Source organism: Barbus barbus, assembly GCF_936440315.1.
Source record: "Barbus barbus genome assembly, chromosome: 39".
Taxonomy (NCBI): domain Eukaryota; kingdom Metazoa; phylum Chordata; class Actinopteri; order Cypriniformes; family Cyprinidae; genus Barbus; species Barbus barbus.
The window spans coordinates 19599431-19660378 of record NC_136717.1 but is presented as its reverse complement, the minus strand read 5'-3'; the positions used below and the strand labels follow the sequence as shown (position 1 = coordinate 19660378).

The window sequence follows — 60948 nt, the reverse complement described above, 5'->3', positions numbered from 1 at the left end:
CCAACGTCTTTTGTTTAACTTGCAAATCATGTTGCAGTTTTAACAACTCGACTTGCTGTTCAAACGTTAATACACTGGATTGTAGCTGCGGACCTACAGTCAAACTCGAAGTGCGCTCACTATCTGATTCCGACGCTCCCTGACTACATCGTCTCTGCAATTTCTCGTCAGGTAACACATTCTGATCAACCAAACACGCACGAATGAGGTCAAGCAGCTCATGCTTCTTGGCTCCCTTCAGCAAAGTTAAATCAACTTCATAGTGCTTAGCCACACTATGCAATTGTTTAATACGTCATGACTTTGACTGACTTAATATTCAACGCTGCAAGTAAGGTCACTGAAGGAGCAGCCAAAAACGCCTCAAGTGTACTCATTATTACAACTTAAATTACAAGTCACCAATCAACAATCAAACCACGCTATAATCTACAAATAAACACCCAATAGCAATAAATCTAACCAAACAAACGAAAACTACGCCTATATCTCAACATCTTTCGGGTTATTAAACAATTCCAACCACACAAACTAAATCAAGCGAAGTGGAATGCAGCTCACGTTACAGGATAACCACGGAGTTTCCCCCTAAACATTTACCCCCCTACTATTCTGATCTATCTTCACACTAAGTCCAAGAACAAGGCTAATTTACTCACCAATACCGATGGAGTCGTACTGCCCCGACAAAAGTCAATTCAGCCGGTGCTCCACGGCGGTGCCCTCGTTCGGACTTCAGTGACTAGCAACCTAAACCCACGCCACAGCGCACTAATTTGGGAAAAAACAAGCTTCGTAAAATGTCATCCTGCAACATAAGTAAACCTACAAACAAACTTCGCTACTCACACTAAGTGAACAAAACATGGTTGGTTAAATTGCTCTAATCTGCGCAAATACTCCCATTTTTTTTTTCAACCAGAGAACTAATTTTAATGATCAAAATACTAAAGTAACATTCAATTCATTAACTAAACACTCGATGCGGACCTCCCCAACAAACACAACGCGTGCCAGCTGATTAGATTACCACCATCAGCTGATCACCGGTACCTTTCATTCACAAAAAGTGAACCAATGACGTAGCACTACCCACGCAACTAGGCCTACACAATATTGCGAATTATAGTAGTCTACTTACAAATCGGGATCCAAATGGCCGGACGAGCCCCCATATGTCACGACTACCTAGCTCACAGTAGCAATGACATAGGGGAGACCACACCGTTTGTTATATAAATCCAAAATAATTTATTAAAACTTTAAATCAATGAATGTATCAAGTCAGTAAATGAAAAAGCAAAAGAAAACTAATCAAAAGTGTAATGCAAATCAGTCAAGTGTAGACTATGTGTACTGCAACGAAGACAAATAGAAATAGGAGTAGGATGGTGCTGGTGCTGGTGCTGGTGCTGCCAGCCAGCCAGAAGACCAGAGCAGAGACGCGCAGCCCTGAGCAGACTCCGAGCAGTCCAGAACAACTGGCAGGTGGTGTTTTTAAACAGTCCCGCCCATCAGCTACTGTCCGATGGACCGAAAACAAACAGCTCCCCCTTCAGATTGGGGGGAGAGAGACGGCCCAAACATATTCTGTCCATGGTGGAGTGAGCACACCCAACACGGCCAAGCCGGGCGTGACAATTTCTGTATTACTATAGCGGTTGTAGTAATTCTACAGGGCACTAGGGAGAGAGAGCTTGCATACAGGATACAGAGGTAGCTGATAGAGAGAAGAAGGAGATTCGTTTGGTGGAGGGAGCATGTGGTTGTGTTCCCTTTTGCTTCCAAAAAATGTCTGAATCCTGATTGAGAAACCTTGTGGTTTTAGCTCAATCTAAAGGACCCCTTAATATTCTAAATATCTTTAAGCTTGTTTTTACACCGCCCTAGAAGAAGGGAGAGTGTTCATGCAGCTGGATGTTTATGCTCAAAAGGATTTGGTATGCTGAATTGAGAAGGAAGAAAGTTGGAGTTGGATTGGTGCCTCAAACAACCACATTATTTCAGCGTACTCAATGTTTTCCTATATACTGGACTAAGCCTGCAACGATTGGGGAAGTAGTAACATTTTTTTTTTACTACCTCAAAGACACTGAACAGTTTTTTTTTTTTTTTTCTGTTTCTGAAATCAATTGTTTAAGTTTTTGGAGCTTTGTTTTGTTAATAAGAGGCTTTAAGTTAGATTTGAGCACTAGAATAAACAAGGAGTACACAGAATCAGCTCGGTGGTTGTTTCTTTAATTTAGTAAGATCAAAAGAAATTACTCTGGTAACACGGGAAGTGTTACAATAGTTCTCTGGTGTGATTGGTTGCTCTTCTAAATGAGTTAAAAACAAAGACAGAACAGACTTTAGTCAGGGCAGCACAGGAATGAAAACAAAATTGACAGGAATGAAAACAAGACTGTGAGGAATAGAAGTACAAAATGTTCAATGGATTGTACTGTTGTTTAACAACATGTCAACTGTTCAACTGACGAAACATCTTTACGAAAAACTTTCAGTAAATAAAAACTTTTTGAAAATGATGTGATCAAGGACCTTTGTACAGTAGTGTATGCCACTGTTAAGACTGTAAGTCTGTCCCTCACAACCTAATTTTCATCCACATAAAATATGCTATCTACCTTGACTAAGGTCTATAAACAGAACGTCTCGGTTACGCATGTAACCCTCGTTCCTTGAAGGAGGGAACGGAGACGTCACGTTGGTGACCGACAAATTGGGATCTCGCTTAGAGAGACCAATCCACTTCGAGTGTAACTAAACGAGCCAATGCACATTGGCATGCGATTATTGCATCCAGCTGCCACTGATCACAGCGTGAGTATAAGTAGGCAGCAGGTGCAGCGCATATTCAGGTTTTTGCTGAGGAACCGAGCCGGTGACCCGGCAGCTCAGCAGTGGTACAGCAGCCGTGGCGACGGGACGTGACGTCTCCTTTCCGTCCTTCCATTCCCTATCAGTCAGTCACTCTGAGTCACGTCAGTGACCGACGAATTGGGATCCCTACCAAAGGGCCATGGATACTGCCCCTTCCAGTGTCCTGTGGAAGCCTCCTGCGCCCTCTTTTAGGGAAAAAGCTCTTTTAGCGTACTGAAGCGCACAGGGGAGATGGTCGCCTGCAACACAAACAGGGGGTAGGGCAACCTGATGTGTGCAATCCACTCGACACAGGAAGAACCACCGCCGCTGAAGGACCGTACCACCAGCACGAGAGTCTTACGAAGAGCGTGCTCAACTCGTTGAATTCACTCGTCAGCAGAAGTCAGGAGCAGAACGATGTAACCGCTCGGCTCCGAAGCGAAAAGCTGACTTTGCGCTGCACTTGCTGCCTACTTATACTCACGCTGTGATCAGCGGCAGCTTGATGCAATAATCGCATGCCAATGTGCATTGGCTCGTTTAGTTACACTCGAAGTGGACTGGTCTCTCTAAGCGAGATCCCAATTCGTCGGTCACCCACTTGACTCGGAGTGACCGACTGATAGGGAAACAGATTTACTGTTCACCTTCACCAAAGGGTTAAAGAAGTGAAAGCCATCAGCTGAAGTTACTGACCTGTCGGGCCTTTAGTGGTGGAGAAATCATTCTGGTATTCAGGTGTGACTCCTTTTGCAGATTTTGCTTTAATAAAAATATAAATATGTATGAAAGAAAGATAACCATATCTAAATAATGTGCTGAATTGTGTATATAATTTTATAAGATAACTTTTTAATTGCATTTTAATAAATTACATATGCTTTACACAACATACATAGGTTAATGTATGTAGCAGGTAACATTACTATACATAAGTCCTCTAACCTGAAAGAAGCTCATCAGCATCTTCATACCCAGAATGCTGTTCTTTAGAAAGTACACTTCCTGTTATGGAGTAGAACCATCATACATTCACAATCACAAATTTGCCAAAACCCCCACTTCCTTTGGATCATTCAACATTTAACGCTATATAATTTCAAATAACACAAAAGGTCCCTCAAATCAATGTAATTTATTCCACTCATCCCTCTGAAAGTGATTATCCTGCTGATCTCCACAAATCAGACACTATGGCACTTACTCACCCTTCTGAGTGAGGAGACTGTGTCTAGTCGGCTTGTGCTGAATCTCCTCATAAACGGCCTCAGTCGTCGTCCTGTGTCTCCTCTTAGAGAGAGCTGTGAGTGTAGACAGACAAACCTGCTGTCAGTTCACAACACATGACTGATCACACACTGAATAAGACACAATATGACAGTCTCTGGATCTCTCCTACCTCTCCTCATCACTCTGTTCTGTTGAATCAGTATAAGCAGTGGCACTAAGAGCAGTAAGAGCACAACTCCCAGGAGAATCAGAAGCACTGGGGGGACGGAGAGAGACTCTGCTGGAGAAGTTTGTGGAGGAGAGACTGATGTTGAGTGCACTGGAGGAGAAACTGGAGGAGAAGCTGATGTTGTTGTGGCAGGAGTAGTGGACACTGACAAATTTGGAAAATCTGTTGAAACAGACACAAACACATTCAAAGCTATGAATGCTCTGAATGTACCAATATTACACATTTTAATATGGTCTAAAGATAAATATTAGTTTTGATGTGACCTGCGCAGGTGAGTCCAGCGTGCTCTTTGTGGGAGCAGTCAGTGTGGTTTTTCAGGGAGAGAGGACAGTCCCACAGGTGAATCTCATTCCCTCTGCACTCGACTCTGTTCATCCACACAACACCTTTACCAGCACCAAAGACTGAATTCCCATCAGCCCTCAGTGCTGCTCCACAACCCAGCTGCCTGCAGACCACCTGAGCATCGCTGATGTCCCACTGATCATCACAGACTGAGCCCCACACAGCGTTATGATACACCTCCAGCCTCCCAGAGCACCGGCCCTCCCCTCCACTCAGTCTGAGAGGAACATGATCTAAAAACACACACATCACAAAAAAGTAGATACATTAATTGCCAGCAGAGTACTGTCAGAACAGCAGCATCTGCAGAGGAGTGTGTGATCATTTGTATATCCCAAGATGAAATCCTAGTTTCTCATATTAGAACACCATTATCTTACGTCCCTGTCGGAAAAAAACAGCAAATGCTGGGTAGATATGTTATGAAGCATGGAAGCTGGTTTAAGCTGGTCCTGAGCTGGTAATGAGCTGGTCATGTGCTGGTCTAAGCTGGTCCTAAGCAACTAGCTCCTGCTCAGGACCAGCTCATAACCAGCTTTTAACCAGCTCATGACAAAACTAAGGACCAGCTTAAACCAGTTGCCATGCTTCAAAACATACCTAGCCAGCATATGCTGTTTTTTTCAACAGGGGTTGCATTCAACATTCATAATTTTCCATGAACTTACCTGAACACCGTCTCTGATGGGGAGATGTGGAGCATGTCAGAGAGCTTCGAGGAGACTCATGGATCTCCTGTTCTGTAACAACAATTAAATATTATAAAATGTATTCCATACATCTTCTCAAAGCATTAATACTAAAGGATAACTCTTATATTGTTTACTGCTGGAAAAATCTGTTTGACCTGAGCAGATGATTTTGGCCACTTCATCTTCACCACAGTCATTCTGTCCCCAGGGTAAAGATGGACATTGCCATAAAGTGGAATCATGTGGTCGACATGTAACTATATCCAGCCAGTTAGGAGCTGATTTCACTCTTGGTGTAGAATCAGACAAATCACCAGATCTTCCACAGTTCAGCTCTTGACAGATCAGACTCGCCGTGTCTCTGTCCATCTTGTTGTAACACACATTTCCCCAGGATCCATTGTAGAAAACCTCCACATTCCCTTCACAGCCCTCAGTTAACCTGATCTCTTTAAACTCTACATGAAATGTGAATTTTAAATTCACAAATTTGAAGAATGTGAACATTATGGACACTTGAATGTTGAAATGTGTAAAACCTTATACTTGATTTCAATGTAAACAATTTAGCAGCATGTTAACCTGAGCACACGACTCCTACATCCTCCTTGTGATTACAGTCATGTTTTCCCCAGCCTGGAGAAGAGCAGCTCCACAGGGACGTCTCATTCCCCTCACACTCCACCTCATCCAGCCATATGGGTCCAGAACCAGGACCAAACCAGGCTGGTACCTGCTGGTTACTGAGGGCCACTCCACACTGCAGCTGTCTGCACACCACATGGGCATCTTTAATATCCCAGGAGTCATCACACACTGTCCCCCATGAGCCGCTGTGAAAAACCTCCAGCCTCCCTGCACAGTCTCCCCCAGAACCCACCAGCCTGATGGACCCACGACCTGCTATTCAGAGAAAGAAAAACACATTATTGATCACTAACAACTGAAGAATATGCCCAGATGTTGTTTTTCTCACCAAGGCAGGTGATTGACAGCTGTTGTGTGGAGCTGCAGTTGAGAGTTTGTGGAGAGCTGCAGTTCCCCAGATGAGCTTCACTCCCAGAGCACTGGAAGCCCGTCACACACTCATGACTGTGTTCAGGACTGGATGAAGAGGAGCCATAGAAGTTCAGCACAGAGCCACAGCCCAGCTGTCTGCAGACCACAGAGGATTCAGTGAGACTCCAGGAGTCCAGCAGAACTCTCCTCCAGGCCTGATGGATGAAAACTTCCAGCTCCCCCTCACACTGTCTCTCTCCAGACAACCGCACCCGACCCTCATGAAGAGCCAGAGAGGAACCTGAATTGTGTTAGAACGTAATGAAATAGTGTTTATAAAATACATTAAAAAGTTTTTCAGTAACACAACACTCTCAAAGTCCAAAAAGTTTACCAGAGCAGATGACTCCAACATCTCGTCTATGAGAACATTCAGCTCGACTCCATGAAGAGATGGAACATTCTGAGAGTTTTGTTTCATTCCCGTCACAATCAAACACATCAGCCCAGATTTCCCCACTTCCCTCTCCAAACCAGTCTGATCCCACAACAGACACAGCAATCCCACAATTCAGCTGTCTACAGAGGACACTGGCAGCTCTCATATCCCAGCATGCATCACACACAGTGCCCCACTCATTGAGGAACTGAAGCTCCACCCTTCCAGAACAAGAATCTGAACCATTTATCAGTCTGAGATCAGTGTAGCCTGAGCGAAGTAAAGAGAGTTCAGAAGCAATGCATAAAACATTTTTAAGCTAAGCTGTCATTAGATTGATCACACTATAACTCAAACCTAAGACAAGACCTAGTATCAAAAACAAATGAAGAGATACTGAATATTTATACTCAACCAGAGCAGATCAGTCCCACAGAGTCGTCACTGGTGCAGTTGTGTTTGTGTGATGATGATATTGAACAGAATGAAATATGTGATTCGTTTCCTCTGCACTGAATCTCTTGTGTCCCCATCTGAGCGTCTCCTTTCCCAAAAGCAGCTGCTCCCAGCACCTGTACAGGAGCCCCACAGTCCAGCTCTCTACACACAACCTCTGCATCCTGCTGGTCAAAGGCAGCATCACACACTGACATCCACGTCTGATCATGAAGTATCTCTAACCTCCCAGAGCAAAGATGAGAACCATCAGCGAGTCTGGAGCGTTTATGACCTGTTTATTTTGCATAAAAGTGAGCATTAGGTGAGCATGTTTTGTTTAACAGGTTCTGGATGTGGCAAGTTTTACATCCAATTACATTTTAAACGCTCAATAAAGTGTTTTCTACATATATACACTTTTAAATGTTTACTGTAGTACATAATGAAAGGGATTTTTAATTGAATTTCCCAAAAATGAAAATTGTAATCTCATTGTAGTTTTTATTCACTGAAAATGCTTCTTGAAGCTGGACAGTTGAGGTCGCCAACAGTGTTGGGGGTAATGCATTACAAGTGACGCGAGTTACATAATATTACTTTTTTCAGTTAACTAGTAAAGTAACGCATTACTTTTTAATTTACATGAAAATATCGGAGTTACTTTTCCAAAAAAGGTAAAGCCAGTTACTTTTTTCCCATTTATTGTCTGACAGTGCGCTGTGTGAACATGCTGTTACTGCAGTCCTATACTAAATGTGAATGTGCATTAATTCCCACTTGCAAAAAAACTGATTTAATATTCATCAAAATGAATTAAAACAGTGAAATGCAAACTCAGAATATGACACAAACCTGCAATAATTAAATATGTTAAACAACACAAATGTATGTAATCCCATTTTATTAACCAATGTCTTTGCTGCTGACCCTTGATGACCAATGACCAGTTCAACCATACTAATAAGCAAAAATGACTTTAGATAAGCTAACAATTGTGCTTAATTTTATTGCTGAAGAGTGTTGAACCTTCTTCTCCTGCGTTCTACTTTACAGACGTGAATTTACTTTTCCTTCAGCCTAAGGTTACTCATTACAATTTTTGGTGTCAAAGGGCTTTTACATTTGCTATAATTAGAACTTCTTGTATTAAAAACAATCAAGCCCTGCTCTTATTTAAAAAGTAACACAAAAGTAACGCAACACATTACTTTCCATAAAAAGTAGCTAAATAACGTAATTAGTTACTTTTTTAGGGAGTAATGCAATATTGTAATGCATTACTTTTAAAAGTAACTTTCCCCAACACTGGTCACCAATGCCTTTAACTATGGATGGTGTACTGTAAATATTTCTTTAGATCATTGTGAAAATGCAGTAAAAATAGTCATGGCAAATTTACATTATTTTCCAAGATGCCTAATTCTTAAGTGGTAATTAATTCTAAGAATAAAACAGACATGTTTAAATCACATCCAAAAATATATATATATCTTTATTTTCTTACATAATCAAGACACAATTATCAGAAAGTGTGGAATCCTTTGAGGTTTAGTATTATTCACCTGAGCAGATGACTCCAGCATCATGAGTATGAGTGCAGACAGGCTTATTCCATCCTGCTGACCCACAGTTTTTCAGTGTAGATTCTGTTCCTACACATGTTAAAACACTCATCCAGATTGGTCCTGATCCTTGACCAAAATAGGCACGACCCAGAGCATCTACAGGTTCTCCACAGTCCAGCTCTCTACACACCACTGCAGCATCAGGCATATCCCAGCTAACATCACACACTGTTCCCCACTGACCTCTATGAAGAACCTCCACTCTACCAGCACAAGGACTGTTACCATTTACCAGTCTCACATTCACTACATCTAAGAGAGAGGGAAATAGAGAGAAAGACAGAGACTAAAATCAATCAATCATTCTAAAGAGATGTCATTGTGTTTAAAATTGGGATAACTACTAAAATAGATAAAAAAACTCATATTACTATTATCATATTATGAATTACAGTGTTATATTTTTATGAATTTTAGTTCATTCTTTGAAGCTGTGGGCATGGTGAGGGCCACACCAAGTGCAATGGAACGCATATGATCCTAGTTATGATACTAATTGCTCTCATATTAATCTTCTTACCAGCACACAGAAGCGCCTGGTGATCATCATGAGAGCAGCTGTGTTTCTGTGATGCTGGACACATTCGAATCTGAGACTCATTTCCTCTGCACTGAATCTCTTGTGTCCACATCTGAGAGTCTCCTTTATCAAAAGCAGCTGCTCCCAGCACCTGTACAGGAGCCCCACAGTCCAGCTCTCTACACACAACCTCTGCATCCTGCTGGTCAAAGGCAGCATCACACACTGACATCCACGTCTGATCATGAAGTATCTCTAACCTCCCAGAGCAGCGAGAACCTCCAACCAGCCTGACTCCTGCAGTAGTGAGAGAAAAGAAAAGAAAATGTACATAACCATTGTTATCATAAACTTATAAACAACCACATTTATCTAAAATAAAAAAGGCAAGATTTATAATAACTTTGGCAATAACATTTACAAACATTATTGTACCATTCAATAATGCTGACAGATTATAATTTTATGTGCATTTAAATTGTTACAAATGTTATTAAACTTTGATACATATATTTTGTTTTGTGAATGTACATGAACTATTGAACTATTGATACTATCATTAGTCTTGGCCTTAGATGACACAGAAGAAAACTGAAGGTGTACTTAATGCCTTTTTTGGAAGGAAAATGCAAACACTTGTGATACTGGACTTGTACAATAAAAGCTTCTGAAACTAATCATTGCACTGTACTTTTATGCATTTGGCACACATTTATGCACATAGAAAAAGCTACTTACAGATGCATTCAAGATGAACATTTAATCAGTTCATGCATTCCCTGAGAATTGAATCTATGAACTTGGTGTTAATAAAATCAATATAAACCTTTGGAACTAAAATACAAGGCATGTGGATCAACAGTGATGTAATTGGTTAAATTTTAGAACAGCTCACCTGAGCAGATGACTCCTGCATCTCTATCATGATTACAGTCATAATCAAACAACTGAACTGATCCACAGTTCTTCAGTGTAGTCTCTGATCCAGTACATGTTATACGATTTGTCCAGATTGATCCTGATCCTGGTCCAAAATAAGCATCACCCAGAGCATCTACAGGTTCTCCACAGTCCAGCTCTCTACACACCACTGCAGCATCAGCCATATCCCAGCCATAATCACACACTGTTCCCCACTGACCTCTATGATGAACCTCCACTCTACCAGCACAGCGACTGTGACCACCAACCAACCGCACATTCACATTGTCTGTTTATTGAATACATAAAACAAGAGAAGTAATACTTATGAACAGAGCAATCAAGACAGTAAGAAGAATCTCATAAAGAGAGAGAGAGAAAAAAATCTTTCATACAAAGAGTCAGAAGATTTGCAGAGGTGGGTAGAGTACCCAAAAACTGTACTCAAGTAAAAGTAAAAGTACTTATATAAATATTTACTCAAGTAAAAGTAAAAGTAATAGTCTGAATAGTTACTTGAGTAAGAGTAGTATCGGATAAAAAACTACTTCAGTAGTTAGTTACTAGTTACTTTGGATCATATAGGCTACTTTATATCTATAGTCTATTTTTATTTAGATATAGATACAATTTATGTAATGTATGTGTGTGTGTACACAGCCGTTTTCTTATGATTTTTAATGTTTTTTTATGTAATTTATTTCAGTGATGCAAATCAGAATTTTCATCAGCTTTTACGCCAGTCTTCAGTGTCACATAATCTTTCAGAAATCATTCCAATATGTTGATTTATTATCAATGCTGTTCTTTTTAGCTTTCTATTCATCATAGAATCCTGAACAAAATGTCACAGGATCCAAAAAATATTAAGCAGCAAAACTGTTTCCAACACTGGTAATAAACCAATATATTAGAATGATTTCTGAAGGATCACATGACTCTGAAAACTGGAGTAACAGCTGATGAAAATTCTGATTTGAATCACTGAATGAAATTATATTTTAAAGTATATTAATTATGTATTACATATGTAAGTTAGGCCTATATATATATATATATATATATATATATATATATATATATATACACTCACCTAAAGGATTATTAGGAACACCATACTAATACTGTGTTTGACCCCCTTTCACCTTCAGAACTGCCTTAATTCTACGTGGCATTGATTCAACAAGGTGCTGAAAGCATTCTTTAGAAATGTTGGCCCATATTGATAGGATAGCATCTTGCAGTTGATGGAGATTTGTGGGATGCACATCCAGGGCACGAAGCTCCCGTTCCACCACATCCCAAAGATGCTCTATTGGGTTGAGATCTGGTGACTGCGGGGGCCATTTTAGTACAGTGAACTCATTGTCATGTTCAAGAAACCAATTTGAAATGATTCGAGCTTTGTGACATGGTGCATTATCCTGCTGGAAGTAGCCATCAGAGGATGGGTACATGGTGGTCATAAAGGGATGGACATGGTCAGAAACAATGCTCAGGTAGGCCGTGGCATTTAAACGATGCCCAATTGGCACTAAGGGGCCTAAAGTGTGCCAAGAAAACATCCCCCACACCATTACACCACCACCACCAGCCTGCACAGTGGTAACAAGGCATGATGGATCCATGTTCTCATTCTGTTTACGCCAAATTCTGACTCTACCATCTGAATGTCTCAACAGAAATCGAGACTCATCAGACCAGGCAACATTTTTCCAGTCTTCAACCGTCCAATTTTGGTGAGCTCGTGCAAATTGTAGCCTCTTTTTCCTATTTGTAGTGGAGATGAGTGGTACCCGGTGGGGTCTTCTGCTGTTGTAGCCCATCCGCCTCAAGGTTGTGCGTGTTGTGGCTTCACAAATGCTTTGCTGCATACCTCGGTTGTAACGAGTGGTTATTTCAGTCAAAGTTGCTCTTCTATCAGCTTGAATCAGTCGGCCCATTCTCCTCTGACCTCTAGCATCAACAAGGCATTTTCGCCCACAGGACTGCCGCATACTGGATGTTTTTCCCTTTTCACACCATTCTTTGTAAACCCTAGAAATGGTTGTGCGTGAAAATCCCAGTAACTGAGCAGATTGTGAAATATTCAGTCCGGCCCGTCTGGCACCAACAACCATGCCACGCTCAAAATTGCTTAAATCACCTTTCTTTCCCATTCTGACATTCAGTTTGGAGTTCAGGAGATTGTCTTGACCAGGACCACACCCCTAAATGCATTGAAGCAACTGCCATGTGATTGGTTGATTAGATAATTGCATGAATGAGAAATTGAACAGTTGTTCCTAATAATCCTTTAGGTGAGTGTATAACCTCTGACACGGAGAAGAGTGAAAACTCCTCACATGACCACTACAGAACATCTGAACATAACGAAACAAATGCACATTGACAGATCTTCTTCCGTCTGTTCTGCAAAATGTAAACAAATGTAGCCTATATTTCTGTAAGCATAAATATTGTGAAAATATCAATATTAATTGTGTCTAGGCAAAGGCATTCCTCCTGGAACAGGTCGTGTGCCGCTGCTCAGAGCTAACGCAGGTTTGGTGGGTGTTTGTTCATTTCATACTCTGTGACAGCTTATTTAATGTATAAATTATACATTGTATTTAATGTATAAGGTAGGCCTACATGTACAACAAACTGGTAATGTCATAGTGGTATCGTGCACTGTAATCGAATGTAGCCTATCTGTGGAACCATAGACAGCACATGCAGTGTTCATCTAATAAACATCTTCATAGCTAGCAAACAATAGCCTTTGCAGATTTGCTTTCAATTGACTGTAGATCCAAAGCCACGTCTTCAACTCTTTTGATGTTCTTAAACTTTTTGTTACAACTCAGCGCGTGTGGCAGGGAACTGAACGAATCATTCAAACTGATTTGCAAACCAATTCACTGGTTTGCCAACTGATTTGATCAAGCCTTTGAACAGAATTGACTCAAAATAATGAATAATTTGCGAATGGGCATCGCTCATTGCCCAGAGAAAAGTAGACGGCGCGTTTGGAATAAATTGAAGCATTTTTAACTTGTATAGCAATATAAGATAAAGTAACGAGAGGAGCATCTTTAAATATACTCTAATACTAGTAGTTAGCCAAAAAAATTACTCAAGTAAATGTAACTCATTACTACCCACCTCTGAAGATTTGACATAAGATTTCAGTGAAGTATAAGAAATTTGCTCAAACCTGCACACACCAGTCCAACATCATTATCATGTGAACAGTTGTATTTGTGTGGCAGTGATGTTGGACAGAGGTGAATCTGAGATTCATTTCCTCTGCACTGAATCTCTTGTGTCCACATCTGAGTGTCTCCTTTGCCAAAAGCAGCTGCTCCCAGCACCTGTACATGAGCCCCACAGTCCAGCTCTCTACACACAACCTCTGCATCCTGCTGGTCAAAGGCAGCGTCACACACTGACATCCATGTCTGATCATGAAGTATCTCTAACCTCCCAGAGCAGCGAGACCCTCCAACCAGCCTGACACCTGAAAAAAAAAACTGAGTATGAATTTCCCTTTCAGAACAAAACATGCACTACTTTATTTGTGTTTCTTTATTTTAGCAAAATAAAGTTTTGAGTTTACCTGAGCAGATGATTCCTGCACTCTTGCTCTGGCACACACCTTGAAAACCCCATATGACAGATCCACACTTTTTCAGTGTGGACTCAGATCCAGTACACATTGCATTATTCATCCAGACTGGTCCTGATCTGAGTCCAGCCTGAGCATCACCCAGAGCATCTACAGGTTCTCCACAGTCCAGCTCTCTACACACCACTGCAGCATCAGCCATATCCCAACCATTATCACACACTGTTCCCCACTGACCTCTATTATGAACCTCCACTGTCCCACTGCAGGGACTGTTTCCATTAACCAACCGCACATTTATTATTTCTGTGCACAGTAAGGGAAAAAAATTGGAAGAGATCTATCAAAATTAAATAAACCTTTCCTGTTGAAACAGTCAACACATACCTGTACACACCAGTCCAACATCATTGTCATGAGAACAACTGTTTTCATGTGATGGTGATGTTGGACAGAGGTGAATCTGAGATTCATTTCCTCTGCACTGAATCTCTTGTGTCCGCATCTGAGCGTCTCCTTTGCCAAAAGCAGCTGCTCCCAGCACCTGTACAGGAGCCCCACAGTCCAGCTCTCTACACACAACCTCTGCATCCTGCTGGTCAAAGGCAGCGTCGCACACTGACATCCACGACTGATCATGAAGTATCTCTAACCTCCCAGAGCAGCGAGAACCTCCAACCAGCCTGACTTCTGAAAGAACATAAATAATTATAGTTCTGTCAGGACCACTATTGTCAAAATGACACTTAGCATACAGTTTGGGTTGGCGGTATGGTTCTGTTCTGGGTAAAAACTCCCTGCCCATCCATGCAGTCGGTGATGAATGAGCAGGGAGAGCTGCAATAACCCCATTAGAGTAAACAGAACAGAACCAAATATAGTGGATATCATAATGCTCTTAATGACATTTTAATGTAAAAAGCAGTCCTGTCAAAATTAGAACGTTAAAGCATGCAATTAATTTTTCCAGTTTAACAATGTTAAAAATATTAAAAGCAGTTAACACAGGGATGGAGCCACCCCACTCACAACTGCTGCTTCTGTCTCTTTTTTCTTGAATTCCGTTTATTTAGACGCAGAACGTCTTTACGACAACATGAAACAGGAGACTTTTCAGCACTCCAATTTAACCGCAGTAAAATCAAAAAGGTACAGGTGACAAGAGAGCCTCAGTAGAACAGTGAAGATGAGATGTTGTCAGGCCATATAGCAGTTAAATCTAATCTTCCTGTCCTCTCAGCCATTATACTGTGCTCTGCAAATGCAGTGGCGCGTGCTGTATTATACTAAAGCACAGAGGAAACACTATGTCTATGAGCATGTGCAGGCAAGTATTTGATATATGAGTCAGATTTAAGAACATGTCTCTGAAATGCAGTGGTTTTCATTGTCCTGGAGCAGCCCAGCATTGTCTCCCTCAAACACCTGAAAAGACCTGAAGTGGGTCAGAATAGGTACGATGTGTGTCAGATCCACGTCACGTTTAGCAGCTCGTAAAGCAGCCAAAATAGAGTGGTGGAACTATGATGTCACTTTGTAGGCAAAAACCTGGAAGCGAGTTAGCATTTTAGCACTTCTGGTTCCATCGTCCCAGAGTCAATGGGCTTTTTTTTAATGGGAGTTTGATTAAATCCCCTAAAATAAGGTCCGTGGTTCACACAAGCTCAAGATACTTTCACGTTTTATTTTACGACATAAAACACACCAGTTACACCCCATTTGTGATTTTTTTTAAAACAGTTACGGTTCTTTAAAAAGACGGTTGCTAACAAGTTGTTAAATGGGACTACAGGCGCTGTCGGAGACATTAAACATCATCATGCTGAACAGTTAATCAATTTACAGTATTTTCCAGTTGTAGTATAATTTATACAATTAACTATAGAATAACCAATTAATAGTTTCCTGCATTTTATATTGTTGTTCGACAATGTTTGTTTTTGTTTTTTGCCCCAAAATGCAACACAAGTCTGCAGAGGGAAGATGCTCCTTTTATCACTTTCCTACTGATACACCACATATACCAGCTTAAGTCACGTTGAAAGTGAAACTTTAATGATGCATGGTGCTTAAAGCCAAGTTAAAATTAAATTTTTACGGCCACATGAAGCTGTTAGAAAGCATATAGATTGAGGATTTTCTAGAAGCAAGGATAAAATAACATTGTGTACCCACCCTAAGAAAATGATATCTGAAATGTGGTACTTTATTCACAAAAATAAGTTTAATCTTACAATATCCAAAAACTTGCTCAATAGATTAAATACACTAGTACATGGAGACACATTTTTAATTAAAATATTCATATTAATCAAGGATTTATTGATTTTTAATGCACCTTATTTAGAAATGTACAGAAATACGTGTGTAGCCAATGATAATCTCTCTCTGGGGCATGCCTTATTCCACGTGGCCTATCCACCTGTTTCCGGGGGGCGCTACTGTAAAATAGAACGTGGGAGAAACTTCCGGTTAGGTGGCGGAAGTAGTAAATCATCTCGGTTACGTATGTAACCATGGTTCCCCGAGTAGGGAACGAGATGCTGCGATGACGTCATCGTTTTGGGAACACCCTCGGTGTGACGAATGTCTGAAGCCCTTATACCATCACGCCAATTTATTGGCCAAATAGCGCTTGGCAACGCCCCTACGCATACGTACCGTATGCTATATCAGCGTTCCGCGCGCTATTTCATCAGGTTTCCAAATGACGAAGGAAGCGCTATCAAGGTACGGAACGGCCCTCATCGCAGCATCTCGTTCCCTACTCGGGGAACCATGGTTACATACGTAACCGAGATGTTCCCCTTCCTAGGTTTACTCAATGCTGCGATGACGTCATCGATTTGGGAACGCTATACCATAACGCCTGACGTACCTTAGATAGCTGGAGACCAAGGAAGCGTCTGCTCAAGCGGATAAGACCCGGGAGCCAGGAGCCATCCTCACATCTAAACTGTAGAACTTGATGAAAGTGCTAGGAGAGGACCAACCTGCCGCAGCACAAACATCCTCTATTGATGATCCTCTCAGAAAGGCCTGAGAAGAAACCACTGCTCTTGTGGAGTGAGCACGTAATCCCAGAGACGAAGTCAAGCCACGCGCCTCGTAGGCAAGCGAGATAGCCTCAACTATCCAGTGTGACATTCGCTGTTTGGTGACAGCGGAGCCTTTGCTCTTACCACCAAAACACACAAACAGCTGGTCAGATCCACGCCAATGAGCTGTGCGGTCTACATAGATTCTTAATGCCCTCACCGGACAAAGATCCATGTTACCTGATCCAAGCGCTATTTGGCCAATAAATTGGCGTGATGGTATAAGGGCTTCAGACATTCGTTACACCGAGGGTGTTCCCAAAGCAATGACGTCATCGCAGCATTGAGTAAACCTAGGAAGGGGAACAATGGTAGCGAGGAGTTAGATAGCGAAGAGGTTAGGTCTTCTTCTTCTTTCGTGTGTCGTCATCAAATGTCCAGCTCAGTAGAACTCAGCCACGTTCTCATCTCAGGTCCCACATCGAAGAGGCTGGCCTCCGAGGGTGGTTTATACAGTGGACAGGTGGTGATTATGTGCTCAGCGGTCTGCTCTGGCTCCCCACACTCACACACTGCTCTGTCCTCCAGGCTCCACTTCCTCATTGATGCTTTGTAACCAAAGGTTGCGGGTTCGAGTCTCGGGCCAGCAGGGATTGTAGGTGGGGGGAGTGAATGTCCAGCGCTCTCTCCATCCTCAATACCACGACTGAGGTGCCCTTGAGCAAGGCACCGAACCTCCAACTGCTCCCCGGGCGCCGCAGCATAAATGGCTGCCCACTGCTCCGGGTGTGTGTTCACGGTGTGTGTGTGTTCACTGCTGTGCATGTGCACGTTGGATGGGTTAAATGCAGAGCACGAATTCCGAGTATGGGTCACCATACTTGGCCGTATGTCACTTCACTTCTTCATTTCATCTTTAGTTTGGCTCACTTTATAACCTATTAACCCAGCTGCTGTTATGTCTGTTAATCAAAAAAAAGAAAAAAAAAGAAGAAGAAATCAATACCTTTTGTAGCTTTAAGGATTAATCTATGTTTATTTTAGAATTTGGTGTTTTATAACTGTATTCCAATTTCTGTATTGAATACAGTTATTTCCTACTTGTTGAAGGGCACAGGTACCTAAATATGTTATGGGGTTATGTAATGTCTGATTATTATGGGTTTATGTAATGATTATTTTAGGTTAACTTAAATTAGTAGTTGTTTTATTATGTGTTTTTTTTTTTTTATGATAGCTCTCAATTATACTGTGATGTTTAGTCAATGGTTAAATATCAGAAAAAAGAAAACAATTTCCTAGAGACATCAGTAGTATTGATATCAGTGATACTAGCCTTCAGTTATAAAAAGATATAATTAAACAAATATAAAAAATATTTATGTTGTTTCTACATTAATTTGAACATTTGAATTATTGGAATATAAAAGCATATTTAAAAACTTTAATGTTAGGTTGGATTAATCATGATTAATTTAAGAAAAAATATGCAATTAATTAGTTCCCTTCCAGGAACGTCGAGCTGCATCGGAAGACGCTATGGGAACGCCATCAGCGTAACCGACGCTCTGAATATCGTCTACACCTAGTCCGATAGAAGGGCGAGGCGTCACGGGCGGGGTGACGTCACGACCAGGAGGCATATAAGCACGTGAGGCAGAGCCCGCGTCAGCTTTTTGTCATTCAGCAAGCGCTCTGTGTGTTGTCAGTCCATATCTGTTTTGTGAGTCTTATTTAGTGTTGTATGTCCTGAGAAAAGAAAGTAGACATCCCTAAAGCTAAGACCAAAACAGGGGGCGATCCTAGATCGCGTTTCAGATTATGTGTTAGTCCACTGCCTGCGTTACATTACGAGTGGGGACACACATGATCTGTGCGTGGTCTACCTGAGTGCGGAGCGCGAGGCAGTGGCTCTCGAGGGAGCTGACTGCCCGCATTGTGAGCGGTTCTCGCTGCGCACACTCCGCACTCGGAGGGCTCTCTTCGAGAGGGGAGCCTTTGTGAGCTCCCCGCGTGGTGCTGGCCCCGCTTTTGCCTAGGCAGAGCGGCGGCTGCGCTCGTGGGACTCACAGGCTGATTTGGCGGACGAGAGTGAGACGGGAATGTCCCTATCTCCTCCCGTATCCGTCAGATCTGGCGCCCCGTCTCGCGGTTCGGAAGCGGTCTCTTCCCCCCCGAGACGAGGGATCAACGCTTCATCTGTCTTCATCCGAGGAGGTTGACGTGACGAGCGTTGATGAGGTTTCGCCGCCTCTGTCGCCCCAATATATATAGAAGGAAAGCGAGCTCTCCACGCGCTGTCGGCCCCGCTATGTGCAAAAGAAAGATAGATAGAGCGGTGGCTGCGCTCCCGCGGCTCGCAAATGGATCATCAAAACAGATCCAGCGCCCGCTCTCTGTGCTCGGAAGCGGTTCTCTTCCCCCAGAGAGAGGGCTCGACGCCCCGCTTGTCTTCCTACCGAGGAGGTGGATGAGAAAGACGGTGATGACCGTTGTAAACTCTAGTGTTGCACAAGCACAAATAAAGCCAACCCCACTCTGCCGAGGCAGAGCGGTGGCTGCGCTCGTTGGGCTCGTAGAAAAAAAAAAGGCTGATCTGGCTGGCGGGCATATAGAAGAGAAGAGAAAAGAAACTATCTTCTCCCGTATCCACCAGATCTGGCGCCCCATCTCGCGGTTCGGAAGCGGTACTCTTCCCCCCGAGACGAGGGCTTGACGCTGCGTCCTCCGAGGAGGTTGATGTGACGAGCGTTGACGAGGTTTCGCCGCCTCTCTCGCCCCAGCGTGAGGAGCCACAAGAGCCTTCAGTTTCCCCCGATCTCCACCAAGGTGTTGAGATCGCGGGTGGAATCTTTGAGGCCAGATGGTATGCGCGCTCTCGAAATTCAGGTGGCTGCTGGGCGGGCGCAGCCTCCTCCGCATACCAGCTCCTCGCGCAGCAGGTCCTGACGGGCGAGCCCCAGGACTGCGGAGGACGACCCCTACTGGGGTGGAGCGGCTTACACCGCGGCACACGGTGACCGTCTCCCCTCGGTGTCCTCCGGGGATCTGTCTGTCAACCCTGCAGTTCCAGGGCACAGTAGGTCCCAGCGAGTGCTGTTCTCAGAGTCCCCCGCCGGTTGTGACTGCGGGTCTGAGAAACTCGCCTCAAGTGCCAGAGACCGCGTCTTCCTCCGGATAGCCGCAGCAAGACAGTGGTCTGGCCATATCTCTGACACCAGAGGTCAGTCTCGAGAGACTGATTCCCTTAGTAGATCATCTAGCGGCTTGGCAGCGGCTGCCAGGTGTGTCTCTTTGGGTCCTGCGGACGGTAGAGCATGGTTATTCCATCCAGTTCGATGGGCCACCTCCGCCGTCCAACGGGGTTTGCGTGACTACGGTCCGCCCCGAGCAGGCTCTGGTTCTGGAACAAGAAGTCGAGAATTTAGTAAGGAAGGAAGCCATCGAGTTGGTTCCTCCTCACGAGACTCGCGCCGGCTTCTACAGCCGATACTTCATTGTTCCAAAGAAGGATGGGGGGCTGAGGCCCATATTGGATCGGCGAGCTCTGAACCGCTCAGTCAGAAAGCTGAAGTTCAAGATGCTTACAATCAGGCAGATTGTATCTCAGATCAGGTCCGAGGACTGGTTTGTCTCGATAGATCTCAATGATGCCTATTTCCATATATCCATCCTTCCCTCTCACAGGAAGTTCCTGAGGTTCGCTTTCGGGGGCAAAGCGTATCAGTATCAGGTTCTTCTTTCGGCCTAGCACTCTCACCCCGCACTTTCACAAAGTGTGTGGATGCGGCACTGGTCCCGTTGCGACTGCAGGGCATCCGCATACTCAATTACATCGTTGGCGGTTCGGCATCGAGATGTCGTTCTCGCCCACATGAGAGAGTTGGGGTTGAGACTCAACGCCAAGGAAAGTGTGCTTTCTCCAGTTCAGAGAACCCCTTATCTAGGCGTGGTGTGGGATTTGACCACGATGCAGGCGTGTTTGACCCCTGCTCGGATCGAGTCGATTCTCACGGCAGTCAAGAGAGTGCGTCAAGGCCAGCCATTCACTGTCAAGCAGTTTCAGAGGCTGCTAGGGCTTATGGCAGCAGCGTCCAGTGTGATTCCTTCTGGCCTGCTGTACATGAGGCCCCTACAGTGGTGGCTCAAGAACAGGGGGTCTCCTCTCGCTCCGCGCTGTCAAAGTGTCACGCCGTGGTTTCCGTGCCTTAGACATGTGGAGGGACCCTCAGTTCTTGGTTCAGGGCCCGGTGCTGGGAGCTCCGTGTCGCCGCGTCTCGCTAGCGACGGACGCATCCCTCACCGGTTGGGGTGCGCTCATGAGTGGCCTCCCTGCCCGCGGTCTGTGGAGTCGACGCCACCAATCGTGGCATATCAACCAGCTAGAGATCCTTGCTGTGTTCCGTGCGCTCAAGCACTTCCTCCCGGACCTGAGAGATCACCACGTGCTGGTCCGCACCGACAGCACGGCAGTGGTCTCTTACATCAACCACCAAGGAGGTCTGCGGTCGCGCCCCTTGTAGAAGCTGGTACACCAGACCCTTGTGTGGTCCCAGGGCCAGCTCCGATCACTGAGAGCTGTGCACATTCCTGGGCATCTCAATGTGGGAGCAGACGTTCTGTCGAGACAGGGGCTGAGGCCCGGGGAATGGATGCTTCACCCAGGTGTGGTGAAGCAGATTTGGAAGGTTTTTGGCCAGGCACAGGTGGACCTCTTCGCCATTCGAGAGTCAGCGCAATGTCCCCTCTGGTTCTCTCTAGCTCCTCCAGCTCCTCTGGGACTGGACGCTATGGTACAGACGTGGAGACCGCTCCGTCCGTACACCTTCCCCCCGATCGCTCTGCTCCCGGGAGTTCTGGCGAGAGTGCGCCGGGACGAGGTCAGTCTACCGTTGGTAGCGCCGTTCTGGCCGGGCCGAGTATGGTTCTCGGACCTGATTTCTCTCCTCGACGGCACCCCGTGGCAGGTACCGATCAGGAGAGATCTCCTCTCACAGGCCGGGAGCACTATCGTGCACCCCCGCCCGGAGCTATGGAAGCTGTGGGTATGGCCTCTGAAGGGGCGCAACTCATAGCTTCCGGTCTGTCAACCGAGGTTGTCGAGACCCTCCTTCAATCCAGAGCTTCCTCTACGAGGAAACTGTACGCCTTGAAGTGGAAACTCTTTCACTTCCTGGTGCGGGGACCGCCAGCTCGACCCAGTCAACTGCCCGATTCGCGCAGTTCTGGAGTTCCTGCAGGCCCGTTTCTCCGCAGGGTTAACCCACTCCACTGTTAAGGTCTACGTGGCAGCTATCTCTTCGTACCACGCCCTTATCAGTGGGCAGACACCCCCTAGTTACACGTTTCCTCCGGTGCGCTGAGGCTGAGGCCTCCTGTACGATCACGTCCCCACGTGGGACCTGGCTGCGGTTCTGAGGTTCGGTGCAGAGCACCTTGAGCCTATCGAGGAGATAACCGATGGACTCCTCACCATCAAGATCGTCTTCTTGCTGGCCATCACTTCTCTGAGGAGGGTGTGTGGCCTTCAGGCCCTGTCTGCGGCCCCTTCGATGTTGACTGTGCGCCCGGTTTGGCGAAAGTCTTTCTCTACCCCTGTGCGGGGTACGTTCCGAAGGTTCCAACGGTCATACCACAGCCGGTCGTACTCCAGGCCTCTGTCCTCCTCCCTTCGGGGAGCCCGGCCAGGAGAGGCACAACTGTATGTGTCCAGTGTGAGCACTGGGCACGTACATCCACAGAGCTGCCCTGTGGTAGGTGGATGATGGATGCTGTCAATTTTGCCTACGAGGCCTCTGGGCTTGCCCATCCGTTGGGAGTCAGAGAGCACTCAACCAGAGGTATGGCGGCCTTCAAGGCCTTTTGGACAGATGTACCGATCAGGGCATCTGCGACGCTGCTGGGTAGTCCACGCCCCTGACTTCGCCAGGTTACGACCTCGACATCCGAGCCACTACAGGCTCTTCTGTCCTCTTGGCCTGACATCAGGCAGGGACTTCTCAGTCTGGCGGCGTTGGTATAGCGTTCCCATAGCGTCTTCCGACGCAGCTCGACGTTCCTGGAAGGGAACGACCCAGGTTACGTATGTAACCCAGGTTCCCTGAAGGGAACGAGAGCTGCGTCTCGCAGCCATACTTCCGGCATCCCTGCCAGCGCTTGCTTCATAACATGAAGCTGACGCGGGCTCTGCCTCACGTGCTTATATGCCTCCTGGTCGTGACGTCACCCCGCCCGTGACGCCTCGCCCTTCTATCGGACTAGGTGTAGACGATATTCAGAGCGTCGGTTACGCTGATGGCGTTCCCATAGCGTCTTTTGACGCAGCTCTCGTTCCCTTCATACGTAACCTGGGTCGTTGTTTTTTAATCGATTGACAGCTCTAGAAAAAAACATTGCAAATACTCACAACACAACCAAATACAGAAATGTGCTACAGATACGCACAGACCACATCAGAAATGTTTAAGGGAACCGCAAAAATGGCTAACATGGCTGGGACATGCTTATCAATGAGTACATTTACATCTGTTGCAATTTGTTTACATCAATAATCCAATTTTAACACGATAAATCCTCTGATTAAGAATCTACCATGTAAACAGAGATTTTTGATTACCTTAATCCAGCTAAAGTCATATTCGAAGTAAACAAATCGATAATCATAATATTAATCATAATATTGTCTTATTTTGAATAAGGTAAGTAATTAGATTACCGATGTCCATGTAAACATAGTCAGCAGTAGGTGTAGCAAAGTAGCTCAAAAGGGATATGTACATAAATAATTACAATTAATAATAATTGATTATAATTATTTACCTCAGCTGCCAGTAGTAACTGTAGCAGAATTAATATTACAATCAACTGAAAGGATATTTTCGTGGCCACAGAAAATAACCTTCTTACAGTACTAATGCATTAGAGCATGTAGTTAGATCGGATTGTAAAAGAGACATTATTAACAAACAGTGACAGAATCAGAAACTCATGTTAAATGTGCACAAATGTTTTATTAACTAAACACGAACACAAAACTAGTCTACCAATCATACACACACACTTATACATGAGGGAGGGCACATGGACAGAATGAATGAAACCGTTAGAGAAACAGGGAATGCAGCTATGGAAAATGAGTCAGTAAACCACCTTATGGTCTGTGCTGACCCGATTATTTGCAGCACAGTACTGTTTTTGCAGTGTGTTTCTGTAATGGTTGTGTTGCGGTTATTTGCAGCGCGTTACTGTTTTTGCAGTGCGTTTCTGCATTTGGTTGTGTTGCGAGTATTTGCAGTGCGTTACTGTTTTTGCAGTGCGTTTCTGTATTTGGTTGTGTTGCGGTTATTTGCAGCGCATTACTGTTTTTGCAGTACGTTTCTGTATTTGGTTGTAAGTTGTGCACAAATGACATGAGTTTCTGGTTCTGCCTTGTAAATTAATGTCTCTTTACGATTTTGACCCTTGCTACATGCTCTAATGCAGTTACTCATTGCGCGGCTCGCCAAGCTTTACTTTGTGGCTCGCATGGCAGTAAATAATATGATGATATGATCATGCAGTCAATAGAGATATTTCATAAAAACATTAAAAACAAGCAGGGCTATAACATAACCCATTAAAATACTCACACCATGTCTAAACCGGACGCGAGTTGCGCTATCCTACAAAAGACAATAGAACCCATCAGAGTACGTGAGCGGAGTGGAGTGGAGTGAGAGTGGAGCGGTGTAATTTTGAATGGAAAGAGGAACCGATTTTTTAAAAGTCGGAGCGTCGTGGTTTTCACTCATTCCAAGAGCTCTCCACCACCGCACAAGCACGAGTACAATTCATGCCAACTACCTGTAATATAACTGCATATTTAGCAAGAATTCACATTAAACATATTTAGATAGCTTGATAGAGATGGATCACTCATATAAAAAAGAATGTGAAGGCTATGATGACGTGAGTGGGAAGTTATAGTTATTTTCATCAGAAACAAAATTGGCACTGCAAAAAGCAGCAGGTATACCTTTCAATGCTGATTTTAGCTTGTCATGTGGTAGGAAGCTGGAGCGGAGTGATTATTAAATGCTCGGAGCATGGAGAGGAAATTGTTGGCGCTCCACTTCGCTCACATACTCTGGAACCCATTGATGTTGTCTACACTGATGCCTCGTTCTATTTATGACGAACTGTACTGGCACTACGTTCAAATGATTTGCAATGGTTGCTTTTTTGCGTCAAGTGTTGACAGACTTTTAGCGCAGCGGGGCGCGGCACGACAACTGTCTGGTCTGGTGTAAACACGGCCAGACAGTGCTCTATTACAAATAATTTATATTTAAAAAAATACCTAAAACAGCGGCATTACAAGAAGGAAATACAGACTAGAGATATTTACACTTGCTCTGTCCTATGTCCATGACACTGACTCACTGGGCATTTGCCAGTTTTAATCTTAACAGCTCTTAATGTGAATGTGCACTTGGATGGTTAGATAATAGATACATGATGGGCTAGTATTGAAAAAATAAATAAATAAGGTCTTCCCAGCATTAAGGTAACCCTGCTTTTTTTTTTTTTTAAATCATCTTGTCCTAGTTACAAATTTGACTGGTAAATGATAAAGAATGATGGCACCTTTTGTATTGTGTTGCATTGCATATCAGGGATGACAGATTGATAAAAAGACATGCTATTTATGACTGGATGTAACTTTTGATACTTTGCAGTAAAAGTGGCTCTCCGATTGACTTTGCCCTATCAGTGCAGCTCCCATGAAAAAAATAGTGAGGACCACTGCTCTAATGCATTAATAGGAAAGTATTTTCTGTGGCCAAGGAAATATCCTTTCTTAGAGTTGATATGAACTTGCACTGAATGTTCACTGGACGAACAGATCAGTTGATGGCAATTTAATTCTGCAACAGTTATTAATGTCAGCCGATATAAATAATTGTAATTAATCATAATTAATTGTAATTATTTATATACAATTCCCTTTTGAGTTAATTTGCTACAAACCGCTCATTTAAAATATTTTCCTAGTATACTGAAGTTTGCTATATCATCTGCTTTGAACATTACAACTTTCGTTAACACTACAATAAGTAAATCCACTCCACCAGCTATTTACTCCAAATTTATATTTATTATATTTGTGATGTATTTGTAAATCAAATGTTGAAATAGGCTGATATTGTTCAAATGTGTTAAGCATGTTTTCTATTTGAACCAATATTTGTTGTCCCACTTTAGAAAATGTTATTTCAAAAGTGGGACAGCGTGTTTTTGACTAAAGTGGTACAGTTAAGTTGAATCTCTGTGTATTTTTGCATGAGAAATCTGGTTTTGACAGTATCAGTGGAATCTCACACATTAACTAAAGATGAATGAGAAAATAAATAAACTCTCCACTAAACATTTATAATCTAAAAAAGTTTTTTTTTTTTTTTTTTACCCAAATGCTGGGTTCAGCCGGTTATTTTTTTATAATTTTTACTCAGATGCTAGGTAGTTTTTCTGTAACTAAACTGCTGGGTAATTTTAATGCCGTTTTTTTTTTTCATTGTTGAAAAGGGTTCAAATACACAAAAATACTGGAAAACCAAAGAATTTCTGGCACCTGAAGGATTTTTCTAAAGAACAACAGGAAGTTTAACTGTTCAGGACAAACAAGGGACTAATGAACAACTGTCACTAAACAAAAAAAAAACACAGCTCTGGATCATTCAGGAAACAAGAACACAGTATTAAGAATGAGGATGTAAACTTTTAAACAGGGTAATTTTTTTATAAATTCAGCTATTATTTCCTCCAGAGGACTATATGTAAACATATTTTATGTGAAATATCTTATTCAGGTCAGTAAATAAACAATAACATGCATTTTGTATGATTCCTCTTGTTTTGGTCAAATAATTAACATTTTGCAGATTCTGAAAGGGGAATTTAAACTTTTGACCACAACTGTAGTTGTATTAAACATTACACACACACACACACACACACACACACACATATATATATGACAAACTGATAAAGACAGCAAACCCACTGTAGGCTTACTAAATTAACTAACCAAACATGGGTATGCACATTTAACCAGTAGCATTAAAATATGAAGTTTGCTTTGTAAAAATTTTACTATTTCTCAAGACAAGAGAGAAACTATATCTCAACCAGCATATACCATGAATATGCGCATAACAGTTAATGCTGCACAAATGTGGCATAAATGTGTTTACACAGGAATAGGATATTAATGTTTTAAAGATGAAATTATGAAAAGCAAAAAAAAAATGTACGTATTAAATTAATCACACTCACTATAGACTGTCAATCACACATTTAAAATTTGTGACAGAATTTTGCCTTCTGGGTACTGAAAGTTTTTTTTTTAATCTTTTTTTTTATAAGATATGTTTCTTATCTTTGTGCACATTGTGTGGATCAGTCTAAAATGTTGTAAACTATGACATTGAGTACTTTGGGTGTTCATACTTTAGATACAATATGAACAGCATAACTCGCGTGTAGCCACAAGTGTGCAAATGTTACCTGAGCAGATGACTCCAGCAGCTTTAGCATGATCACAGGAACTTCGGTCCCATCCTCCTGATCCACAGTCCTTCAGTGTGGATTCTGAACCAACACATCTGACAAAATCCATCCAGATTGGTCCTGATCCTGGTCCAAAGTGTGCATTAGTGAGAGCGTCTACCGGTTCTCCACAGTCTAGCTCTCTACACACCACTGCAGCATCAGGCAAATCCCAGGCAAGATCACACACTGTTCCCCACTGACCTCTGTGAAGAACCTCCACTGTACCAGCGCAGCGACTGTGACCACCAACCAATCTCACATTCACACTGTCTAATATTTTAAACAAATGAGAGAGAGAAAGAGAGGCATATTGTGAATTAATAAATAATAATAATGTCATCTCAAACGCTAATCAAACATCTTGAAGCAAATTAAAAAAAATAATAATAATAATAAAAAAAAAACATTTCTTCATCCCTCTCTCTGTCGTTTTTTATTTTTTTATTTGTGTACTTACCAGCTGTAATGAGTACTACAACTGAAGACAGTAAAATGAGTGTCAGGTATCTCCCCATCATCCTCAGCATGATTAACTCAACACCCAGTACAAGCTTCTCCGCACTGATGATACAGAAGTACAGGCATCCTCTCAGCCCCCTTAATGGGAGAAAAAGAGGTCCAACACCCTCCAATCACACTCGCTATTACCTTATTAGACACAACAGAGGAAATCATCAAACAACTTCAGTGACAAATCAGAGGACGCTTTTCTGATTTTCTCCATATATATACATCAAAACTGTCAGTGCTGATGAACTCCTCCTCCCCACATATCAAGACCTCAGTGAGGGGAGGCACACACACACACATGTTGGTTTTTGTGGTTTATGGGGACTCTCCATAGACTCTCCAAAAAAAAACACCATTTAGTATGTTTTTTTAAGCCTTTTGAATTACGGGGACATAGTCAGTGTCCTCATAAACCACCTTCATATTGTAATACCTCTGTCATACCCATGTCATTATACAAATTTGTGTCCTCATAAACCACATAAACATGCACACTCACACACGTTTTTGATTTACAGGAGACAGAAAACTCTCCAGTTTATTTACAGCATCAAAACCAAACACCTGCAGACTGATAACTAACTGAAAATGTTCAAAATTAGTATATACATATGTCAGCATGACATCATAAACTCAACTCTGTAAAATTATAAAATTACATTTAATGACATTTGAGTAAATAAAGGCTTACCTTAAAGTTCAGTCTATATGAGACTAGATGCAGTCTTAAAGGTGACATATCATGAAAACCTAACTTTTCCAGGTTTTAAGTGCTATAATCGGGTCCTCGGTGCATCTACCAATCAAGGAAATGTGAAAAAGATTAACCCAGTAAATTTGTTTTGGTAAGCCTTTTTTCTGCAATTGTCTGAAAAAAAAAAAGAGCACGTCTTATTTCACTCGTTGCAAAAGGATCTCATTATAATATTACCTCCCCAATCTGTAAGTTTCCACCCATGGTGCCTTCACTTTGATTTCGGTGTGCCAGTTCTAGTGCCATGGCAAAAGTTTCTAACTGTTCTGCCTTTGGCTGCACAGACCAGCACAAAACACTATTTAGATTCCCAGCCTCTCAGAGGAGACAAGAGAGCAGTGGATTTATCGATTTATTTACTGTATATTGCTGCTGCTACACAGATCTAAAATAAACATACAATTTATTTCCCAGCTGTTTACCTTCACAGACATAACAACTGCTTTTGTAACTCGTGTTTTTAACAAACTTGTGAGAATGAGAACTTTAGTACTCACATGTTGTGACAGCTGTTTTCTGTCCACGTGCTTCGGATGTGTGCATTCAGACGTTCAAACTAATATGGTTTAAAACACATGATTTCAGCGCAATAATCATGCGTGCCTCCCAATGTGCATACTATCCATCCTAAATTCAATATGACATTTTCAATACTATTTAGGGCACATAGGGTGGATAGTACACACAATGCAGGGAGTTTTTTTTAGCAGGTACCAGCTGTAATGGGGGCAGCTCTATTCTGCAAAAGGGGGCGGGGAGCAGCAGCTCATTTGCATTTGAAGAGACAGGCACGAAAAACAGGGTGTTTCTGCTTCCACAATAGGCATTTTCAAAATGATATAATACATGATCTGTGGGGTATTTTGAGCGGAAACTTCACAAATACATTCTGGGGATATCAGAGACTTATATTACAAAAAAGTAAAAAGGGGCATAATATGTCTCCTTTAAAGCTACTGAGAAAAAAGTCCAAAAACAATGCTTGCCACACTTACTGTACATAAGTGATTTTTCTTGTAGCAGTGTAGTACAGTAGTAATGCACTATAATTGTAATACACTCCCGTTTAGATTGATAATACATTTATAAAAACACCTGCTAGTATTAGTGATTTGTCCTGTTGGAGTGGCATCATCATGGTTCTCAGATGTGTCATCTACACCTAAAAAATACACTTATAATATTGTTTCTGTTACAAACACACAAAGAATTTAAGATTGTTCAAAATTAAACATTTTACAAATGCACTGGGCCTCATCCAAGAAACACGAGCAGAACGAAAAACAATACAACAAAATCTCACAAAAGCTTAGAAGTTTTAATAAAAAAAAAAAGGGAGAAACACAAAAACCTGAGATTTGACATCAATAACAATATCACTCGAAGCTTTTAAGAGTTCACATTTTTTGAAGCGAGGCAGCTGTAATCATTAGGCCATCTTCTTTGATGGACTCCTCCACATCATCATAATCTGTTATTAAAAACAAATCATGCCAAATGTTGTGAGTAAATGAATATAAAAAAAATAAAAAATAAAAATAGAACATTTTAAAGAATATTAAAATAGAAATAAAGATAATATAATGAGAACAAAAGTGTTATAGTAACTTACCCCACAGATTTCTCACATCTTCACTGACACTCATCACATCATCATACTCCTCCTGAACTCTCTCTGATCAAGAAAAAAAAAAACATTTCAGTTTATGAAACACTTTATCTCATTTGAAGCATCCCTTTTCCCTTAAATGTCTTGATTACACAAAACAAATTCCTGATACTCATGTAAACATGGAAAGGGTGGAAAAAAATGTAGTTCTGTGCATCTCACCTGTTACACCTTGAGCTCTCCATCTATTAATGATGACATCATCATAATTCCCTGGTGTGTCCACTACACATAAAAATATGATTCAAAATTAAATAAGCAAAATAAATAAATAAATAAAACATTAAGATATTAAGATTAAATATTATCCATAACAATTTTATGCTAGAGGAATATTATTTAAAAAAATTAATAAAAAATAAAACACCTTTTCTGATGTCATGATGAGCGGAGTTCAGTCCGCTCATCATGACATCATAGCTCTCAGGTGTTTCTTCTACAAATTCACACATTCATTACATTCAGAACAAATCTGAAATGTCTATCTTCAATATACTGTAATATTTCAATTTAAAAGTGTATTTTAAGCTGTTGTAGAGTAAGAGAGAGACACCTGTCTCACGATCTGCTTTCAGTCCATCAGTGATGACATCATCATAGTATCCCGGAGTGATTTCCTTCAGCATCTCTTCTGCATCAACACACAATATGTTTGGATACAAAAGCCAAAATATGTTCTTGTTGCAGACCATGAGACTGAAAATGTATTGAACATTTGGTACTGAATCATGTGATCAATTAAAAAGGTCACTGACCTTTTAGGCCACTGCTGTTGGTGACATCATCATAATATGCAGTCTTGAACTCTTTTGCTAAAAAAGGAAAACAGACTGTTAATATATAAGTAAACAGCAGTATCTTAATAGTATTTAGTCATCAATCAAATATATAACAGAATTTATTTATTTAAGTTTCTTTAAAAAGGAATTTTTTAAAAAGGATTTGAGTGGAATGTGAAATGAATATGCCCTTCATCAATCTCATCAGCATCTTCATACCCAGAATGCAGTTCTTCAGAGATGAGACTCCCTGTTAAAGGAGAGCAGAACAGTCAGAAACACGTTCATCATTACAAACAGACTGAATCCTCATTTCCTTTGCATCTTAAAGAAGACAACACAGCACAAATATTAATTATTCACATTTAAAAGCATCATAGGCACAAATCCCTTTTTCTGGGCCTATTAGCAAACACACAATTATCCTCACATGAACCCATTCCTCACTGCCTTACAGAAATACACACACACACCTGCACCGACACTTAAAAAAATATATGAACACCTCCTTATGACCCTCTAAAAATACACACAGGAAGAGACACTCACTGACACACACACACACACACACATATAAACATGCACCTGCAGCTCTGTGGTTTTCTGTCAGGAATTCTGTGGTTTGAAGCAGGAGGTTTAACAGGACTAATAATAGATGAACATCAACTGTCTGACAGACTCTTATTAATGGTATTAAATGAGATTGATGGCTCATGTCTCACCCCTCTGAGTGAAGTGATTGTGTCTGTGCTGAATCTCCTCATAAACGGCCTCAGTCGTCGTCCTGTGTCTCCTCTTAGAGAGAGCTGTGAGTGTAGACAGACAAACCTGCTGTCAGTTCACAACACATGACTGATCACACACTGAATAAGACACAATATGACAGTCTCTGGATCTCTCCTACCTCTCCTCATCACTCTGTTCTGCTGAATCAGTATAAGCAGTGGCACTAAGAGCAGTAAGAGCACAACTCCCAGTACAATCACAAGCACTGGGGGGACGGAGAGAGATGCTGCTGGAGAAGTTTGTGAAGGAGAGACTAATGTTGAGAGCACTGGAGGAGAAACTGATGTTGTGGCAGATGTGGACACTGACAAATCTGTCAAAACAGACACAAACAGATTCAAATTCATGATTGTCTTGAATACATAAAAAGATCATAAAATTAATAATATTACTCAGTGTTTGCTGTGACCTGCACAGGTGAGTCCAGCGTGCTCTTTGTGGGAGCAGTCAGTGTGGTTTTTCAGGGAGAGAGGACAGTCCCACAGGTGAATCTCATTTCCTCTGCACTCGAATCTGTTCAGCCACACAACACCTTCACCAGCACCAAAGACTGAATTCCTATCAGCCCTCAATGCTGCTCCACAACCCAGCTGCCTGCAGACCACCTGAGCATCGCTGATGTCCCACTGATCATCACAGACTGAGCCCCACACAGCGTTATGATACACCTCCAGCCTCCCAGAGTACCGGCCCTCCCCTCCACTCAGTCTGAGAGGAAGACGTTCTAAAACACACATCAACCAGCACTGACCAGTTTCAGCAACAAAACAATTTCAGATGAATAAAGAAAATATAACCATATGATAAACGTACTTGAACACTGTCTCTGGTGAGGAGATGGTGAGGTTGAACATGTCAGACGACTCTTAGGAGACTCATGAATCTCCTTCTCTGAGAATAAAACGTTAAAATGTTATTTACCACTGAATAGCACAAAGTAATTAAAATACAGAAAAATAATAATATTTAAACAAACAAAACAATTTCTAACCATCTTAAATGAGTTAAATATCATCTCACTTGAGCAGGTGATATTGGCGACTTCGGTATCACAGTCATTCTGTCCCCAGGGTGAAGATGGACACTGCCATAAAGTGGAATCATGCCATCGACAATTAAGTTTATCAAGCCAATTATAAGTCTTCAGTCCCTCTTAATAACTGGGTTCACTGCCAGATCTTCCACAGTTCAGCTCTTGACAGATCAGACTCGCTGTGTCTCTGTCCATCTGGTTCCAACACACATTACCCCAGGATCCATTGTAGAAAACCTCCACATTCCCTTCACAGCCCTCAGTTAACCTGATCTCTTTAAACTCTAGATGGAAAAGGATGAGAATCAACCTCAACTCTCATGGAATGACAGCGTATTAATTAGGGATGGGAATTATACATCATTTAATGATTCTGATTAATCCTAAAAATTACAGTTCATTAATATTCTGTTAAAATAGGAAGATTTTCTGCTATTTATACTACTTATTGCAAATAGTGGCGATTATCTGCACCTCATTATTGTAGTACATTATAAAACAGTAGCCTACGCAATAATAACGTACTGAGTGAAAATTATAGTTTTAATTCAAATTATTAAATGGATGCCACCTTATTGGGACAATAAAGCCTTTTTGATTATTTCCTTAATTTTTGTTGAAAATAAATGTCTTTCCGATGCGATGAGATTTCAAAAGGGAGGAAAAAAGTTCGGCAAAAGGGGGATACGAACTCGGGTCGATCACGTCAAAAAGCTCACGCTTTACCATCTACATCAGTGAAACTGATGCTCAATAAATGTATTTTTTTAGTGTTAACTATCTCAATCACAAAGTCCTTTTTCTGAGTTGTTGAAATATAAGAACAGATTATTAATTAAAAATCTCAGCTGGAACACTAGAGAAAACTGTCATTAAATTTTGACATTTTTTATTTAATTAATTCATTTAATCTGCACCGGGAGGGAACATGTTTGGTTCACTTAGTTTTGTCCTGGCCACGAGATCATTTTGTCGATGTACTCAGATCCTAATGCCGTGGCTTCAAGATCCTGTTATTTATTTATTATATTAACTATAGGCTACAGGCCTATGTGCGTGATGTACACAGCATTCGAATGAATGAATAAATTTATCATGAATAAATGTTACATAAAATAATAAAGTACACGAAATAAAATAGGCCTACAAGAAAACATTTTTATCCGTCCACTCTTGTAAATCCATTAACTGATTGTCTTTTTTCCCGTAATATTTGTATATTATTATTACTATTATTATGTATTTGATTTAGGCTATTTTCCCTTTCAATTCGATCTTTTTACTTTACATTCTGAACAGTTTTGTAAATAATAGCTTAATGTAAATGCCTGACATACCATGCTATATGACTCACGGGAATTTGTAATGGAAGTACAGTTTAAAGGTTGAATATAACATACATTTCATTTTGTGTCAGCTAATTAATAGACTATAATTATACATTTTGGTTGATGAATGAATCATTCGCGAAGTTTAATTTGTAAATGAAAAACACAACACGCTAATTTATCATCACAAGATCTGTAAATAAACATTGGTTTCTATTCCAGAGATTTTCATCTGATAGGTCTATTGTATCAAATACATTTGTATCTGTAGATGTGTTTAATACTGCATTGTGTAGTTCATCCAGCAGATGGCAGCAAAACACTTCTTATTGTAAAGCGGAGCAGACAAGAGTCTTATACTTGTGTCTCCACAGGAGGGAGATTCTCACTCTTGAATATTTTTCTGGACAGAAACTGTTATTTTCTTTGTTTACAGATGCATTTTAGCTACAAATCTATTTTTTTCATGTATACTTCATTTCACAGCATATCATTTTACTCTTTGTCTGCTTCTATAATATATTATAATTGATACACAGCATGACAGAATGACGTAAATACACTAGCAGTGATATTTATCATATATTTATTTGGTTCTCACAATAATCGTTCATGCAGAAAAAAAATCTTATTTTCCAACTCTTGATATGTTGAGATATCTCAAGACAGAATTAACAGAATTGAAATTTTTGTTTTAAGGATTTTTAATGGGCCTTAATTTTGAAAGAATTTTAAAACATTAATCTGTGTTAAATTTAAATGACCAGTGGACTAAAACATTTTTTAGTACAATTATTTTTATTTTATTTATTTTTTATTGTAATGAAGTTAAGAAGAAAAATACACACAGTATATATTATAATTTTTAAAAACTTTCAAAATACATAAAAAAAAATTAAATTTTGGAAAACACACTTCAGCTGAAATGTGTTTTAGTATATTAATCAATACATTAACATAACTACCTCTTTAAATCATGACAAACATTTAATTTTTTTATTTAAATTTTGATTTAAAGTGTAAGTTTAAGTAAAACTTAATTGCACGATATTACAAAGCACATTTTTAAGTGCACTTAAAGTGTGTTAAGAAACATAAAGTGAGTACTCAGTTTAGATATACTTAAGTGGCCTTTAATTTGATGTATAATAAGTGCACATTAAGCACACTTCTTCCTACCGTCAAGAGCAGAAGGGATATAAACTTCTAAACATATCTGCTTTAGCATCTGTCCTGTGGAGAAGGGTCTCAGGTGGGTATCAGTCTATCTTCACTGTCCCCAATAAGAAATTTGAGTGATATGGTCTCCATTTCACTTCAGCCAGTTATGAGCCGACTCAACACCGTCTTCAAGAGTTCAGTTCATGACAGATCAGTGATGCACAAACTACTAAATTGAATTTAAATCTGAACATTTTTAGGATTTTGAACAGTTAGCAACACATTTTATAAACATTTCTTCAGAAGTATTTAATATTCTGCTCTATCTTTATGTCACTAATTGTCACGTGTCAGTTCTGTTGTTTTGGTAAGCCCCTGATTAACTCACACACTTCTCTTCCTTTGATTACTCCCTGCAAGCATATATTACAGTTTCTTTAGTTTTGGTCTCGTGTTGATGTTATGATGATGTTATATGCTAATGCCAGTGTGTTTTTTATTTCCTGAGTTCATTAAAATTCCTTTGTCTCTATTTCATCTGGTTGTTTGGGATATATACACCTTTAAACTAATACACATAAAATAAAAATATTTAATGCAGTTCTGTGTAACTCGTCCAGCGCTGTACATTAATGAAGACATCATCATCATTGTTTAGTGTGAACATTATTCTCACACACATTATAACTCTTAAATGTAACATTAAACTGAAAAAGTTACATTTTTGTCTGTACAGCTGTTAAAGGAACCATATATTGTAAGCAAACATATATTGTATAAATAGATTATATAATAACAGAACGGCAGAATCATCACACACTGTTCCTCACTGACCATCATGATGAACCTCGTCCTCCATCACTCAGCAGCTCAGAGATACTGCCACCCACCAAACTCTCTTTGACTCTACACAAGTACAAATAGTGAGTTTCTAAGTCCATATATTCATAGGTAAATTATGATCTCATTATCTTGAAAACAAAGCTTCATGTCTTTAAAGTCTGTACACAGTCAGCATTATTTCTCTGAATAAGTTATGATATAGCCTATTTTGATATGATATATTTATGATATATTTTATTTCCTGATTGAGCAACATCTAATTCAGACTGCACAAGTTCTATGGCGTTTTACTGAATTAGTTTCCATTGGAGTAAAATGTTTTGTATGTAATTATTAATTTAACCAACATTTAAATCATTAAGTGCTTCAAATTACATACTGTTAACAAAATCAATGTTGAAACATTTGCAGTTATCCTACTGTACTAATAAAAACAATATTACAACACAACATAATTACATAAGCACAGTGAATAACTGTACATACTGCATATATTACAAAGCATACATATTTATTCAAATTTCAGAATGAACACTTTGAAAACTTTAAAAGCTTTGAAAGGATTTGAAGCAGTGTGTGTGGTTTGAGTTATACAGCTCCTGCCTGTTTTCCTGGATCCTCCTCCACATCATCATAGTCTGCTTTTGGAAAACAAGAGCAAATTAATGTATCAATACATACATTAAAATGCATTAAACAAAACACTACAAGACTAAAATATACTAGCAGTAAATTTAAATGAGCTTTCATAACCACAAAAATTTATCAGATAAAAAATTTATCAGAACAAATAGACTATATCAGGGGTATCCAATACTGCTTTTGGAGGGCCACAGTTAAAGCCCCAATTAAACACACCTGAACCAGATAATCAAGGTTTTTAGGGTTACTAACTTCCAGATGGGTGAGTTTGGGACAAGATGGAGAACTCTGCAGGACACGGACCCTCCAAGAGCAGGTTTGAACACCACTGGACTACATACTTTATATCACACCATAATTTGAAGAAAAATAAAAAAACATGCTCCAATCTAGAAGGTTGTAAATTGAATCCCACACCTGCTTTATCACTGAAGAACTGTCTTATAATGACGACATCATCATAGTTTTCCAGTATGTCATCTACAAAAAAAATATACATATTTATACAATTATATTTATACAGCCGAATCTTCTTCCCCAGAAAGCTCCGGCTCACCCTCCGATGCAGCGATTTACATCCGGTCGTCAGGAGGAGCGCCAAGGAAACTGCTGGTGCGCCCCTTGTAGAGGGCCCAGCACGTTCCACTGGCAGCTCAACTGGTTTCAGAGCGCAAGAGGAGCGCTGGACCCTTGCGGGTTGGTTCTCTGGAGGGTTTGCCACCACTATAATCCTCAGACCACCCATACCACCACCTGAAGTAGTCCTCGTCTGTCTGCTTTAGCCAGAACGAGAACCAGATCGAGGCAGAGGCAACAGGGCTCCGCCCCTTTGTCGAGGTAACAGAGCCTGGCCCGCAACTCCAAGATGATCATCTTCCCACCATGAGAAGATGCCTCATCCACGAACGCCACCTCAGCATGCTTACTGCCCGCAGGCACGTGAGGCAGCGATCATGACCATCACCCGGCGCCAGGTAACGACCGCATCCAGAAACGCACGGGTGACACGTTGTCTGTAGCAAGACCCAACTCGTCTTTACAAAGACGTAACGTCGAGTTTGCCAGATGCAACATCGTCTTTAAAAAGACGCACCCGTGAATGCTCTTTTAGGGAAAAAGCTATTTTATATGGAAAGCCAAAGTGGTCATAAACTCCTGCTCGGGCATCTGATTGCACACTGACACGTCAAAAGCATACGATTTGACAGTAGGGATGTAACGATTACCGGTTTTGATAAAATTATGATAAAATTCCCCACGGTTAGTATTACCGTTTCATTTTTGAATTATTATTAAAACCGTATTCGATTACCATGATTTGAACAACTCACGATAAATAAATACTGTCCAGCATAAAGCGTAGTTTTAAGTAACAGTCTCACGTGCGCACAGCAGCAGAGTAGTTTCGTTGAGTGAAAATAGGATGGAAAAGCTGGGAGGTTTTAAAAGACTGCTGAGGGAATTATGCAAATTAATTTATGAATGAATTAATTATATGAATGTACCTCTGAAGGTTCTGAATGTCTTCAGAAACGATTCGATGCATTTTGTTTTCATCTTCGCTCCATGTAATACCTAAAGGTGTTCTTAATCGCAATACTGCTTTGTTCGCGGAAGTTACTGGAAACAGCTGTATTCAGCTTTTCCATAAGCGCCACCTAGTGTCAGAGAGTGGATTTACAGAGACTTATATTTACATTCAGCTTGTGTGCAGTTTCTGTCTGGCCAAAAACGGACCGAATTTGCATGCCCTGCTGTAAATTTTGACTGGTTGATGAAAAACAAGCTTATGTGAATTCTACACATTTAAACAATTCAGATAAGTTATCTAGAATTATTTTTGGAGCAGATAAAATACATATAATCATTTATTAATCAGTTATCATTTTGACTTAATCCTTTTCTTTATTTAAAGGCTGAAATGTGAGGTTTACATTTTTATGAAACGTTTTCAAAGCTTTATTTGAACGTTTACATTAGAGCATGCTATTAAACTGTTGTCAGTCAAGTTGTCAATTGTTTTAGTGATTATGCAAACAAAAAGTCATTTTATTTGTTGCTTGTTGATTTTTAAATATAAAACTTGAAGTGATTTACGTGTCAGTTTTTTGAATATCTTCAGCACATTTTAACAGTACCGTGATAATTTTGGTCACTATAATCGTGATAAGAAATACCGTTACATCCCTATTTGATAGCAAACCGCGCGTCTTGGACGCACGTTTTTGGTGAAGAACCGCGTTTTATAGGAAATCACACGTTGAGGACGTACGTTTCAGACGCGCGTTCTCCATAATCCAAAAGCGTGCGCTAAGAACGCGCGTCGGAAACGTGCATCCTCGATGTGTGATTTCCTATAAAACGCGGTTCCTCACCAAAAACGCGTGTTTTTGACGTGCGTTTATCATAACAGGAAATGGGCGTCAAAAACGCGTGTTTTTGGTGACTCCAAAGTGCACATCAAGAACGCGCGTTTTATAGGAAATCACACGTCGAGGACGTGTGGCTTGCTGTCAAATCGTACGCTTTTGACGTGTCAGTGTGCAATCAGACGCCCAAGCAGGCATTTATGACCACTTTGGCGTTCCATACTTTTAGCATACTGAAGCGCACAGGGGAGATGGTCGCCTGCCACACAAACAGGGGGTAGTGCAACCTGACGTGTGCTATCCACTCGACACAGGTAGAACCACCGCCGCTGAAGCACCGTACCGCCAGCACGAGAGTCTTCCGGAGAGCGTGCTCAACTCGTTGAATTCACTCGTTAGCAGAAATCAGGAGCAGAACCGCTCGGCTGATAGGGAAACAGATTTACTGTTCAAAGGTCTAAAAGATTAAAGAAAGAAAACCCATCAGCTGAAGTTACTGACCTGTTGGGCCTTTAGTGGTGGAGAAATCATTCTGGTATTCAGGTGTGACTCCTTTTGCAGACTTTGCTTTAATAAAAATATAAAAATGTATGTATGAAAGAAAGAAAACCATATCTAAATAATGTGCTGAATGGTGTATATAATTTTATAAGATAACTTTTTAAGTGCATTTTAATCAATTACATATGCTTTACACAACATACATAGGCTAATGTATGTAGCAGGTAACATTACTATACTTAAGTCCTCTAACCTGAAAGAAGCTCATCAGCATCTTCATACCCAGAATGCTGTTCTTCAGAAAGTACACTTCCTGTTATGGAGTAGAACCATCATACATTCACAATCACAAATTTGCCAAAACCCCCACTTCCTTTGGATCATTCAACACTTAACGCTATATAATTTCAAATAACACAAAAGGTCCCACAAATCAATGTAATTTATTCCACTCATCCCTCTGAAAGTGATTATCCTGCTGATCTCCACAAATCAGACATTATGACACTTACTCACCCTTCTGAGTGAAGAGACTGTGTCTATTATTCAGCTTGTGCTGAATCTCCTCATAAACGGCCTCAGTCGTCGCCCTGTGTCTCCTCTTAGAGAGAGCTGTGAGTGTAGACAGACAAACCTGCTGTCAGTTCACAACACATGACTGATCACACACTGAATAAGACACAATATGACAGTCTCTGGATCTCTCCTACCTCTCCTCATCACTCTGTTCTGCTGAATCAGTATAAGCAGTGGCACTAAGAGCAGTAAGAGCACAACTCCCAGTACAATCACGAGCACTGGGGGGACGGAGAGAGACGCTGCTGGAGGAGTTTGTGAAGGAGAGGCTGATGTGGAGCGCACTGGATGAGAAACTGGAGGAGAAGCTGATGTTGTTGTGGCAGGAGTAGTGGACACTGACAAATTTGGAAAATCTGTCGAAACAGACACAAACACATTCAAAGCTATGAATGCTCTGAATGTACCAATATTACACATTTTTAATATGGTCTAAAAATAAATAATAGTTTTGCTGTGACCTGCACAGGTGAGTCCAGCGTGCTCTTTGTGGGAGCAGTCAGTGTGGTTTTTCAGGGAGAGAGGACAGTCCCACAGATGAATCTCATTCCCTCTGCACTCGACTCTGTTCATCCACACAACACCTTCACCAGCACCAAAGACTGAATTCCCATCAGCCCTCAGTGCTGCTCCACAACCCAGCTGCCTGCAGACCACCTGAGCATCGCTGATGTCCCACTGATCATCACAGACTGAGCCCCACACAGCGTTATGATACACCTCCAGCCTCCCAGAGCACTGACCCTCCCCTCCACTCAGTCTGAGAGGAACATGATCTAAAAACACACACATCACAAAAAAGTAGATACATTAATTGCCAGCAGAGTACTGTCAGAACAGCAGCATCTGCACAGGAGTGTGTGATCATTTGTATATCCTAAGATGAAATCCTGGTTTCTCATTTTAGAACACCATTATCTTACGTCCCTGTCGAAAAAAAAAACAGCATATGCTGGGTAGATATGTTATGAAGCATGGCAGCTGGTTTAAGCTGGTCCTGAGCTGGTCATGTGCTAGTCTAAGCTGGTCCTAAGCCACTAGCTCCTGCTCAGGACCAGCTCATAACCAGCTTTTAACCAGCTCATGACAAAACTAGGGACCAGCTTAAACCAGTTGCCATGCTTCTAAACATACCTAGCCAGCATATGCTATTTTTTTCAACAGGGGTTGCATTCAACATTCATTATTTTTCCTTTAAATGAACTTACCTGAACACCGTCTCTCGTGGAGAGATGTGGAGCATGTCAGAGAGCTTTGAGGAGACTCATGGATCTCCTGTTCTGTAACAACAATTAAATATTATAAAATGTATTCCATACATCTTCTCAAAGCATTAATACTAAAGGATAACTCTTATATTGTTTACTGTTGGAATAATCTGTTAGACCTGAGCAGATAATTTTGGCCACTTCATCTTCACCACAGTCATTCTGTCCCCAGGGTAAAGATGGACATTGCCATAAAGTGGAGTCATGTGGTCGACATGTAACTTTATCCAGCCAGTTAGGAGCTGATTTCACTCTTGGTGTAGAATCAGACAAAACACCAGATCTTCCACAGTTCAGCTCTTGACAGATCAGACTCGCTGTGTCTCTGTCCATCTTGTTGTAACACACATTTCCCCAGGATCCATTGTAGAAAACCTCTACATTCCCTTCACAGCCCTCAGTTAACCTGATTTCTTTAAATTCTACATAAAATGTGAATTTTAAAATCACAAATTTGAAAAATGTGAACATTATGGACACTTGAATGTTGAAATGTGTAAAACCTTATACTTGATTTCAATGTAAACAATTTAGCAGCATGTTAACCTGAGCACACGACTCCTACATCCTCCTTGTGATTACAGTCATGTTTTCCCCTGCCTGGAGAAGAGCAGCTCCACAGGGACGTCTCATTCCCCTCACACTCCACCTCATCCAGCCATATGGGTCCAGAACCAGGACCAAACCAGGCTGGTACCTGCTGGTTACTGAGGGCCACTCCACACTGCAGCTGTCTGCACACCACATGGGCATCTTTAATATCCCAGGAGTCATCACACACTGTCCCCCATGAGCCGCTGTGAAAAACCTCCAGCCTCCCTGCACAGTCTCCCCCAGAACCCACCAGCCTGATGTACCCACGACCTGATATTCAGAGAAAGAAAAACACATTATTGATCACTAACAACTGAAGAATATGCCCAGATGTTGTTTTTCTCACCAAGGCAGGTGATTGACAGCTGTTGTGTGGAGCTGCAGTTGAGAGTTTGTGGAGAGCTGCAGTTCCCCAGATGAGCTTCACTCCCAGAGCACTGGAAGCCCGTCACACACTCATGACTGTGTTCAGGACTGGATGAAGAGGAGCCATAGAAGTTCAGCACAGAGCCACAGCCCAGCTGTCTGCAGACCACAGAGGATTCAGTGAGACTCCAGGAGTTCAGCAGAACTCTCCTCCAGACCTGATGGATGAAAACTTCCAGCTCCCCCTCACACTGTCTCTCTCCAGACAACTGCACCCGACCCTCATGAAGAGCCAGAGAGGAACCTGAATTGTGTTAGAACGTAATGAAATAGTGTTTATAAAATACATTAAAACGTTTTCCAGTAACGCAACGCTCTCAAAGTCCAAAAAGTTTACCAGAGCAGATGACTCCAACTTCTCGTCTATGAGAACATTCAGCTCGACTCCATGAAGAGATGGAACATTCTGAGAGTTTTGTTTCATTCCCATCACAATCAAACACATCAGCCCAGATTTCACCACTTCCCTCTCCAAACCAGTCTGATCCCACAACAGACACAGCAATCCCACAATTCAGCTGTCTACAGAGGACACTGGCAGCTCTCATATCCCAGCATGCATCACACACTGTGCCCCACTCTTTGAGGAACTGAAGCTCCACCCTTCCAGAACAAGAGTCTGAGCCATTTATCAGTCTGAGATCAGTGTAGCCTGAGCGAAGTAAAGAGAGTTCAGAAGCAATGCATAAAACATTTTTAAGCTAAGCTGTCATTAGATTGATCACACTATAACTCAAACCTAAGACAAGACCTAGTATCAAAAACAAATGAAGAGATACTGAATATTTATACTTAACCAGAGCAGATCAGTCCCACAGAGTTGTCTCTGGTGCAGTTGTGTTTGTGTGATGATGATATTGAACAGAAAGAAATATGTGATTCATTTCCTCTGCACTGAATCTCTTGTGTCCACATCTGAGTGTCTTCTTTGCCAAAAGCAGCTGATCCCAGCACCTGTACAGGAGCCCCACAGTCCAGCTCTCTACACACAACCTCTGCATCCTGCTGTTGAAAGCCAGTATCACACACTGACATCCACGACTGATCATGAAGTATCTCTAACCTCCCAGAGCAAAGATGAGACCCATCAGCGAGTCTGGAGCGTTTATGACCTGTTTATTTTGCATAAAAGTGAGCATTAGGTGAGCAGGTTTTTTTTAACAGGTTCTGGATGTGGCAAGTTTTAAATTCAATTACATTTTGAACGCTCAATAAAGTGTTTTCTACATATAGACACTTTTAAATGTTTACTGTAGTACATAATGAAAGGGATTTTTAATTGAATTTCCCAAAAATAAAAATTGTAATCTCATTGTAGTTTTTATTCACTGAAAATGCTTCTTAAAGCTGGACAGTTGAGGTCACCAACAGTGTTGGGGGTAATGCATTACAAGTGACGCGAGTTACACAATATTACTTTTTTCAAGTAACTAGCAAAGTAACGCATTACTTTTTAATTTACATGAAAATATCTGAGTTACTTTTCCATTTATTGACTGACAGTGCGCTGTGTGAGCATGCTGTTACTGCAGTCCTATACTAAATGTGAATGTGCATTAATTCATCCCACTTTTTAAAAAAACAGATTTAGTATTCATCAAAATGAATTAAAACAGTGAAATGCAAACTCAGAATATGACACAAACCTGCAATAATTAAATATGTTAAACAACACAAATGTATCTAATCCCATTTTATTAACCAATGTCTTTGCTGCTGACCCTTGATGACCAATGGCCAGTTCAACCATACTAATAAGCAAAAATGACTTTAGATAAACTAACAATTGTGCTTCATTTTATTGCTGAAGAGTGTTGAACCTTCTCCTGCGTTCTACTTTACAGACGTCAGTTTACTTTTCCTTCAGCCTAAGGTTACTCGTTACATTTTTGGTGTCAAAGGGCTTTTACATTTGCTATAATTAGAACTTCTTGTATTAAAAACAATCAAGCCCTGCTCTTATTTAAAAAGTCCCGCAAAAGTAACGTAACACATTACTTTCCATAAAAAGTAGCTAAGTAACGTAATTAGTAAATTTTTTAGGGAGTAACGCAATCTTGTAATGCATTACTTTTAGAAGTAACTTTCCCTAACACTGGTCACCAATGCCTTTAACTATGGATGGTGTACTGTAAATATTTCTTTAAATCATTGTGAAAATACAGTAAAAATAGTCATGGCAAATTTACATTATTTTCAAGATGCCTAATTCTTAAGTGGTAATTAATTCTAAGAATAAAACAGACATGTTTAAATCACATCCAAAAAGATATATATCTTAATGTTCTTACATAATCAAGACACAATTATCAGAAAGTGTGGAATCTTTTGAGGTTTAGTATTCTTCACCTGAGCAGATGACTCCAGCATCACGAGAATGAGTGCAGACAGGCTTATTCCATCCTGCTGACCCACAGTTTTTCAGTGTAGATTCTGTTCCTAAACATGCTAAAACACTCATCCAGATTGGTCCTGATCCTTGACCAAAATGAGCACGACCCAGAGCATCTACAGGTTCACCACAGTCCAGCTGTCTACACACCACTGCAGCTTCAAGCATATCCCAGCTAACATCACACACTGTTCCCCACTGACCTCTATGAAGAACCTCCACTCTACCAGCACAAGGACTGTTACCATTTACCAGTCTCACATTCATTACATCTATGAGAGAGGGAAATAGAGAGAAAGACAGAGACTAAAATCAATCAATCATTCTACAGAGATGTCATTGTGTTTAAAATTGGGATAACTACTAAAATAGATTAAAAAAAAAATAGATAAAAAAACTCAGTGAATTACAGTGTTATATTTTTATGAATTTTAGTTCATTCTTTGAAGCTGTGGGTATGGTGAGGGCCATGCCAAGTGCAATGGAATGCATACGATCCTAGTTATGCTACTAATTGCTCTCATATTAATATTCTTACCAGCACAGAGAAGCGCCTGGTGATCATCATGAGAGCAGCTGTGTTTCTGTGATGCTGGACACATTCGAATCTGAGACTCATTTCCTCTGCACTGAATCTCTTGTGTCCACATCTGAGCATCTCCTTTGCCAAAAGCAGCTGCTCCCAGCACCTGTACAGGAGCCCCACAGTCCAGCTCTCTACACACAACCTCTGCATCCTGCTGGTCAAAGGCAGCATCACACACTGACATCCACGACTGATCATGAAGTATCTCTAACCTCCCAGAGCAGCGAGAACCTCCAACCAGCCTGACTCCTGCAGTAGTGAGAGAAAAGAAAATGTACATAACCATTGTTATCATAAACTTATAAACAACCACATTTATCTAAAATAAAAAAGGCAAGATTTATAATAACTTTGGCAATAACATTTACAAACATATTGTACCATTCAATAATGCTGACAGATCATAATTTTATGTGCATTCAAATTGTTACAAATGTTATTAAACTTTGATACAAATATTTTGTTTTGTGAAAGTACATGAACTATTGATACCATTATTAGTCTTGGCCTTAGATGACACAGAAGAAAACTGAAGGTGTACTTAATGCCTTTTTGGCAGGAAAATGCAAACACTTGTGATACTGGGCTTGTACAATAAAAGCTTCTGAGGAATAACTAATCATTGCACTGCACTTTTATGCATTTGGCACACATTTATGCACATAGAAAAAACTACTTACAGATGCATTCAAGATGAACATTTTATCAGTTCATGCATTCCCTGAGAATTGAATCTATGACCTTGGTGGTGTTGCCAACACTTGGTGTTAATAAAATCAATATAAATCTTTGGAACTAAAATATAACGTATGTGTATCAACAGTGATGTAATTGGTTACATTTTAGAACAGCTCACCTGAGCAGATGACTCCTGAATCTGTATCATGATTGCAGTCATAATCATACAACAGAACTGATCCACAGTTCTTCAGTGTAGTCTCTGATCCAGTACACATCATACGATTTGTCCAGATTGGTCCTGATCCTGGTCCAAAATAAGCATCACCCACAGCATCTACAGGTTCTCCACAGTCCAGCTCTCTACACACCACTGCAGCATCAGCCATATCCCAGGCAAAATCACACACTGTTCCCCACTGACCTCTATAAAGAACCTCCACTCTACCAGCACAGCGACTGTGACCACCAACCAACCTCACATTCACACTGTCTGTTTATTGAATACAGAAAACAAGAGAAGTAATACTTCTGAACAGAGCAATCAAGACAGTAAGAAGAATCTCATAAAGAGAGAGAGAAAAAATCTTTCATACAAAGAGTCAGAAGATTTTCAGAGGTGGGTAGAGTACCCAAAAACTGTACTCAAGTAAAAGTACTTATATAAATATTTACTCAAGTAAAAGTAAAAGTAATAGTCTGAATAAGTTACTTGAATAAGAGTAGTATCGGATAAAAAAAACTACTTAAGTAGTTAGTTACTAGTTACTTTGGATCATATAGGCTACTTTATCTCTATAGTCTATTTGTATTTAGATATATAGATAAAATGTATGTAATGTGTGTGTGTGTGTGTGTGTATACACACACAGCCATTTTCTTATGATTTTAATGTTTTTTATGTAATTTATTTCAGTGATGCAAATCAGAATTTTCATCAGCTTTTACGCCAGTCTTCAGTGTCACATAATCCTTCAGAAATCATTCCAATATGTTGATTTATTATCAATGCTGTTCTTTTTAGCTTTCTGTTCATCATAGAATTCTGAACAAAATGTCACAGGTTCCAAAAAATATTAAGCAGCCAAACTGTTTCCAACACTGGTAATAAACCAATATATTAGAATGATTTCTAAAGGATCACATGACTCTGAAAACTGGAGTAACAGCTGATGAAAATTCTGATTTGCATCACTGAATGAAATTATATTTTAAAGTATATTAATTATGTATTACATATGTAAGTTGGTTATATATATATATATATATATATATATATATATATATATATATATATATATATATATATATATATATATATATATATATATATATATATATATATATATATATATAATAAACTCTTACACGGAGAAGAGTGAAAACTCCTCACATGACCACTACAGAACATCTGAACATAACGAAACAAATGCACATTGATGGATCTTCTTCCGTCTGTTCTGCAAAATGTAAACAAATGTAGCCTATATTTCTGCAAGCGTAAATATTGTGAAAATATCAATATTATTTGTGTCTAGGCAAAGGCATTCCTCCTGGAACAGGTCGTGCCGCTGCGCAGAGCTAACGCAGGTTTGGTGGGTGTTTGTTCATTTCATACTCTGTGACAGCTTATTAATGTGGGTGGTGATGGCTCAGTGGATAAGACACATGCCTTTGGTGTGAGAGACCCGGGTTCGAATCCACTGTGAGACACCAATGTGTCCCTGAGCAAGACACTTAACCCCTAGTTGCTCCAGAGGCGTGCGACCTCTGACATATATAGCAATTGTAAGTCGCTTTGGATAAAAGCGTCAGCTAAATGAATAAATGTAATTATATGTGGCAGGTTTAGTTTCTTAATCTTTTCGTAATGTTTGGGTATATCCCCGATGGTAAGACACTCCCACTGGTGCTGTTCACAATATTTCCACACACCTGTGTGGCTCATTGATTGAAGCTGATTGATCTACGTTGTTTTAAAAGATCTTGGGTAAAGCTTGTGTGTGTGACTTCTCTACCGTGTCTTCATACTCTGTGGTCAATTATAGTCTTTGTCGAGCCCGTCCTTGGTGAGTTGTCGCCTGTTTTATAGTTTGTTTCATAAGCCATCACTGTCTAAAGATGTTTACCATTAGGAGTGGGTGCGTGGAGTGGCAAGCGCAGTTCATGTAGAGTTTGCTGTAGCTTATGAATTTCTTCTCGGAGGTAAGAAGTTTATTTTGGGTTTTAAAAGGGGGAATTCATTATTGAAATTGAAATTTGTTTTTATATTTGTGTTTTAGGTGTGGCCTGAGAACGCTAGCTGTTGTTTTCTTATCCCTGTATTTATGACCGCTGTTCGTACCAGTTTCATTTAATGTGGTTTTTAGTTGGTGTTTTATGTATTTCATATTGCTGTGCTGTATATTGTTGCATTCTGTTCCGCGGCCTGGCGTGCACCGCTGACTGCGTGATCGTCACGGTGAAGCGTCGTGCTCCACCGAGGTTCCATAAGATTATTTTGCCCAATTGATTTGTGTGATGATGCGAGGAAATTCTGGATATGTTTGTCTTTTTTATAAGTTTATTAAAGTAATCTAGGTGTATCCTGTTTAGCTACAACAGTTTGCTTGATTTTTAAACATTATACGTATAAATACCCACAGGTGAATGCCGGTTGAGCCGTAATACTGAAGCTTAACAGAAGGGGAGTGTGTATTTTTGTTGTGGTTTTCTTTGTCACTTGCTTTATGAATTTGTAGACACCGTTTTGCTGTGGGGTTTGTCCCTTCTGTGACAGCAGGGTCTGTTATGGTCTCTTTTTAACTGTGGGTATTTAAATGGTAAACTGTTGATGAGACTTTTTAAATTTGAATAATCTTTTTGATTTGTGATTTTTATCCCTTGGTGTGAAATAAACGTGTTATTTTTGGTAAGTCACGTCTCTGTCTTTGATCCAACCCGAACCAGCAGGGTCCTTCATATTGTTGTAACTTTTGGGTTTCATATTTTTGGGGTAACTGTTTATTTTATTCTTTTCCTGGGTGCTAACCTAGGTGGCGTAGTCGGGTTTCTTTTTAATATTTTAAGCCAAGGGTTACATATACATTGTATTTAATGTATAAGGTAGGCCTCCATGTACAACAAACTGGTAATGTCATAGTGGTATAATGCACTGTAATCCAATGTAGCCATCTGTGGAACTGTAGACAGCACATGCAGTGTTCATCTAATAAACATCTTCATAGCTAGCAAACAATAGCCTTTGCAGATTTGCTTTCAATTGACTGTAGATCCAAAGCCACGTCTTCAACTCTTTTGATGTTCTTAAACTTTTTGTTACAACTCTGAGTGAGAACCGATTCAGACGACTCAGCGCGTGTGGCAGGGAACTGAACGAATCATTCCAACTGATTTGATCAAGCCTTTGAACAGAATTGACTCAAAAGAATGAATCATTTGCAAATGGGCATCGCTCATTGCCCAGAGAAAAGTAGACGGTGCGTTTGGAATAAATTGAAGCATTTTTAACTTGTATGGCAAAAAGATAAAGTAATGAGAGGAGCATCTTTAAAAATACTCTAATAGTAGTACTTACCCAAAAAATTTACTCAAGTAAATGTAAAGAAGTAAATGTTACTCGTTACTACCCACCTCTGAAGATTTGACATAAGATTTCAGTGAAGTATAATAAATTTGCTCAAACCTGCACACACCAGTCCAACATCATTATCATGTGAACAGTTGTATTGATGTGATGTTGATGTTGGACAGAGGTGAATCTGAGATTCATTTCCTCTGCACTGAATCTCTTGTGTCCACATCTGAGCGTCTCCTTTGCCAAAAGCAGCTGCTCCCAGCACCTGTACAGGAGCCCCACAGTCCAGCTCTCTACACACAACCTCTGCATCCTGCTGGTCAAAGGCAGCATCACACACTGACATCCACGTCTGATCATCAAGTATCTCTAACCTTCCAGAGCAGCGAGAACCTCCAACCAGTCTGACACCTGAAAAAAAAACTGAGTATGAATTACCCTTTCAGAACAAAACATGCACTACTTTATTTTTGTTTCTTTCTTTTAACAAAATAAAGTTTTGAGGTTACCTGAGCAGATGATTCCTGCACTCTTGCTCTGGCACACACCTTGAAACCCCCATATGACAGATCCACACTTTTTCAGTGTGGACTCAGATCCAGTACACATTGCATTATTCATCCAGACTGGTCCTGATCTGAGTCCAACTTGAGCATCACCCAGAGCATCTACAGGTTCTCCACAGTCCAGCTCTCTACACACCACTGCAGCATCAGCCATATCCCAGCCAATATCACACACTGTTCCCCACTGACCTCTATGAAGAACCTCCACTGTCCCACTGCAGGGACTGTTTCCATTAACCAACCGCACATTTATTATTTCTGTGCACAGTAAGGGAAAAAAATTGGAAGAGATCTATAAAAATTAAATAAACCTTTCCTGTTGAAACAGTCAACACATACCTGTACACACCAGTCCAACATTATTGTCATGAGAACAACTGTTTTCATGTGATGGTGATGTTGGACAGAGGTGAATCTGAGATTCATTTCCTCTGCACTGAATCTCTTGTGTCCGCATCTGAGTGTCTCCTTTGCCAAAAGCAGCTGCTCCCAGCACCTGTACAGGAGCCCCACAGTCCAGCTCTCTACACACAACCTCTGCATCCTGCTGGTCAAAGGCAGCACCACACACTGACATCCACGTCTGATCATGAAGTATCTCTAACCTCCCAGAGCAGTGAGAACCTCCAACCAACCTGACTTCTGAAAGAACATAAATAATTATAGTTCTATCAGGACCTCTATTGACAAAATGACACTTAGCATACAGTTTGGGTTGGCGGTATGGTTCTGTTCTGGGTAAAAACTCCCTGCCCATCCATGCAGTCAGTCACGAATGAGCAGGGAGAGCTGCAATAATCCCATTAGAGTAAACAGAACAGAACCAAATATAGCAGATATCATTAATGCTCTTAATGTCATTTTAATGTAAAAACCAGTGCTGTCAAAATTAACACGTTAACGCATGCGATTAATTTTTCCAGTTTAGCAACGTTAAAAATATTAAAAGCAGTTAACACAGGGATGGAGCCACCCCACTCACAACTACTGCTTCTGTCTCTTTTTTCTTGAATTGCGTTTATTTAGACGCAGAACGTCTTTACGACAACATGAAACAGGAGACTTTTCAGCACTCCAATTTAACCTCAGTAAAATCAAAAAGGTACAGATGACAAGAGAGCTTCAGTAGAACAGTGAAGATGAGATGTTGTCAGGCCATATACCAGTTAAATCTAATCTTCCTGTCCTCTCAGCCATTATACTGTGCTCTGCAAATGCAGTGGTGTGTGCTGTATTATACTAAAGCACAGAGGAAACACTATCTCTATGAGCATGTGCAGGCAAGTATTTGATATATGAGTCAGATTTAAGAACATGTCTCTGAAATGTAGCGGTTTTCAATGTCCTGGAGCAGCCCAGTATTGTCTCCCTCAAACACCTGAAAAGACCTGAAGTGGGTCAGAATAGGTACGATGTGTTTCAGATCCACTTCACGTTCAGCAGCCCTTAAAGCAGCCAAAATAGAGTGGTGGAACTATGACGTCACTTCGTAGGCAAAAACCTGGAAGCGAGTTAGCATTTTAGCACTTCTGGTTCCATCGTCCCAGAGTCAATGGGCTTTTTTTTTATGGGAGTTTGATTAAATCCCCTAAAATAAGGTCCATGGTTCACACAAGCTCAAGATACTTTCACGTTTTATTCTATGACATAAAACACACCAGTTACACCCATTCGTGTTTTTTTAAAAACTGTTACGGTTCTTTAAAAAGACGGTTGCTAACAAGTTGTTAAATGGGACTACAGGCGCTGTCGGAGACATTAAACATCATCATGCTGAACAGTTTATCAATTTACAGTATTTTCCAGTTGTAGTATAATTTATACAATTAACTGTAGAATAACCAATTAATAGTTTCCTGCATTTTATATTGTTGTTCGACAATGTTTGTTTTTGTTTTTTGCCGGTAAATGCAACACACGTCTGCAGAGGGAAGATGCTTTATCGCTTTCCTACAGAAACACCACATATACCAGCTTAAGTCACGCTGAAAGTGAAACTTTAATGATGCATGGTGCTTAAAGCCATGTTAAAATTACATTTTTACAGCCACATGAAGCTGTTAGAAAGCATATAGATTGAAGATTTTCTAGAAGCAAGGATAAAATAACATTTTGTGTACCCACCCTAAGAAAATGAGCTGAAATGTGGTACTTTATTCACAAAAATAAGTTTAATCTTACAATATCCAAAAACTTGCTCAATAGATTAAATACACTAGTACACGGAGACACATTTTTATTAAAATATTCATATTAATCAAGCATTTATTGATTTTTAATGCACCTTATTTCGAAATGTACAGAAATACATGCTTTCATATGTCCTTTAGTTATGATTATTTAATTTATTCACTATACTACTTATTACTACTGTCTCATTTCATCTTTAGTTTGGCTCACTTTATAACCTATTAACCCAGCTGCTATGATGTCTGTTATTCAAAAAAAGAAGAAGAAGAAGAAATCAATACCTTTTGTAGCTTTAAGGATTAATCTATGTTTATTTTATAATTTGGTGTTTTATAACTGTATTCCATTTCTGTATTGAATACAGTTATTTCCTGCTTGTTGAAGGGCACAGGTACCTAAATATGTTATGGGGTTATGTAATGTCTGATTATTTTGGGTTTATGTAATGATTATTTTAGGTTAACTTAAATTAGTTGTTATTTTTTAAGTGTTTTTTTTTTTTTTATGATAGCTCTCAATTATACTGTGATGTTTAGTCAATGGTTAAATATCAGAAAAAAGAAAACTATTTCCCAGAGACATCAGTAGTATTGGTATCAGTGATACTGGCCTTCAGTTATAAAAATATATCATTAAACCAATATAAAAAATACACTGTCTTTATGTTGTTTCTACATTAATTTGAACATTTGAATTATTGGAATATAAAAGTATATTTAAAAACTTTAACGTTAGTTTGGATTAATCATGATTCATTTAAGAAAAAATCTGTCATTAATTGCGTTTTTTTTTTTTTTTATCGATTGACAGCTCTAGAAAAAAACACTGCAAATACTCGCAACAAAACCAAATACAGAAATGTGCTACAGATACGCACAGACCACATCAGAAATGTTTAACGGAACCGCAAAAAATGGCTAACATGGCTGGGACATGCTTATCAATGAGTACATTTACATCTGTTGCAATTTGTTTACATCAATAATCTGATTTTAACACGATAAATACTCTGATTAAGAATCTACCATGTAAACAGAGATTTTTGATTACCTTAATCCAGCTAAAGTCATATTCGAAGTAAACAGAAATTGAAAAATCATAATATTAATCATAATATTGTCTTATTTAGAATAAGGTAAGTAATTAGATTACCGATGTCCATGTAACCGTAGTCAGCAGTAGGTGTAGCAAAGTAGCTCAAAAGGGATATGTATATAAATAATTACAATTAATAATAATTGATTATAATTAATTACCTCAGCTGCCAGTAGTAACTGTTGCAGAATTAATATTACAATCAACTGAAAGGATATTTTCGTGGCAACAGAAAATAACCGTCTTACAGTACTAATGCATTAGAGCATGTAGTTAGATCGGATTGTAAAAGAGACATTATTCACAAACAGTGACAGAATCAGAAACTCATGTTAAATGTGCACAAATGTTTTATCAGCTAAACACGAACACAAAACTAGTCTACCGATCATACACACACACTTATACGTGGGGGAGGGCACATGGACAGAATGAATGAAACCGTTAGAGAAACAGGGAATGCAGCTATGGAAAATGAGTCAGTAAACCATCTGATGGTCTGTGCTGACCCGATTATTTGCAGCACGTTACTGTTTTTGCAGTGTGTTTCTGTATTGGTTGTGTTGCGAGTATTTGCAGCGCGTTACTGTTTTTGCAGTGCGTTTCTGTATTTGGTTGTGTTGCGATTATTTGCAGCGCGTTACTGTTTTTGCAGTGCGTTTCTGTATTTGGTTGTGTTGCAAGTATTTGCAGCACATGTGCTTTCAAACTGATGAAGATGTTTTCTTAATTTGCTGGTGCTTTTTCTCTTTGCATGTGTTTTCTTAAGTTGCATCATGTAAGTTGGCCACCATACCGCTCCTTTTCAGCACTGGTAGTTTTTCTTTAGTAGTTTATACATTAACCCCAGGCGAATTATTTATACAAATTACCATGTTCAGGGACAAAGAGTCGTAAAACTTTCCCTCCAAGAGTTCAAGACACCATTGGCTCTTTGACACCCGAAAGCAGTGACCTCTATAGCAGATAAAGCTCTCATAGCAGTGACCCACCCCCAGTCTGCAGATCTTTTAGATTCTGAGAAGATGAGGATGTGAGCTAGAACTCTTCTGGACCCTTAAGTTTTTGTGCCAGGCCTAGCGACCTTGTCTTTCCATTCAACCAAAGATTCTCGGCTCTTAGCGGATATCTCTCCTAACTCTTCTTCACTTTTCACCTGGGAAGAAACTCCCAATCACCATCGAGTCAGAACATCTTTGGAATTCATCACTCTTCAAACCAGGAGGAACGTGATTGCAAGTCCAAAACCTTGAAACCATCAAGACTTTTAATGCGAGACTGCATACGGACACTCAGTCAACGACCAAGGCAATGCAAGTATCATACATTTAACTAAACGAAAGAGAGGTTTAGTATAAGCTATAGACCCCGTTATAAATGGCGCTGATGGTTTTATTCTGGTGGTTAACTGACTCTTTCCATAACTGCATTCTGGTTTCTCTAATGGCTTCATTCATCCACTTTAGCTCTTTTGTTTGTTTAGATTACTTATGTGTGTTAGTGTTTAGTTAATAAAAGTTGTGTGCACAAATTACATGAGTTTCTGGTTCTGCCTTGCAAAATGATGTTTTATTAACAAGGTTCGGGAGGAGCACGATCAGATAATCAGTCTGGCCCAGGTGCAGCTCGTCAGCTAATCACCTTAACAAGCACATCAGGTGTATATATATACAGCCAACTCACCTCTGTTCTATGACAGTTTTCCAGCATCCCGCCTCCACCTCAACTCCGCACTCCAATCTAAATTTCATCCCATTCTTGGGATGAGGGGGGGGAGTTCTCTGGGTTCGGGCTCCATCCCGAGCTCGGAGCCCTCCCTCCTGACAGCACGCCAAATATGCTTACTAATTGCTCAATCATATTATATGTTAGTGCGAACTTGTGAATTAATGTTTCTTTAAGATTTTGACCCTCGCTACATGCTCTAATGCAGTGTTACTCATTGTGCGGCTCGCGAGCCTCATGCGGCTCGCCAAGCTTTACTTTGTGGCTCGCATGGCAGTAAATAATATGATGTGATATTATGTTTATTTAGTAATATGATATGATCATGCAGTCAATACAGATATTTCATAAAAACATTAAAAACAAGCACGGCTATAACATAACCCATTAAAATACTCACACCATGTCTAAACCGGACGCGAGTTGCGCGATCCGACAAAAGACAATAGAACCCATCAGAGTACGTGAGCTGAGTGGAGTGAGAGCGGAGCCGTTGTAATTTTGAATGGAGAGAGGAACCGATTTTTTAAAAGTCGGAGCGTCGTGGTTTTCACTCGTTCCAAGAGCTCTCCACCACCGCTCCAGCACGAGGACAATTCATGCCAACTACCTGTAATATAACTGCATATTTAGCAAGAATTCACATTAAACATATTTAACTAGCTTGACAGAGATGGATCACTCAAATAAAAAAGAATGTGAAGGCTTTGATGACGTGAGCGGGAAGTTATAGTTCTTTTCATCAGAAACAAAATTGCCACTGCAAAAAGCAGCAGGTATACCTTTTAATGCTGATTTTAGCTTGTCATGTGGTAGGAAGCTGAAGCTGAGTGATTATTAAATAGTTACAAATTTGACTGGTAAATGTTAAAGAATGATAGCACCTTTTGTATTGTGTTGCATTGCATATCAGGGATGACAGATTGATAAAGACATGCTATTTATGACTGGATGTAACTTTTGATACTTTGCAGTAAAAGTGGCTCTCCGATTGACTTTGCCCTATCAGTGCGGCTCCCATGAAAACAAAATAGTGAGGACCACTGCTCTAATGCATTAATAGGAAAGTATTTTTGCACCAATAAGCTATTCATAATCATAATTTTTCTCTACCTCATATTGCTGCTACTCAAATACCCTGTACAACTTTTTGCACATTATTTTTGCACATTCCTCTTATTACTATTTAAGTCAACAACATACTGACCTGCACATTTACATTTATATTTTTTATCTTATCTTATTTTATTTTATTCTTTTATTTTATGTTTTGTACTTCTCCTTCTTAATATTTGTATTCTATATAATTGCACTGTCCTTGGAGCGGACCTGACCTACATTTCACTGCTGGTTATACCCTGTATAATTGTGTATGTCAAGTATTGTCATTTATACGTTTAATTTATACACATTTATACAAGTATAAACGTATTGTCAAGTATGGTGACCCATACTCGAAATTGGTGCTCTGCGTTTAACCCATCCAAGTGCACACACACAGCAGTGAGTAGTGAACAAATGCACACACACACACACACACCGTGAACACACACCCGGAGCAGTGGGCAGCCATGCTGCAGCGCCCGGGGAGCAATTGGGGGTTCGGTGCCTTGCTCAAGGGCACCTCAGTCGTGGTATTGAGGGTGGAGAGAGCGCTGGACATTCACTTCCCCCACCTACAATCCCTGCCGGCCGGGGACTCGAACCAGCAACCTTTCGATTACGAGTCCGACTCTCTAACCATTAGGCCACGACTTCAAAACTCTTGAATCTTGAATCTTGAATCTTTTCTGTGGCCAAGGAAATATCCTTTCTTAGAGTTGATATGAACTTACACTGAATGTTCACTGGACGTCATTCTGCTACAGTTATTACTGTCAGCCGATATAAATAATTGTAATTAATCATAATTAATTGAAATTATTTATATACAATTCCATTTTGAGCTAATTTGCTACAAACCGCTCATTTAAAATATTTTCCCAGTATACTGAAGTTTGCTATATCATCTGCTTCAAACATTACAACTTTCGTTAACACTACAATAAGTAAATCCACTCCACCGGCTATTTACTCCAAATTTAGATTTATTATATTTGTGATATATTTGTAAATCAAATGTTGCAATAGGCTAATATTGTTAAACTATGTTAATATGTTTTCTATTTGAACCAATATTTGTTGTCCCACTTTAGTTCCCACTTTATGTTATTTCAAAAGTGGGACAGCGTGTTTTTGACTAAAGTGGTACAGTTAAGTTGAATCTCTGAGTATTTTTGCATGAGAAATCTGGTTTTGATAGTATCAGTGGAATCTCACACATAAAATAAATATGAATGAGAAAATAAATAAACGCTCCACTAAACATTACATATACTCTTTTTTTTTTTACCCAAATGCTGGGTTCAGCCTGTTGGGTCATTTTATTGGGTTATTTTTTTATCATTTTTACTCAGATGCTAGGTAGTTTTTCTGTAATTAAACTGCTGGGTAATTTTAATGCTGAGGAAGTTTAACTGTTCAGGACAAACAAGGGACTAATGAACAACTGTCACTAAACAAAAAAACACAGCTCTGGATCATTCAGGAAACAAGAACACAGTATTAAGAATAAGGATGTAAACTTTTAAACAGGGTCATTTTTAATTCAATATATATGACAAACTGATAAAGACAGCAAACCCACTGTAGGCTTACTAAATTAACTAACCAAACATGGGTATGCACATTTAACCAGTAGCATTAAAGTATGAAGTTTGCTTTGTAAAAATGTAACTATTTCTCAAGACAAGACAGAAACTACATCTCAACCAGCGTATACCATGAATATGCGCATAACTGTTAATGCTGCACAAATGTGACATAAATGTGTTTACACAGGAATAGGATATTAATGTTTTAAAGATTAAATTATGAAATGCAAAAAAAAAAAAAAAAAACCTATTAAATAGTGTTCACTATAAACTATCAATCACACATTTAAAATTTGTGACAGAGTTTTGCCTTCTGGGTACTGAAAGGTTTTTTTTTTACCAAATGTTTCTTATCTTTGTGCACATTGTACACATCAGTCTAAAATGTTGTAAACTATGACGTTGAGTACTTTGGGTGTTCATACTTTAGATACAATATGAACAGCATAACTCGCGTGTAGCCACAAGTGTGCAAATGATACCTGAGCAGATGACTCCAGCAGCTTTAGCGTGATCACAGTAACTTCGGTCCCATCCTCCTGATTCACAGTCCTTCAGTGTGGATTCTGAACCAACACATCTGACAAAATACATCCAGATTGGTCCTGATCCTGGTCCAAAGTGTGCATTAGTGAGAGCGTCTACCGGTTCTCCACAGTCCAGCTCTCTACACACCACTGCAGCATCAGGCAAATCCCAGGCAACATCACACACTGTTCCCCACTGACCTCTGTGAAGAACCTCCACTGTACCAGCACAGCGACTGTGACCACCAACCAATCTCACATTCACACAGTCTAATATTTTAAACAAATGAGAGAGAGAAAGAGAGGCATATTGTGAATTAATAAATAATAACATTGTCATCTGGAACGCTAATCAAACATCTTGAAGCAAATTTAAAAGAAAATCCACAATATAAACAAAAAAAACATTTCTTCATCCCTCTCTCTGTTGTTTTTATTTTTTTTATTTTATTTTTTTTATTTGTGTACTTACCAGCTGTGATAAGTACTACTGCAGACAGTAAAATGAGTGTCAGGTATCTTCCCATCATCCTCAGCATGATTAACTCAACATCCAGTACAAGCTTCTCCGCACTGATGATACAGAAGTACAGGCATCAGCCCCCTTAATGAGAGAGAAAGAGACCCAACACCCTCCAATCACACTCGCTATTACCTTATTAGACACAACAGAGGAAATCATCAAACAACTGCAGTGACAAATCAGAGGACGCTTTTCTGATTTTCTCCATATATATCAAAACTGTCAGTGCTGATGAACTCCTCCTCCCCACATATCAAGACCTCAGTGAGGGGAGGCACACACGCACACACACACACACACACACACACACAGACTCACACGCGTTTTTGATTTACAGGAGACAGAAAACTCTCCAGTCTATTTACAGCATCAAAACCAAACACCTGCAGACTGATAACTAACTGAAAATGTCCAAAATTAGTATATACATATGTCAGCATGACATCATAAACTCAACTCTGTAAAATTGTAAAATGACATAAAATGACATTTGAGTAAATAAAAGCTTACCTTTGTATAAGGCTTAATAGACTATGAGGGGAAATTTTGTAAAACCTTAACATCTGTCAAAATATTTCCTGTAACTAATGATAGCAACAGCCATATCAACCTGCAGCCCAAGACTGGTTGCCCACTGAAGCTAAGCAGGGTTGAGCCTGGGAGACCTCCTGTGAAAATTAGGTTGCTGTTGGAAGAGGTGTTGGTGAGGCCAGCAGGGGGTGCTCACCCTGTGGTCTGTGTGGGTCCTAACGCCCCAGTATAGTGACGGGGACACTATACTGTCAAAAAGCACCCCTTTCGGATGAGATGTTAAACCGAGGCCCTGACTCTCTGTGGTCATTTAAATCCCATGACACTTCTCGTAAAAAGTAGGGATGTTACCCAGGTGTCCTGGGTCAATCATGGCCTCCTAATAATCCCAATCCACTTGATTGGCTCTATGACTCTCTCTCCTCTCCACCTGTATAGTTGGGGTGTGGTGAGTGCACTGGCACCATTGTCATGTGGATGCTGCACACTGGTGGTGGGTGGAGCAGTCGGCTTAATTAAATGGCACAGCAGGCAGCTCTCTTTTAACACAGACTTTTTAAGAAGGGATGGATATTTGCTTCAAGTGATAGGCCAGGTAAGTGAAAATATTATCTTGCTGTATGAATCCTTTTCTTTACGTTTTCTGACTAAAAGCAACCAAAAAGCCATTTTAAAGTGGTTAAGCAAATACGCTAATAATATTCCCCAGACGAATTAGTGTGCCTCCTCTATTTTAAAACCCACGAGCTGCCAATTTACACAATAAAGCGCTATATAAATATTCATTCATTCATTCAATGTAAACTTTATTTAAATCCATAAAAAAAAAAATTTCAGAAGGCCCACAAAAATCATAATTGCCATTCAATGGTGATCATGTTCTTCACCTTGTGACCAGCAGAGCGCGTCAGTGTGTAACTGTACATTTCTCATAAACCACCTTGTATTGTACATTGATACTTCCAGAATAGTGTAGCCACAGACTAAAACTGAACATTTGAACAAAGCAATAATAATTGAATCTCTGTGTATTTTTGCATGAGAAAAAAATCTGTTTTTATAGTATCAGTGGTGTCTCGTAC

The 60948-nt window shown here is 40.3% G+C and overlaps 2 protein-coding genes across 2 annotated transcripts; both read right to left on the bottom strand.

Annotated features, from left to right (window-relative positions):
* Nucleotides 1-3553: 3553 nt before the first annotated feature.
* On the bottom strand, nt 3554-47218 carry LOC306859021 (scavenger receptor cysteine-rich domain-containing protein DMBT1-like; the record flags this gene model as incomplete). The annotated part of the gene is made up of 43 exons (XM_079399832.1): nt 3554-3627; nt 3811-3870; nt 4074-4166; nt 4265-4486; nt 4591-4905; nt 5341-5412; nt 5520-5822; nt 5947-6264; nt 6341-6664; nt 6758-7072; nt 7218-7532; nt 10281-10595; nt 13506-13662; nt 13738-13808; nt 13908-14222; nt 27500-27814; nt 28002-28141; nt 30210-30279; nt 30421-30483; nt 30640-30702; nt 30845-30913; nt 31040-31108; nt 31233-31289; nt 31476-31506; nt 31559-31580; nt 32161-32355; nt 32526-32766; nt 32856-32933; nt 33213-33359; nt 37467-37529; nt 37626-37825; nt 40630-40851; nt 41031-41271; nt 41704-41775; nt 41883-42185; nt 42310-42627; nt 42704-43027; nt 43121-43435; nt 43581-43895; nt 45133-45447; nt 45714-46010; nt 46618-46932; nt 47209-47218. 43 exons carry the CDS (start codon nt 47216-47218, stop codon nt 3554-3556), a joined length of 8139 nt encoding a protein of 2712 aa, XP_079255958.1.
* Nucleotides 47219-48719: 1501 nt separating this feature from the next.
* Nucleotides 48720-59389, bottom strand: LOC306858409 (scavenger receptor cysteine-rich type 1 protein M130-like). Its single transcript, XM_079398941.1, has 5 exons — nt 59285-59389; nt 58768-59082; nt 50922-51224; nt 50526-50840; nt 48720-50427 (listed from the first exon to the last, which is right to left on the bottom strand). The coding sequence occupies exons 1-5, from the start codon at nt 59349-59351 to the stop codon at nt 50096-50098; spliced, it is 1332 nt and encodes a 443-aa protein (XP_079255067.1). The 5' UTR covers nt 59352-59389; the 3' UTR covers nt 48720-50095.
* Between the last annotated feature and the right edge of the window lie 1559 nt (nt 59390-60948).

What these genes read in the sequence shown, in the direction of transcription:
- LOC306858409 (XM_079398941.1), bottom strand. Translation starts at nt 59,351, where the DNA reads ATGCTGAGGATGATGGGAAGATACCTGACACTCATTTTACTGTCTGCA. An exon ending in AGTAGTACTTATCACAGCTG is followed by an intron (nt 59,083 to 59,284) that starts GTAAGTACACAA and finishes TTAAAATATTAG; the next exon opens with ACTGTGTGAATGTGAGATTG. An exon ending in TGTTGGACTGGTGTGTACAG is followed by an intron (nt 50,841 to 50,921) that starts GTATGTGTTGAC and finishes TACTGTGCACAG; the next exon opens with AAATAATAAATGTGCGGTTG.